Consider the following 71,226-nt stretch of genomic DNA (forward strand, 5'->3'; position numbering starts at 1 on the left):
CTTGACTCCCTACTTTAGCATTCCAATCCCCTATAATGAGAAGAACATCCTTCTTTGGTGTCATTTCTATAAGGTGTTGTAAGTCTTCATAGAATTGGTCAATTTCAGTTTCTTCAGCACTGGAAGTTGGTGCATAAACTTGGATTACTGTGATGTTAAAAGGACTGCCTTGGATTCGTATCGAGATCAATCTATCATTTTTGAAATTGCATCCCAGTACAGCTTTCGCCACTCTTTTGTTGACTATGAGGGCCACTCCATTTCTTTTACGGGATTCCTGCCCGCTGTAGTAGATATGATAGTCATCTGAACTGAATTCGCCCATTCCCGTCCATTTCAGTTCACTGATGCCTAGGATGTCAATGTTTATTCTTGCCATCTCATTTTTGACCACATCCAGCTTACCAAGGTTCATGGTTCTTACATTCCAGGTTCCTATGCAATACTTTTCTTTACAGCATTGGACTTTCCTTTCGCTTCCAGGCATATCCACAACTGAGCGTCCTTTCGGCTTTGGCCCAGCCGCTTCATCAGCTCTGAATCTACTTGTACTTGTCCTCCGCTCTTCCCCAGTAGCATGTTGGACGCCTTCCGACCTGAGGGGCTCATCTTCCAGCGTCATATCTTTTATATGCCTGTTGTCTTTGTCCATGGAGTTTTCTTGGCAGGGATACTGGAGTGGGTTGCCAGTTCCTCCTCCAGGTGGATCACGTTTGGTCCAAACTCTCCACTATGACCTGTCCATCTTGGGTGGCCCTGCACGGCATAGCTCATAGCTTCCCTGAGTAATTCAAGCCCCTTCGCCACGACAAGGCAGTGATCCATGAAGGGGGGGTGGGACATTAGCAGGAGACAAAGGCCTGTAATGGCCCATCAAGGAAACCATCAGAGGGAAAGACTGCCAGGCAAGGGGGAGTGGAACCCCTTCTTTGCTGGGTGCTAGTGGGCAGAGGCAAAGTCAGGCTTAGGGTTTCAACTTTTCAGTTACAGGTGGGTAGCCGTGTTGGTCTGCCATAGTCGAAACAAAATAAAATAAAAAATTCTTTCCAGTAGCACCTTAGAGACCAACTGAGTTTGTTCTTGGTATGAGCTTTTGTGTGCAAGCACACTTCTTCAGGTATCTGGAAAGAATTATTTTTTTTTTATTTGGTTTCAACTTTGAATGACTAGCGTAGGGGGAAATCCTTTGAGTTGGTTAGCAGTGAGGAGGGGCAGAAGGCCAAGTGAGCCGGTGATGACAGGCTGGAACCAGGAGACACAGAAGATGGCTTTTTGCTGTCCTTTGAATCCAAATGCTGCCCTTATGGGGGCAGCCAGACCCTCATAGGATGTGAATGCTCTGCATTGTATTAAAACCAATTTTTATGCTGTAAAACCATATAAAGAAGCTTGATTGGCTGACAACGGTTGAATCATCAGAAAGCCACAGTCATCGGTGTTGATACGGTTCTCTGCCTGAAACTTGGGGGCCACAAGAGGCTCTTCCCACCACCCACTGGCCCCACTAGTTCTAAAGAGTTCTTTACTGAGATGTGATGCTGGTTGTTGCAGCTTGCCACAGCCTCCTGCCATCCTACTTACTATCTTTCCCTTCACATAGTGAGTTTTGGTAATAGAGTTGCTGTTGCCTCTTCCCCTGCCTCCTCCACCACCATCATCATGCAAACATGTGGAGCTTTATTATTGCAATAAAAAACACTTTATGCTGGCTATTCTATTATAAAAAATTTTTTGGAGACGCCTGTCGAACATTAGCAAATGTTATGTCTAATGAGACCAGGTCCAAGGCACTTTGATGCATTTGTAAAGTTAATACTCTTCACAAATAACCCTACCATGTATCCAAAACAATCAATTTGCCCAACCACCATTAAACATGAAGCTCTTTTGAACAAAAAACTATGTACTCTGATGTTAGGGCTGAGTACATATGCTGGCATTAGATCTGGTTCTATTTGAAATGTAGGATTACCATATTCTGAGTTAAACTGCTCCTTTCACATTACTGTTTGTTTTGTCAACTTTTTGGCATTTATATTTAGAAACTGATATATTTAGAGCAATTGCTCTTTGGGCCTGACGTATTTCTCCTTTTCTTACAACAAAGCGGCAGGAGTATTTATTTCTGACAGTAATAGTCTTGTTTCTGCTGGTCTGGAATATCTCACCTGACACGATACATTTGCTCCTGAGTCACACGGTGCATTGAAAGCATGCGAAACTATTATGCCAAAGTCAACCAAGCTCCAACAAGTGACTGTGAACACAGTGTCATACAGATGCGATTAATAGCTACATTATCAAAAGTCCAGAAATCTACAGTACAATTGAATTGCCTTTTTTTTTTAGACCATGATTGGTTTTTACTAAGTAGAAAGCAAAGTTGGGGGTGGGGACGGCGGAACCGTCACCGGCCACAACCCCGGGCGGCAGTTCAGTTGGGGGGAGGGAAAGGGAACGTCCCACCGGCGGCCCCTGGCCCAGAACTAACCCCTCCCCTGGCAATAAATAATGTTAAATGCATTTTAAACACCCACCCCGAAAACACAGTGTTCTCCACCATCTGCCCACAGTGCACCAGGAGGGGAGAAATCCTTCCTCATGATTGACTAGATGTGTGTGAGAGGGAGAGATGGGGGGAGCAGGCCTAGACACACTCTGAAAAAAATGATTTTTTTTAGAGGTGGGGTGAGGGAGAAGGCAGACACCCCCTCCCTCTCCGCTCTTCACAGGTAAGGGGTTCTTGGAAGGTGTGCTAATGGCACTTGAGAAAGGGGAACTCCAGGAGTTTGGGGGGGGTCTCTCCTTCACTCCCCCAAACTCAGGCACTGAGGAAGAACTGCTTGTAGAACTTGTTCATCTTCTCCAGGAAGATGAAGGTGAGGATGGTGTGGGGCTCCAGGCAGGAGTAGTAGGGGGTGAAGCCTTTCCATAGGCTGAAGAAGCCCTTGTAGCGGATCACTTTCACCAGCCTGTCCAGCCCGTTCCGGTACTCCGGCTTCCTGTCAATCACCAGCATGTTCTGGATCCTGGTCTTGGCAATATCCACCAGCATGGAGGCTGCAGTCATCACCAAACCACTGATCATGCTGGCACAGAAGTGGCACAAGATGTTGTCCTGGAAGTAACCCGAATCGAGGAGGAACTGCTTGGAGTGGGAGTAAGAGGCCAGCTGGGCTGTGTTGACAACGATGGCTCTGGCCATGGTGGGGACCCAGCCCCTCCAGAGTGTGGGAACCCCCTCCTTGTGGGTTATCTGCAGAAGCGCGTTGAAGATGTTTGTGTAGCCCCTCCTTTGGTCAGGAGGCAACCTGCCGTCGGCTGTCATGCGGATGAGCGCCACCTCGGCAAGCATGCCCACAAAGGCCCCAATGGTGCCTGCCGTCATCCCGATCATGGCCTTCATGAAGAAGTTGGGGGACATCCTGTTGGAGGAGGTGAGTTTCTCGAAGAGGATGGTGCAGATGCCCAGGCAGGTGGTGGTGTAGGTGGCCTGGTGCAGGGTGGCCCTTGCGGAGTATGCTGCCCACGGCATGGAAGCTGGTTTTGTACTCTTTTGTCTTGGCACGTTCACTGCTCAGCTGCATCCAGTTCTTCACCAGGTCCAGGGGTTGCACAAACACAGTGGCCGCCATGCCAGCGAGGCCCCCGAAGAGGAACTTGACGGACTTGGGCGACGTTTTGGGCTTGCCGAGTCCTGACGCCACCATGATGGCTCCGCTCCAATTGAATTGCATTTGAAGTCTTCAACAAAAGTACTTTGAAGGGGTGCTCCAGCACGAAATTGCTGAATTAGCATTTATTAGCAAATTAATCTCAGTATGTCCCTGCCCCCTGCCCCATGAAATATTACACTGGCTTTTTGAAAAGATAACGAAAGCTAAATAAATTGTGTGATCATCTATCATCGCTGATAAGAATGGTCATTGTGTTTATCTTATATGCAGTCCATCAAACCTAACAGAGAATTGCTAGTTTTGTTTCTTTAAATTTAATGTCCATTTGGCTCCACCATTGACAATGTTCTTCTTTATGTGTGTATGTGTGCATGTGCACATAATATGCAACAAGTGATTATAACACGTCAAGCATCTGATCTGTTGAAATGGGCTCTACTCCACCAAAACTTAGCCACAATAAACCTGCTAGTGTCTGAAGGTGCCACAAGATTGTTCCTTATTCATTATTTAAGAACCTTTATATTCCTCTTTTCAGCTCTCATAGGGTCCCCCAAAGTAAAAACACAAAAGTGCAAACGTATTTTAAAAATATAAAAACTAACACAATAGATCAGTTATATAATTAAAACAACAGCACAGCAATGGCTTAACCAAACCTTTTTCAGGAAGCAGTTCCATCAGACTGAGTGACACTACTGAGAAGACACTTTCAAGCGGATGTGGCGGAACATGGATCTTGGCCTCCGATGCTAAACACTGTTTGCAAAGGAAAGAAGGCAGTCCTTCAGATAACCTGGCCCCAACCCATTCAGGTTGATTACCTTTCTAACAAACTGTGTTTTATACCACAAAAGCTTATGCACCAATAAATCTGTTGCTCATTAAAATGCCATTCAACAGTTAAACATGGGCCAGTAATGGAGATGGAGAGACTGAGCTGAAAGCTGGGAATCTTGCAGCAATCCCTCACTTCTTCGGGCTGCAAAGACTCCCGAATCCACCGCCCGGGTTCCCTTGGCGGAGCGCAAGTCGGAGCAGGGAGAGGGACGGGCCACCTCGCTGGCCCGCCCCTTGCCTCCATGCCGAGCTGCGCCACTGGAAGGGGGGGGGGCTATTTTCGGCGCTGCTGGGGTGGAGCCGCAGGGGCGGCCAGCGAGGGGGGGTGACACCCCTCCTCGCTGGCTGCCCCTGCGGCTCCACCCCGGCAGTGCCAAAAATAACCTAAAAAGAATTTTTAATTTTTTTTTAAAAAAACAAATTTTAAAAAGCCCAGTGGGCGGGGCCGCCCCTGATGTGTCACCCCCAACAGGGGCGCTGCCCGGGCCCCCCCCGTCCCCTCCGCCCCCCCTGCGACGCCCCTGCAGGGGCAGCTTGCCACCCCCTCCCCTATCTGGTGAAGAACTCATAATGTTAAGGGGGGAAATCTTCCTCCTCTCTCTCCCCAAACTTACACATTCCCCATGGAAATGATTAGTGAGGCATGCCACCATTTGCAAGGGCCACCCAAACTAGACATGCGCTTAATACAGGGAGGCAGCAACGCATCTTGTCTTTCCTCAACTAACTACAAGGGTGGGGGAGCCAGAGTCTTACTGTAAAGGCAGTGCATGGAAGGGGAGAATGATCTCTTCACTTTGCCACTGGCATCGGAATGGAGATTGCGCCATCCGCTGGGCTAGAAAATGGGGAAATGTCCCCATTTGCAACTTTTCAACTGTGTTGGTCCATTTCTGGTGTTATTTAGCCACTAGAGGGCATGCCTACCCTTCCCCAAAACTCCACAATCAACAGTTTGGCAATACTGTACAGTACTGTACGTTTGTTAGGACCTGCCAAAATGTCCAACCAAATTTTGTAGCAAGCTTTTGAATTCTCAGGTGCTCTTCATCAGGCAAGAGGTTATACAAAACAGGGATTGAACAACCTGAAATCAACATCTTGGAACTAAGTCCACATATTGACCTCATGGCTACAAATATGAAGCCTAATTTTTGTACATCTACGCTTTTTACTATTAAATTCCCCTCTCTGCTGTGTAAGCTTCCCATAATTTAGTGGTATTTGGGTTGGTCCCAATAAAAGTATTGCCAAACTGACAATTTTTGAGTTTTCTTCTTATGGACCAACGTGCATTTTATCTTCCCAAGAAATATTGCTAATATACTTCCAACCTAGAAGCTTGTTATTCTGCCTGGAACTATAGATCAGGTTTGAACCTATGGGCCTGAGATTTCCACAATTTAAAGCAGATTAGAGTGCAGCTGATGGTTATGTTATGTCTGTAATAATTTAAAAATAAAATAAAAGGGGCAGACTTTGCATTAATTTAACGGGAATCCTTGCAGCCTACAAAAGTTATATTACAACATGACCCCAAAATAAGTAGGCAGATAATATATTCCCATTCAAGGCCTCCTAATCCTACCTTGTAAGCAGTAAAGCAAGACGATTCAACCGATGTGAGCCTACACAAAGCTTGTTGCATGAATATCCACAAATCACTTATATCAAAGCATACCAAAGAATTCAGAGTTCTGAGGAAGCATAGGTGCCAACTCCCTGGGGCCCTGCATGCCCAAGCACCCACAAAATTCTCCATGAAGGGGCCAGGCACCCACAAATTTTGGTACCAGGGCCGTGCACACTTCATGGCACCCACGGCCCCAGGCATCCACGGTCGCAGGGCCAAGCTGGCATTCCTGTGAGGAAGTCTTCCTTCCAAGCACTGTTCAGACCTGCTTAGCTGCCTCATATGCCAGGATACGGGATAATAATAATTTAAAGCAGATTGCCCAATTGCATCAAGGACAGGGCTAGCAGAAAACAGCATAGCACTGCCAAGAGGAAGGATTGCTGACAGTCACGGACCATCATACTTATAAGGTAAAGGTAAAGGGACCCCTGACCATTAGGTCCAGTCACGAACAACTCTGGGGTTGCGGCGCTCATCTCGCTTTACTGGCCGAGTGAGCCGGCGTTTGTCCACAGACAGCTTCCGGGACATGTGGCCAGCATGACTTAGCTGCTTTTGGCGAACCAGAGCAGCGCACGGAAACGCCGTTTACCTTCCCGCTGGAGCGGTACCTATTTATCTACTTACACTTTGACATGCTTTCGAACTGCTAGGTGGGCAGGAGCTGGGACCGAACAATGGGAGCTCACCCCATCATGGGGATTTGAACCGCCAACCTTCTGATCGGCAAGCCCTAGGCTCTGTGGGTTAGACCACAGTGCCACTCATCATACTTATAGACCCTCCAAATTTATCTTTTACAATGGAATTGCAGATGTTCTAAGAAGACTATGCCCCAGTTATGAATATGTCCAAATCTGTGTGACGGGGTGAGCTCCCATTGCTCTGTCCCAGCTTCTGCCAACCTATAAGTTCAAAAGCATACCAGTGCAAGTAGATAAATAGGTACCACTGCGACATGAAGGTAAACGGTGTTTCCGTGTGCTCTGGCTTCCATCACGGTGTTCCATTGCGCCAGAAGCGGTTTAGTCATGCAAATAAATGCCGGCTCCCTCGGCCTGAAAAGCGAGATGAGCGCCGCACCCTATAGTCGCCTTTGACTGGACTTAACCATTCAGGGGTCCTTTACCCTTTTTTACCTTTATGTCCTAACAGGCCCAAAATCATTACTGTGGATTAGGTCTGCAAGAGTAAATAGGAATACTCTGGAGTCAATATAAACTCTTTCCATTCTATCCAAACTCATAAAATCAGAAGAAAAAGAAAATGATACCCTTCCTGGTTAATCGAATAACCAGACAGAGGGCCTTCTCGGTAGTGGCGCCCGCCCTGTGGAACGCCCTCCCATCAGGGGTCAGAGAGATAAACAACTACCTGTCATTTAGAAAATACCTGAAGGCAGCCCTGTTTAGGGAAGTTTTTAATTTGTGACTTTGTATTGTATTTTAGTATTTGTTGGAGGCCGCCCAGAGTGGCCGGGGAGACCCAGCCAGATGGGCAGGGTATAAATAATAAATTATTATTATTATTATTAGCCATCTAAACCAGGGGTAGATAACCTAAGGCCTGTGGGCCAGATGCAGCCCAATTGCCTTCTCAAACCGGCCCATGGGCAGTCCAGGAATCAGCATGTTTTTAGTAGAATGTGTCCTTTTATTTAAAATGCATCTCTGGGTTATTTGTGGGGCATAGAATTTGTTCATTCTCCCCCCTGCAATATAGTCTGGCCCACCACATGGTCTGAGGGACGGTGGACCAGCCCACAGCTGAAAAAGGTTGCTGACCCCAGATCTAAATGATAACTATCCTCTGCTAACATCGGCCTCAGAGGAGTTACCTATAGCTTATTATTAAGCCATAGCATCAGGCAGTCAAAAGTATGTTGCTAAAAGGGGAAAGGTTAGGAGACTAAAAAGCTTTTCTTGAACTGCCCTATTGCTGCAGTTATACCTCCCACATATATCTATAGAAGGTCTGGCTAACTGGCTCTGAAAGCAAACTGGTAGAAATTACACTGAAAAGGACTGTAGAATTGGTTTAGCTTAAAGATGACCAACTTTTTGGCATGAGTGTTCCTCTACCTTTAACTGCTGCATTGGGAATCTCAGCAGGTGTACTGATGTGCTACATGCATTTGAAAGAAACTCACTCTGCTGAAAATAAAGTTGCAGGAACCCTAATCTTCCTTCTCTCTCTCTTTATATCTATTCCTTTCCGGAACAAAAGCACCAACCGTTGGAAGACAACAACTGTTCTCTCTTTATTTTCCGAAATAGTTGATTTTTTTTCTCATAGCACAGTCATCTTTAAATCGGAAACTACTCCAAAGAAAGAAAGAAAGAAAGAAAGAAAGAAAGAAAGAAAGAAAGAAAGAAAGAAAGAAAGGCATTCTTTGAGGAAGGAGCAAGACAGGTCCTTCTTGGAGTGAGCACCTATTTCGAAGGGGGAGGGGAAATGGCCATTGCCAATTTTCAGGCAGACATTTACTTTAATTATCAATTAAAATATTTCTTTGAATTTTTTAAATGAAGGCCACTAACCCTCCCTGTCTCTGTAAAAAAGAAAAAGAAAAAAAGCTGGCTGTTGTATAAGATTAAGGCACAAGCGAGCATGCCAGGATTTCCTCAAGGCTTCAACTTGACTGTGATTCCCTCAAAACCCAGCTTTTTAGCGAAGGATTGGAAGGAGGCTGTCAATGAACAAGAAGACTTCTTTATGGCAGGGAAGATTCGGCCTAGGTACTAAAACAGAAAATAAAACACCCCGACATGGTTTTAAGCGGTGCATCCTTGCGTCGCATAGAGAAGAGTACAGGATGCAAACACACCTGAGACTCTCCTAGGCCCATTGTAAGATGGCAGTTGGGGAAGGAGGAGAATGTGGTTGCCTGGGAGATGTGGGCGGAGCTTGAGGAGGCACCCTATATAAGGGGAAGGAGAAACCCTAGAGAAGGAAGGAGGAGTGGTGGCCAGGCCGGGGTGAGGATGCCAGGTCTTACCCCTCGCATGGCTCTGTGCTTTTGGGACTCACCTTCCATGCACTTCTCCGTCCTAATGTGTGTTTCACCCCCTTCTTCCTTTTCTTTGTCTTGCAGAAAATGAGCGATTTCCACCTGGATCTTACCCCGCTCAAGGAGCCCCTGGGGTTCATCAAGATTCTTGAGTGGGTGAGTCTGCTGGGTTAGGGGGTTCAGGTCGCATGGGTTCCCCCCTTCATAGACTGTCTTGCAGGGCTGTTTCCTTTGATATGGGATGGTGGGGGGCTTCGTTGTGTTCTCCTAAAAGGCCTTGAGGGATGGTGGAATAAAAAGTTTTTAGGCCGAGGTTGCAGCGCCATCCTATTTGGAAGCAAGGCCTGTTGTGTTCAAGGAGGCTTACCCCCAAATATGTGGGGTTAGGCTTGCCTCCGAAGTGGTGAGGCCTAGTGCTTGGGAACTGACTTTTTAAATAGTTGCCTGTCTTGTTAGGCCTGGCATGGCCTAATTCCTTCCCCAGCTGTTTCTAAGCCTGTGTTCCCTTAAAACCCCTGTCCTCTATGAATCCTGATGTCGGCTGTAATCTCCCAATAGGTTCCTTTAATACAAAATATTAAATTACTGGAAATAATTTGCACTTTAAAAAAAAAATATGCGGCAGTAATGCCTGTATGCAGTTTCTTCTGCAGCTCTGGTGAAAACCCTGAAAGCCTATGACTTAGAAAGAAATTTTACTCCTTACCAATTAAGAGTTCAGAGTGTTGGGATCTCTGTGTAATCTCTCAACAGGTCTGTTGAGCAAAATTATTACCGTATGTACTACCAAATACCTCTTTTTTCAGTGAAAACATGCGTCTTGTTTAATTCATGTGTAAAACTGGCTTCTATAGGTTAAAGTTGGGCTTCTGCATTCGAGTGGGAAATCCAAGATGTATAACTGTTGAGGGGGCTGTTTTAAATATAATAGAGATATATACAATGCAAGGCAAACAGCCAGTCAGATTTTCTGCATCCTGTTACAAAGTGATGTCGTTCCTTCTGTTTTACAAATACTGTTAACACCCTAAAGCATTCTAGACCCAATTAAGATTTTTGTGCTGCATCAGGCATGTGTAAGGGGGTGTTTGCCTTTGGCTAAATAGCACACTGAATGAGTAGTTCCTTTAGCACACCCAGCCAGTTTTGTAGTGTTGCCAAGTTTGCGTGGCTTGTGCAGGAATGCAAAGCTTAGCAGTATAAGAAGTCCCACTGCTCCCAGGTCCTACCATCAATAATAATAATTAATAATACAGTAATTTATTATTTATACCCCGTCCATCTGGCTGGGTTTCCCCAGCCACTCTGGGCAGCTTCCAGCAAAATACAAAAAAAAACCATAAAAAATGTCGAACATTAAAAGCTTCCCAATACTTAAGATGTCTTCTAAAAGTTGTGTATTGAAAAGTCCAACAGCTACTTTGCACTTTCTGCTTTCCTGCCAGTATCCTCCTACAAGGTGTTTAGATGGTTTTTTGTCACAAATACAGAATTTTGAAATCGAACTATTGCACATTTCTGTTTGTCTTTGTGTGGATGCATACACACAAGCTATATTTGTCGTACACAGCAATGATGCGTCAAATAAAGCGATGGTCTCATTTTTATGTAGGACACGGGACAATAGCCTGAAAAGAAGCTAATTGGATGGGAATTCATTTTTTAGTTTGTCAGGCAGCTTGTAAAAAAAAGTTATTAAAGACCCTGTTGCTTTTTTCACTAGGTTAGTGCAAGGTATTGCAAACCCTTAAGGTCGGCCCTGCTGTAATACCCCAATATGCCTGCCTCCCTGCCCCGCCCCCCGCCTCTGACCAATTTCCTCTATCTAGCCTTAACAATTTTATGCCATGATGGACTCACCCACTTGTTTCCCTTTGTAGAGCGATACTCTAGACCAGGGGTAGCCAACAGGGTGCCCTTCAAAAGTTGGGGATTACACCTCCATCAACCCTGACCCTTGCCCCCCTGCTGATTGGGGGCCTGATGGGAGTTGTAATCTAACATCTGGAGGGCCACAGGTTTCCTATCCTTGCCTTAGGCAGCTACCTAGCTATGCTTTAAGGGGGGTAGGGCTTGCCTTTGCTTTAGGGCATTGGAGAAAACAAGACAAATGCCTAGTTTCCTAAGCAATAGGGTGTACATCTGATGATAATTTGACTGCCTCCAACTGCTTTATAATGAAGGCAACTTGAACATCTTGTGTTTGTTACTAAACTGCTCATCATGCCGCTGATAAAGGAACCGCTTCTGACAGAAGCAGGTTTTAAAATGTTTCCCCCATAACTGTATTTTTAAATTGATATTTAATTTCAAGTAACAAAACATAACCATGGAAGCATGTTCACTTGCTGACTTTCTAGGTGTCATGGCATTAATAAAGATGCCAACAGCCCTATAAAGAGTAAAGAAACATTCATAACTGTCTATCAAACACCTTCCATATGAACACTCAACAGATTATGCCAATATAATATTGAATTTCTTTCCCCCCTTTTGATCAACTTGTATGCTTAAGTTTGCTTACAGACATATTTGGACAATATTTGGAATGGGTTTATACAAAATGTAGGCTGTTAACATTTACATTTATATTAGGATAATAAACTTATAAAAGAATGTGTAGGTTAGGGTATTTTTCATATACACATTTTTTTCTCTCTATGCATCTTTGTGCCTTGTATGCTTCAGTGCACTATACATTTATATTACTTAGGAACTCTTGATAAAAGGAACAAACTTTCAGCATTTTCAGTGCAGTCCTATATGTAAACTGCTCAGAACTAAGCACCATTGATTTGGCTGAAACTTTCATCCAGATAAGTGCACGTAGTGATTCGACTGTAGCTACACCCGCTAAAGCTGTAAATTTGGATGGAATTAATGAGTTAAATGAAGATTGGATGTAAAGATTTCCTTACATTTTGTTAAATTTTCCAAATGTACATAAATGCGTATAATAATGCATGTGGTGTCTTTTCTCTTTATACAGTTATTCTCCATGTTTGCATTTGCTACATGTGGAGGCTATAAAGGTGCAACGAAAATTTTAGTATCCTGTAATGGACTTGTAAATGGAACAGCAACAGCTAGTTTTGCTTATCCTTTCAGGTGAGCCTCTTAAATGGCAAGAGTCTAGTATATTTCTGTATGTAAAGCTTCCTGCCAGTTCTTGGTTGATTAGCACTAGGTCAGTCCAGCAATTTATAGTTGATAAATCTTTCCAGCTTTAACAAACTACTTAATAAGGCCTTCTAGCAGAGGCTACATTGGTAATTAATGATAGAACATTAACTATACAAATGTACAGGACAAAAAACAATATTGTCTTTCTAAAATTAGGGCGGGGGGAACTGCATTTCTCATGTGGCCTGGCACCACATGTTCCTGTTCTACAGATTATTATTTTTTAAAAAAACTGAATAAAGGAATTTTATTATAGTGCCATCACTGGAAAAAGTTTATTTTCCAACAGAAGTTTGATGCATCTTGCATGGCAGTTGTGTCCAATGTGCATTCTCTCCGGTAATAGCAGAAATGTTCTCAGAAGAAAAGTGTCTTCTCAGATATGTAGCATCCAGCCAGGGAGAACCAGTGTATTGGATTAATTACTACTTCCTTTCATGTCCTATTAAATTCACTCATGGCTAAGACCATTTTGCTTTATCCAGTGAAATACATCTGCAGCCTCCTCTGTCTATGCTCTCCTTCCTACACATTCCAGATCAGAGCCTGTGTGGCTGCTTTTTCTTGAAGAAGAAAAAAAGCCAAACATGTATATATTTTTTTTTTTAAACGTGCTTAATGTTCAGTGCTCGGTTCTAGATAGATTCTATAGTTAACCTGTTGCTTTTCTGCTTAGACTATTCCAGGCTTCCTCAACCTCGACCCTCCAGATGTTTTGAAACTACAATTCCCATTATCCCTGACCACTGGTCCTGCTAGCTAGGGATCATGGGAGTTGTAGGCCAAAAACATCTGGAGGGCTGAGGCTGAGGAAGCCTGGACTAATCTATAGCTGACCTGGATCAACAACAGGCTTGGGGGGTGGAAATTTCCATAAATTTTCCATTAATGTCATTACTCATACGGGCAGATTTGCATAAGATGTAGACTATGAATTACTGGTTTGTCAAAACATGTTATGCTGCCATCTTTGTTTGGCTTCATGGCTGCTACTCTTATCACAGTGTCAAGATAATTTTAAATAAATCATGTGTTAGTCTTTATTTTTTTAATGACTCCTCTCCTGCTATGTTTTAAGCAGTCTTTATTTTATCTGTAAGCTGCCTTGAGTCCTTATGGGGGGGAAGGTGGGGTATGCATATATAATAATGATAATCTACCTTAAACTGTTCTGCTGTGTGCATTAAACTAGCCTTAACTGCTGAGGATGATAGGTATGCAGGCCTAGGAGATTAACACTACGCAGTTCATTATTTTCTAATATATATACCAGTGGAATGGAAATTGATATGCTAGCTGGCGGTTGTACAGAAAGTGAAGCTCACCATCCCAGTTGGCTGTGCTTTGTGATGACTGTAGTAGCTAAGACATGCTGGATGATATCTGCCTACTTCTCTTTTAGGCTGAACAAAGTGACCTTTGGTTCGCCAGATCCAACCCGATGCAATGGCACTTGGGGTGAAATCCACCTCGTGGGCAACTTCTCCACCACTGCGCAATTCTTTGTAACTTTTGGAGTCTTGGTATTCTTGTATTGCATGGCTGCCCTTGTGCTGTACCTTGGTTATATGCACCTGTACCAAAGCGGTGGCATTTTACCAATGATGGTAGGTTGATACTAAAGACAAGTCTAAAAATATATATATTGAATCTAAGTCACCAGAAGTTTAATTCTGTAACTGAGAACTCTGGTTTTTTTTACCTGTTTGATGTGTAAACTCATTCAAAATAAGTGGGGGTTCTGTTTTGACATGCCTTCATTCAATTAAGCCGTATGACTACCTCGAAACCCCTGCAGGCACAAACTGTATTGAAAGCAGTGCTGCCTATTATCACCCTAACTAACAGCATCATGAGCTCAAGTCATCACGAATGTGCAATAAACAGGACATCTGGAGGGGACATCTGTCTCGGGAGCATGCTGTGGGGATAAATTGGGAGATAGGAAGAACAGTGCACCACCCTGGGCTACTTGAAGGAAGGGCAGGCTATAAATGCAAGAAATGAAGAACAAGTCAGTGTGTTTAGGAGATGTAATTCCTGCTTTGCATAGTATCTATTTGTTGGTGCAGAGAATTTCCCTCAAGTTCTGTGAATGGAGCATGCCTGAATGAACCTGAAAAGTAGTCTTCTATCAGGTGCCCTTCAGATGTTTTTAACTGCAATTCCCATCAACCCAGCCGTCATTAAAACATCTGGAGGGAACCAGGTTGAGAAAGGCTGCTGCTGAAGAGGGTAAACTTGCATTTTCAGTTTCTTGAAATGGAGGACACAACCAGCATCTTTGAGCTGTGTTTAGTTACCAGTTCTGCATCACTTTTAGGCTCTATGGTTTTTTCTTTGAAAACTGTAAAGGCATCCTCAGTGCTACACCCAAGTGACTTGGGATAAAAAGCTGGAGTTGTGGATTTCTCAAGTGGTCTGTATTTTGGCCAAATAATCACTGCTACATAAGGAAAGTGTCTTCCAGAAAACAGTAGCATGCTTGCTAAAATGAACATAGCTGCTAAAATGAAAATGGTTTTATGTCAAGTGATAGTAAATATTGACTACCCCCTCTCAGCCCCTAAATGCATTTTAGACTGAAGCAATTGGTAACTTTGGACTGTCTCATTACAGGATTATGTCTTCACTCTTAGTGCCGTCTTTTTTTGGCTAGTCAGCAGTGCTGCGTGGGCAAAGGCACTTGTTGATATCAAAGTATCAACTGGTCCACGCATTATTGAAGAAATATCTGCTTGCAAAATACCAGGAACCTCCTGTTTGTATGATTCGGTAACCAACATGGGAAGACTGAATGTGTCTGTGGTACGTATGTCCGCATTTGAGCATTCAAGTGCTAGTGTTACGAGCTGATCTAAGTAGCGACAACAGATCAAACGTAAATAACCACCCGAGTAAGAAAATGTGGAGCCAAACTAGGCATAATGCAAGAGATCAGGGAACTAGTAACCTTGTATATGTATGCCCTCCAGTCTAAATGTAGCTAGATATTGTTCCCCACTGGGTCCAGTACTGTAGTATTTAAGATTAATGTTTAACTGATACTGCTCAGTGTCCTTGCATATGCCCAGACACACAAATGGGAGTACAATAATGTAATAATTGCTGCCTCATCTCTAAACTATGGTCCAAAATACAATTCCCAGAATACTAGCTAGGGTTCCATTTAGAACTCGTATAACCCGTTTTATAACAGCTGCACTGGTTGTAAGTTTGTTTCCAAACTAAACTCAAGGTACTCACATTGGTATTTAAAGTCTTAAACAACATAGGCTCCAACTATCTGAAAGACCAGCTCCTTCCCTACAGACTTTCTCAGGTGGTAAGATCAGAGGGTTGATAGTTTCAGCATCCTCAGGAGTGCTGGTGACTGAGGATACGGGATTCTCTGTGGCAACCTCTAAGTTGTGGAACTCCCCAGGTTTTTTTTTAATAGTGGGAGTAGATTGCAGTCTCTTGGAAGTTGGACACCCCTGCTCTAGACTTTGACTCTGCAGATGTATCCTCTAGGACCCTATTCTTGTGCCTGTCATTTGGTTTAAACTGTTTTTAAGGTTGTATTTTGAATGGTTGTGACACACCTTGAGACGTTGGGGTGGAGGGCGGGTAACAAATCAAATTGATAACTATTGCGCTGCATGATAAGTTTTTGAATTGCATTGTTAAGAGGAGAAGGCTTTTAGCTGGTTGTATTCAATAGTGATGTAACTATCTGATAACACACATGTCTTAATTTGCAGGTTTTTGGCTTGTTAAATATGATTCTGTGGGCAGGAAATGCTTGGTTTGTATACAAGGAGACGATTCTGCATAAACCTAACAATGCTTCTCCAGACTCCGGACTTTATCCACCTGCATCAGGAATTTAACTATAACAACAACAAAAAGCTGCATTCTGTTGACAGTAGTTTAAAAACCTTGAAGTTCAATGTACTTTAGCTGTTTTTTAAAAATGGAAATTCACTTCAAAGAACATACCCTGGATAGAAAAATCAGTAAGTTTTGGAAGGGTTGCCTATACTTGATTGAGTATTCACATTCAGTCTAACTTAGACACCCTTGTTAAAATTTTGGGCAATCTCTCTGGAAGTAATATTTTGTTAGAAAACGGCATTTGATTTCTACAAAACCTTGCCAGTGTAACTAGTACTCTTCCAAGCCTGTGCTACACTTCTGTTTAACATGCAATCTGAGGAGCTATAAATAACATTGCCTGTTTTAATGCTCAGAAACAGTAATTCTTAAGCTTAAACAGCTTTCAGTTGCTTGGTTTAAAAGCCTTTCCCTTCCAAATTTGGCACACTTGCATTCCAGCTTTTGGTACAATAGCTTAATTCTTGATTTAGGAGAGAGAGTAAATCTTGGATGACAAAAATACTGAGCCAAGTGCTCTAAATCGACCTTTGCCAACCTGGTTCTCTCAAGATGTTTTAGGCTACAACTGGCTTGGGGCGGTGGGAGTGGCAATCCAAAACTCTTGGAGGGCACCAGCTTGGCAAAGGCCACTTGTTAGTCGCCCATGCCCATTTAAAACCAAAGTTTCAACAGTGACAACATGTTTAAAATTGAAAAGCTGTTGACATGTGCTTAAATGAGAGAGATTCTGTTCTGGACTATACTAGTTATGCAAACAGTTTTCCCTTTAGGAAGATTGCTCCTAATTCTTAAGTTTGGATGTATAAGCATGGCTACTTCGTTTTGAGGAAACACCTGTGACATGCCTGTATTTTGACTTCAGTTAAATAAATGGAAGTTTCTAGGAATTTTGTTTTGTTGGGAATATTCTTCCTTCTGATTTATTGTCAGCATTGTTAGAGTATTGCAGTGCTTGCCCCAGGGTTACCAGTTTTCTCTTCTGACTGTACAGTGTGTCATTTGGGGGGGTGGGTGGAGAGAAACTTAATTTTGGCAAATTTCTTTAGTGAGGTGCCTTATAGATGTTTTTGGGTGCGAAAAATTCAAATCTATTTTTGTTACTGAGAAACATTTAACTTGTTAAGTGTATATTTGATGAAGTACAAATAGCTTTTGGGAAACCAAAGAATGTTAATTTTACCTCCTGAAAATGCCAGGTAAGTGGAATGAGGTATTCGGGTTAAGGCTGTAATCTTATATACACTTGCTTTGGGCATAAGTACCACTGAACTCAAAGGGGCTTAATTTTGTAGAGGTTTCTTGAGTTGCACTGTGATCATTTGCATGGCAGAAGCTCAGGAGGGTTGTCACAAAGATCTCAACTGAAATGCAAGCAAAAATATATGCACTTTTTAAAAGTCACTTTGAATGTGTGACTACTAAGATACATACAGCTTCATTATACAGGCTTGGTGTATGTAGCCTTGGTCCTGTCAAAGCTATGAGGACGGAAACACTAGCAACAGCACCTTTTGCTTCATTAGAAGGTCACCTGAGACAAAACTGGATGCATTTTATTTACATGAAATCGGTGGCAAGAATGGCATTGTAGAGCTCTGAACAGTGAACTTGCATCATTAATGTTACCCGTTATCGCCATCGCAACCACAGAGGCACAGTAAACTTCGGACATGTCAGGGCTACCCACTGGCTTTCAATCGCACTCGTTATTGTGTGATTTTCAGATAAGGGGGGAAATGAATTGCGGTAGCAGAATGACATTTGTCTCCTTAATTTGTTGGCGTTGCCAAATAAAATAAACCATGTACTAATCTCTAGCCTGACAAAAGGAGACTTTACTTCCATGGATGAAGGAATCAGTGTAGCTGGCATGTTTAATATAAAATATATCCTCCAGGAACTATCTGAGACCATGGTGCAAATTCCTAACATAAACATGACCTGGAAAGAACAGTTAACATTTGCAGAAAAGATCAGAACATGAACCCTTGTATTTGCCATAAAGATCTAGTTATCGGTCGTCTCTGTTGGTGGAAACAAGACATCACACAGGCTGTGAAAAAAATGCCTGAGGTAAATTTATGCTTCAGCAATTGTAAAACCTAAAGATGTGGTATTCACAAAAATTAAGGTTGTGTTTTCCTCACTTCATTTTTACCTCACAAAACATAATAGTGCACTAGAAGGAAAAACAGTTCAAATAATTTGGTGTCATGTTAGTCACTCACTAAGGAAGTCGTCTCCATAGACATTGGAATCAAAATAATTAATCCTCAAGTTTTCAATGGTTGGATGGCTCACAGCTCCAACAAGACCCACCCTTGTTTCTCAGCGATCTGAAGGATCAACCTTACACTCCACTGGACCCCAGGAACATTTGAGACACAATGCTGTCTTGCTGAAATGGGATTTGGAAGGGGAGAGCTTAATTCTTGCAGAAGGCGCAGACCTCAATTCCTTGACTTGTGACACCACACGTGCTCCAAAATCAGGTATACCCATTTCCCCTATTCTTCCTTTTAGCACTGCTAACTTACCGGTACTTTCTCTGGACTCTTGCCTGAAATTAATAATATGGGAGATTTGTGAGCCCACAGCTCAAGCCAGAATTGAATACAAGGGGCATGGAACCCAAGTATGGGTGCGGATCCAAGGGTTACAGAAGAGGCTCACAGCCCTTGCCGTAATAGCTGGTTTATTGTAATATATTTATGGAGAAACTTGCATGGCGACTTTGCTTCAAAAATTAAGATACATAGGATGAAGGCCAAATTAGAGCTACTTTTGTCAAAAGCCATTGTGCCCAAATTATGCTGCTAGTATGTTTATGATTACACATATATTTTTAAAAAATCCCATAGCAGCTTGCAGCCACCTTCTATTGCAACTTTCCCACAGGCAAATGATCTTGTCACAAGAACTCTAATGAAATATACATGCACTTCAGTCTCTTGTTTTCTCCAAATCAAGTCCAGTTTCCCACCCCGCCCCACTGTTTTAGATCTGATTCATGAGATTACAAAAGCCAAAGTTGCTTGGAAGTTATACAAACTGCTCATCATCCCATTGTATTAAGTCACTGGAATGGATTGTGCTCTAAACAGGCCTTCGCAATGAGAATTGGTAGTCAGCCAGAAGAGATCATTTGGTATCCTCCCTCTTGTGTAGGGGTGAAACTGAAAATGATTACAATTTGTCTGCATTACCTCTCGCTATTTGGATTTAAGATTACAAGTGGTTTTTTTCCTGGGTTACAAATATAACCTTCATTTTTGTATAGACTGATTCTCGTACTTGGGATATATTTTGGGAGAAGGGACCGGTGACTTGTGAGGGGGGGCAGGTGACAAAGACCCCTTGGCCAAAGGCTCTTCTTTTGGCTTCTGCAACTTTAGCTTGCTATTTGGGTCAGAAGTCTCTGTCTTCCTTTCTGTGGACTTTTGTGCTGTCTTGTTTTGTCCTCCCAGCTTTGGGCCACTGGGCTCAGTTTCCTGTTTGCTTCGATCCTGTTGGACTCTGTGTGTAGTCATCACCTCTGCAGCTGGGCCCTTTGCTTCCAACTTAGAAGGCATGTTGGTATCTTTCCATCTTCGAGCCCCAGACTTGGAATTATATTCATACCATTTGCCAGTGACTATGGAGAGGGAAAAAATAATAATATAGCTATTCCATACCACAGATTAAGGGGTAAGAGTATATTTAGTTTTATTCCTTCCAGTAGCACCTTAGAGACCAACTAAGTTTGTTATTGGTATGAGCTTTCGTGTGCATGCACACTTCTTCAAATGAAATGCACACGAAAGCTCATATCAATAACAAACTTAGTTGGTCTCTAAGGTGCTACTGGAAGGAATTTTTTAATTATACCTCCCTCCCCCAAGGTCTTTGAATACACTGAGATGATGTTTTGTTACTAGTGTGCTGGCAAAGCTTCCTGTAGCTGTTATGAAGGGGTTTTGGTTTTTATCATATAAATGTACTGAGTGTTTTAAACTGTGTTGTTTGTCACGTGGAGACCTTTAGGTAACAAGTAGCTAACATCTATATGATGGTGATGATGATGTTACTGTCAGGGTTCAGCCATACCCAGACCTTAAACCGCAGTACGCAGGGGGGAAGCAGGGAACCTCAACAGATCTTCACACCGTTAGAACCCGAGGAGCTGTCGGATCTGGACATCCTTGCCCCAAGACTAAAGACCACCACACCATCTGCCTAGGTGCCTGGCCAGCTCTCAGACCCTCTGACATCTCCTCCAGAACCAGAGGAGATAGTGAGCCTGGCAGGAGCTGCATGCTGCCACCAAACTGTCAGAAAGAGCTGCTTGGGAGGATGGGAAATTGGACAGAATCACCTTAAATCAGGGCCAGGCTCTTACAGAAGCTCCCTGCTTCATTGGTGAAGTAACATCTCTCATCCAAGCTCCAGCCTTCCTGACCTTGGGAAAAGGACAGCGAGGATGCACATTGTCTCTCATCCTCATCAAGAAAGAAAAGGGAGCAATGCACATCCATATGTCTTCTGTAGAGATGTTACAGCTTGCCTTGCACTGAATATATTCATGTACTTAGGTGCTTATTTTATTCTTGTTCTTGTGCTTGGTTAAATGCTTTGGGTCACTTTTGTGAAAAAAGCAACGAAACCATCATGTGCTTGTGCATTTGGGTGGATCTGCTGTGGCTTTCCTTAGACAAGCAGAAGGTGAGTTTTGCACATGGAAAAGTTATTCCGCACATGCAGTATTAACTGGTCGGCAAACCAATTATTCAATAGCGGCAAATATGTGTTACTACTTTAGTACACTTCCAAATATTGGAGTTTGACTTTCCTATTTAAACTGTATGTCACTGATATTTTCCTTGGAAATGTCAGTGACTCCTTGCAATTAAAGTTAAGCTCTTTCATTTCAAACTTATTTCTTCTTCTCATTTCCCCTCCCATTAGAAGTAGTGATACCTGGGTCTTTTGCTTCACCATCAAAAACAGCGTTTATGTTGGTCATCTCCTAGCCAAAAAAAGAAATCAAGAAATCAGTGCCATTTATTTTTTTAAAAAAATGGTGAGAAGAGGAAAAATATTGATCTATATAGAATGAAGCAGATTTCAGAGACCTATGAAAGGTAGGCTGCTGGGAATCTAATCATTGTGCTAGGTAAATTGGTTGGTTAAAGAGAGAGATGCTGTTCTCAGACTTTTCTGCACAAGGTTTCCCAAACAAATCTCATAGATTATCCATGCTTTATTGGTATTTTATGGGAAATGGAACTTAGAATGCTAGAAATGGTACTTTTACAGGTTTCAAAACCTGATGACGATTTATTCATGGCTCATAAATGTATCTTAACCACCTATATGCAAATTAGGGCAACGTTTTTAAAGCACGTTACATTCTTGATTCACTTGTGAATGACAATAATGGTGTGAAGCAGAAGTAACCAATGTGGTACCTTCCATATGCTGTTGGCCAGCATGGTTGATGGTCAAGGATGATGGGAGCTGCAGTATGGAGGACGCCATGTTGGCTATCCCTCATAAACAAAGCATTACAAGGAAACAGCAACTAGGGAGTGGCTGGGCTCTTGCTTCTGTGCATTAGAGCAAGAAAAGCAGTGACTCAAATGCTTGTGTGCTTTGTATTTTGAATGTAGGTTCTGAACAGAAAGGAAAAGCTATAACATTAGGATGGGACGAAAGAAGAAAGGGAGTGCCTTAGGCTAGCAACACTTCTTTTTATTTTTTGTTTGATAGCATACATACCCAAACCACTTCTTTCTTAGCTTTCTTCTTTTCTATTGGGAAAAAAAGGAAAACATGGTCTTGCTTATGCTAACTTTTAACAATACCCCAGATTTAAACTAGACATGTAATTATGGGCATAATTTAAATTTAAAAAAAAACACACACTAAATAAATAATATGCATCCCATTGAAAGCAATGTAGTGCAGATGGATGGATGAATTAGTGGTGGGTGGTTTCCACACTCACAGATTGAATTCAAATGCACACCTGTATGCACATCCAGTTTGTGCCTCCAGTTAGTGACCTAGCAAGTGATACATATGCGGAAGGAAGCAGGCACTCTGCAGCATCAAACAAATGTTGTGGAGAGTACCAGCCTCATTGGCTATAAACTATATAACAAACCCCTGCCCAGCTCTGCTAATATTTGAAACATTACATTCTGGTCTAGAGTTTGATCTAACCTTGTTATTTGACCTCAACAGGACTTTAGAACATGCAAGTCTAGAATGAAGAGTTATCTGAGAAATATGCACACAATTTGAAAAAAAAAAGGAAATGCATACCTGGTGTTTTCATCCTGTTGCAAATAATAAATAAATAGATAAATGTTAATCTATTTGAGCAGTCATTTGGCAATACAATACACAAATGAGCATTTAATCCTATAATAAATATCAAACACAGTGGAGACTCCAAATTTTGGGTGGTGGGCATTTGCTCATGCTCCAGGTTTAAGAGGCAGATATCATAACAATGCAATTTGGTACTGATGGCAGTGTGAATGAAGTCTGCCCCTAAACACAATATGCATGACATAACATTTTAGTGCTTTTATTCTACGGGAAGAAAGCAACAGACCAGGGACTATGATGTTCTGTTAGGTGCTCCTACTGAGGGTTAATTCATGTTGTTATCTCATACCCAACCATCTTCCTCCAGTTGCCTTGCTGCAGACAGATAAGTAGCAACTGGGTGTTTCTATAATACAGTTATTAATTTCTTCTACTGAATTTTGTCTAATGCAATTCACGTGAATGGGGAAATGTTGCATATGTTTAAAGTACTGTAATTTTATTTTGTCTTTCTTGAACAAAGGCTACTCTTTATTATTTTCAGTATTAGTTTTTTTGCGTTTTGCTTTCAGATTTCTTTTGTGAAAAAAAGACAAGCTGCTGTAAAACATATTTCATGTACAGTATTTTTCGCGCCACAAGACGCACCTGAACATAAGACGCACCTAGTTTTTGAGGAGGAAAGGGGGAAAGCCCTGGTTTTTTGAGGATCAGCTCAGATTTGTGCAGCTTTTTTGCAAAGGGGGGGGGGAAGCAAAGCTTTTTTTGCAAAGGGGGGAAAGCAAAGCTTTTTTGCCGGGGGGGGGGGGGTAAGCAAAGCTTTTGCAAAGGGGGGAAAGCAAGAGGGAAAGCCCCATTTTTATGGGGTTCAACTCACATTTCTGCAGATTCTTAAGGAGCCCTTTCTACAGTTTGCAGAAAGATAATCTAACCAGCCAGTTACATGTGGCTGGGGAAACAAACAGCCTCCCTCTGCAGGCACATTCAACAATGGAGGCCTGGGCAAGGGGGTGGGGCCCAGAGGGAGCCGGGGAGTCTTATCTCTCTCCCGATCTCTTGCTGATCAGCTGCTGAGTGGGGTCCTTTCAACACCTCCTCCTCTCTCTTTCTTTAAAAAAAAGCAGGACCTGCTTTTGGCTCCTGGGCAATTTGGCTCCAGGGACCATCATTCCCTCCATAAGACGCACAGACATTTCCCCTTACTTTTTGGGAGGAAAAAAATTGCGTCTTATGGAGCGAAAAATACGGTACCATGTGAGATTCTAGGTAAAGTGCGTATTTTACATTGAAACTTAAGAGTAGCAGAAACAATTGAGGGTATGTGATCTTGTTGACCTGCAGTAATATATTAGTGTAGAAATAAATGATACAAGGTGCATCGTTTCTGTCAATTACTTACAGTGGCTGTTTATCAGCTCTAGGTTTTGGAGCTCTAGGCTTTGGTGGGCAGTGAGTGCGGATGTATTTTGCCAGCCAAAAGGTGAGATACGCAAGAAGCCCAAGGAGGATCAAGCTGCCAAGGGAAATGATGAATGGCACGTACCAAGCCAAGGCAGAATACACATTTTCTCTGCTAGTCAAAATGATAACACGAGGCTTGCAAAACAAAATGGAAAAATGTCAAAAGAAACATATTCATAACGGAAGGTTAGCCTTTCAGTAGTAACTATATACTGCAGGTACTTTTGAGTCTGTTAGAGTGCATGTCTACTCTGAAGAGCTCAGTTGGTAGAGCATGAGACTCTTAAATCTCAGGACTGTGGGTTCGAGCCCCACATTGAGCAAAAGATTCCTGAATTGCAGGGGGTTAGTTGCTATAAGTAAACCCCATTGGGTCAATGGGACTTATTCCCAAGCAAATGAATATAGGATTGCAGCCTTTGTGGATGTGTTTAGAAACTGTGGTTTATTTTAGCTCAGCGATTGTCATAGATAGACTTCTAAAGAAGTGAGGGGGGAGCCTTTTGCAACCTGAGGGCTTTGTGGGCAACCTTCTAGGGGCAAAAGTGGGAGGAGAAATCAATATAAAATTTTCATTTTTACACCCACCCAAGCACACCCCTCCCCACCTCATTTCCCTGAATTGAGGATAGAAACAGACATTATCACAGTTCAAGGACACACCTCAGGCATGCAAAAATACTCAGTGGGTTGTGTGGCTAGGGTGGAGGCATGACTGAGGGAGAGTCCTGAGGGTCAGATTCAAACACACACACACACATGGGCAAAGGTTCCCAACCCGAATCCTAAATGGTAGTGTTAATGACTCACTCCTAGTCAGCAACTCGTTTCACTGGAAAACTACTTTGTGGAGAAGCTGCGGACAGGTGGGCCCAGGCTTTTCACATCCCCTGTAGTGGAATTCAGAGGTTCCACTTATTAAGAGGCATATTTACTGATGTTTCTTAATGCCACACAGACAGCGACCTGCATTCTTCAGCACGCTAGAGCACTTACTGTCGTCGGGGCCTCTGTGGTTGGCTTTGGGATTATGTTGATGGTTAGCGTCACTGTGCCAGTTTCAGTGCGGACTGCAGCTCTGTCTTCCGCTGACAGTAGGTTATCGTCTGTTATGAAGACTTTCAGCCTGTAGTTCCAAATTTTATCCAAGCCGCTTTCGAAGTCAAAAGGGGATGCAAGGATCAGACGCGAGACATTAGAGCCAGCATTTGGTGAGAAAACGAAGTGGTTATTCACATTACCTAAAACAAAGCCAAAGTAAAACTGCAGATTAAAACGAGTAGCAAGTCACAGGAAGGAAGCTTCTGGTTTTGATTCTCTAGCATGGATGGATTTGTGACATTTCCAGTTAACCTGGTGGTTACTGCATAGAAATCTCAATGCACAAGTTTTGCTCCCCATTGGCTTACGTTGCTCTGTCCCTTACAGCTGATGGTGGTTTCAGACAACCAAGTCATCATGCTAGCGGACTATAAAGCTCTGCCAGTTGCTATGCTGAGAAAATTCTGGCTCAGCAGTGAGATCAGGAACTGTGGTCCTGAACTACCATCTTGATTTCCTTGTTGCTTGGGCCATTACCTTCCCTTGACTATGGGCATCATCATGGACCAGAGCACATACTGATGATGGGACAGCATCCTCCACTGTACCTGACAGCTATACCCGAGAGCAGCAGGCTAGTTTAGGGAGGCTGCATAGCCCACACAATTCTGTCCTCCAACCTTTTGCACTGCTCCTTGCCCCACCCTCCAGCATCCACTGACCGAGGCAGCTGCTTCATTCTGCCTAAAGATAGGACTGGCCCTGGGAACCAACATCATATAAAATCAAAAACACATGAAATGTTTTGTTGTAATACACGCTTGATTCTATTAAAGACTACTAGCAAAAAATCACATGGGGAAAATTCAAAACTCCAGAAGTAAATTACCTGAATCAAAAGAGTAACGGAATGATGTAGGACTTGAATCGCGATCCACACATGTAATACTGAATCCAGCAATGTTGGTGCCAAAAGACTGGTCTACTGGAATATTCAGCAAATATGAATTAGGACTGCAAATTGGTGGCTCGTCATTTGCTTCAAGAACATTCACTGTTACCTAAAAGAAGGGAACGGGATGTGTGTATGAAACCACCTTTCTTGTAATTAAGCCAGGTTCCTTTTTATATTCACTGGCAAGAATTGATCCTCTCCCACCCACCTTTTGGGGATATTGGATGGTATTCACCACCACTCCTAATAGACATGACTAACTTAGGCTCATTAATTTCATTTTCAATGATCTAAAAGATGTCAGTAGAGGGTTTCTTTCATGATTGTTTATCCACTCCAATGAGCAAACAGTGTGAACAAGGGGTGTCCTATTTCTGCAAACAGGAGCAGGTGGGATGGAATCACAGGTCTACAAGGGAGATGGAGGAACCAGGGTCCAGGGCATTTGCTGAAATAGCAGGAGAGCTGCCCACAAAGAAAAGATAGGTGTTATACCAGCTCCAACCAAGCAGATGTTGATGAGGGGTTCTCCTTATGGAAAGCCTACTTTTTCATGTGGGGTACTTAAACCTGCTAGCACTTAAGTCAAGTCTCATCCCTCAGCTGCAGACCTTAGTGAAGATGTCAGGCTGCCAAGCAACCACTGTTCTTCAGCTGGCCATTTCTCTTCAGGTTTGCTATTGTCTTTGTTTTGGGAGCTGCTATGGCATAAGGGGAAACCAGGCATGTGGCAAAGGGTATATGTTGGAGCCCTTGAGTGCAAGGATGGATGGTGTGCCCTTTATAGAGGCTGTCTCAGAGTCCTCGCTAAGTGGAACCAACTTCCTTTTCTAAAGAGGTCCCATTTGACTCAGGGTCCAGAAGCTGTCAGGTCTTGATGAATGATGGCTCTGAGTTTTGGAATGGGATAGTGGAAATTGAAACATGAAACTGATCCGGTTCAGAAAACCCCCATGCAAATATCTCTGCACTCTTGGAATGCCTTGCAAGCCCTATTGTTTTTATTAGACACTTGGAAGAAAATTGCAGATATTAGAAGTAGACATATTGGCCTAAAAGCCAGCATCTTACTCACTGGCACAGTTGCAGTCTCGCCATTGTTGTCAGAGGCCTGCACCGTGAGAATGGCACTCTGCCATGTTTCGTAGTCTAATCTAGCTATAATTGCCAAGTTGCCCCCTGTAGGATCAATCCAGAAAATTTCTGAGAAGTTAGGGTTGCCTTTTCCAACTGAAATTGAGTAGGATATTCCGGTGGATGGTACATCTTTGTCTGTAGCAATCACTTGTCCAATTATGGTACGAACTGAAATGAAGCAACATTTGAAACACAGACATCTTTGAGGGTAGTATATTTCCAATATTAAAGGGGAAGGACTTTGCAGATTGCCTCAGCAGTTTCCAAAACTGCATTTCTTATTGATGGTTTTCATTATTATTATAATTGCATTCTTAAAATTCTGCTCTAAGATGCCTAGGGAATGTTTGGTGATGGAAACCTTTATAAATTTGACAAGTAAATAAATCTTCAACTACGTTTTACTCAAAGTAGACCCACAGAAATTAGCAGACCTAACTTAGTCATGTTAATTCATTTCAATAGATCCCATTCAGAGTAAAAGTTAGTTGAACACCAGCCACTATTGTTTATTTATTGATATATGGCTTATATGTAAAATGGCTTCCAAAGGGTTTATATCCATAATTTGCTGCAGTTCTAACCATGTTACAGGGGCCTTCTGTGTCTCTCTCCACCCCTGCCTCCATTTTTCTAGTTTAAAAATAGTTCTGTTTTCCGAATCATAAGCACATTTACCAAGGAATAAGCCCCAATAAACACAGTGAGACATATCTCTGAATAAATACACATAAGATTTCTCTGTCAGGGTGTATATGACATGTTCATGCACTGTGAGACTGGCAGAGGAAGCAGTGCTGCTTTGTAAACAGTGGTGTTTCTGAGGCAACTCCTTTTTAAAATAGTGGTGCAGCATAATGGAACTTGAATGAGGAGGATCTGCTTGTGGAAGTCTCCTGCTTCCTGGAGCTTGTGATACATGAATCCATTCACCATCACCCTAATCCATGAAACAGCTTGGCAACTCTTTTAAAAGTACATAATGTCAAATGTAGGGCAGGTGGGTGTGGCTTAGCCAAAGTGGTCTCCCGGTCCAAATGGGAAGGACTGGCAGGTGTAATTAGGGCCATGGGATGGGGGTTCCCCAGAGTGGAAAACTCTGCTTTATTAGGGCTGGCATACTTCTGGAATTTCCTGGACATATCTGGGATTTGGCTCTTGAAAAGAGCATCTGGACAGAAATCATTTGGGAAAAGCTCAAAACTGTGTGCGTGTATTGAAAATAAGCTCAACAACTTTGGCGAAAAATTAAAAAAACTCAACAACTACCCCCCCCCCAAAAAAAATATTCTGTCCGGATTTTCACTTTTTGAAATATGCCAACGCTAGCTTTATACCATTTTATGCAAACCATTATTGTAATACATTTGGGGGGGGGGGGGTCCCCACTAAACCCTAGAAATGAATAAATGCTAGGATTTTGATCAATTGGGATATGGATTAAAGTACAAGTTGCAGAGCTGTGCTAGGCAGGGAATTCCTGGGCTGGTTTATACAAACCAACCTGGCTGAGCTACAGCTATCAAAAGAACAATAGAGGGCTATTAACAATACAAGGGAACTCCTTCCCCCTGCCCTGAGATCTGAACAGGTTGCCAAGGTGACAGGGTGTGTGTTTGGGGGGACAGGAAAAGGGAGTCTTCGAGCAATGGTTGTTGGGAATAAGAAGCAGGAAGAAGAGCTGAGATCCATCTTTGGAGGAGGCTGGCTGCAGGGCTGGCTGCAGAGATGCCTTGGGCCAGGGCCGTCTCACAATAGGGGCTGGGTAGCGCGGTGCACCAGGGCGCCAGGCCCCCCAGGGGCGCCCCCGCGAGCCCGCCAGCATACCGGGCGCTCCCTCCCCAACCCGCGCCCGCCCCCATGGGCGGGCGGACGGGCGCTCGCGCGCTGGTGGGCAAGCTACAAGCCGGCTGCCCTCCGGAGTCCCAGCTGGAGCGCTGGGAAGGGCGCGCAAAGCCCCGCGCTGCTCCAGTGCACGCCCCTCATCCCCCGCTCGCCCACCTCCCTCCCGCGCTGGCCGCCCCTCAGGGGATGAGGGGCATGGCGCTGGAGCGGCGCGGGGCTTTGCGACGCCCTTCCCAGCGCTCTAGCTGGGGCTCCGGAGGCCGGCCGGCTTGCAGCGCCACACCCCTCATCCCCCGCTCGCCCACCTCCCTCCCGCGCTGGCCGCCCCTCAGGGGATGAGGGGCATGGCGCTGGAGCGGCGCGGGGCTTTGCGACGCCCTTCCCAGCGCTCTAGCTGGGGCTCCGGAGGCCGGCCGGCTTGCAGCGCCACACCCCTCATCCCCCGCTCGGCCACCCCCCCTCCCGAGGGGCGGCCAGCGCGGGAGGGAGGTGGGCGGAGAGGCGGCCCACTGGGGGCGCCGAGGGATCGTTGCGCCAGGGCGCCCGATCCCTTTAAGACGGCGCTGCCTTGGGCTGCACAGCTGTGGGGCACAAACCCCTCTTGAAATGACCCTGCAGTAAGATCTGGACTCCCTTCATGCAGACTGAAGGTGTAAATAGGTGAATAAACCATATTTCTTAAATCCACAACAGTCTCCACCATGTCTTCAATTCTCCAAAGCAGCACAGATCCTGTGTGAGTGCCTGGGGACCGCATGGGCTTTTGCCACTGCTTGGCAGAGAGAGGGGCAAGCACCTGACTGGTGTGTGTGTGTGTTTTTACACTTACACACACACACACACACACACACACACACACATATGTAGCCATATATAAAACTTACTAACTAAAATGAATGAATGCAGCTTTAAGCGCAGCACAACTGCTTGCTTGAAAGGATGAGTGGCTGATGGCCCCATTCAATCGGAAATTATTTTGGAGTATACCGGTACTTAAATTCTACAGCCTTGTACATTTCTGAAAAAAGTGTTGTTACTTACCTGCTGCTATTTCTGACACATTAAAAACATACGAAGTATCACTGAATACTGGCTTAAACTCGTTGACTGGTTGTATTTTGACATAAATGTAGATAATATCTGTAAATATAGCAATTAAGGGAAGGATGAAACAAATCCTATTTTAAAGTTGCAAATCCTATTTTAAATAGACCAGTTCCTTCAGAAGAAGAATGTAGAAAAATTCAAAAAAAAGGGAAAAAAAGAATAAAGGAGATACTTGCTAGCATAGTATGGGAAAGCAATATTCTGCACCTCAGCGGTCAGAGTATATTCTTCCTTCTCTGCTCCATCAGTTGCATTTTCAAGATCCACATTTCCTGTCAGCTGGATAAAAATTGGGAGAATGTTATTTGCTTGTGGCTTATTGCGATTTTACTATTATATTGTGACTTTAGTGATAGGTTGCATTGGAAGGGTTTATTTCCTTAACAGAGTAATCCAATGGAAAGGGAAAAGGGAGGACAATTCATGACAGAAGGACCACTACCTCCTAAGCCCTGCTTAATGTACACCAGACAGGGAAGCAGATGGGGAGCAACTGCCCCACTTTTTGTACTTGGTTATTCTAGAAACTGTATTGTTGCTATATTTTCTGTACAGTGTTTGGCCTTGGCTTGCCAGTTTTAGTGATACCTATGTTAGTTATATTTTTATTTTAATTGCTATGTTGATAATTGTATGCAAGTTGCTTTGAGAACCAGTAGTTCTAAATGCAATTTTACTTTCTAGTATTTTAAGGTTGCCTCTGCTGTTCTGGCAATCGTTACTTCCGTTTCATATTTATTGCCATTAGTTTTGTGTTTTCAAAAATATTAGTTTCATCTTTGTACAATGCTCAGAGAGCAATAAACTGTGGGGGTTCTAATTTTTCTTAATTTTGAAAATAAATATTTTGAGAATAAATCAATAATAAACTGACCTTGATCCTTCCAGAGTCAGGTGGATCCTGTGTGAACTTGCTACTTCCAACTCCAGACAATCCAGTGAAGTTAAGCAGCTGGTTTCGTAACTCAGCATCATAGTCATGAAAGAAATCTTTCAAATCAAGAAGTATTTCTCCAGGGCGCGCTGTTTCTTTTATCTCTATCCTTTTAAAGAAAGGCACAAATAACCGATAATCCTTATTCCAGGCCTTCTATTACTTTATATTCCTTTGGCACCTTTCATAAATGCTTCAATGCTTCATATGTGTTCTCTCAGTAATGTATGTCTCCTTAAAACCTGACCACTTAGGAGTACAGGCGAGACAGAAATAATTAAGCACATTTGATCCCTGCACAACACCTGCACTTGTAAACTACCCGTTTTGATCCTGCAACAGTCTGCCACAAAAATCACGGAACGATCATGGGACCATTCCTAGTGGGAATGTTCATACAGGGAAATAGGTCTAAGATCACCTTAAAATGTTCTTTCTTACCCACATTTCCAATTTGGCACTAAAACACCACACAGAAAGTACAGGAATCTTTAAAGTGGGCATGACTGTTGCAGTTATACTACGTGCTACAGCACATGCAACCGTACGGCATTCAGCAAGTATCCTTGTAAGGCAGGGGTCAGCAACCTTTTTCAGTGGTGGGCCGGTCCACCGTTCCTCAGACCATGTGGTGGGCCAGACTATTTTGGAAAAAAATATGAACAAATTCCTATGCCCCACTAATAACCCAGAGATGCATTTTAAATTAAAGGATACATTCTACTCATGCAAAAACACGCTGATTCCTGGACCACCTGCGGGCCGGATTGAGAAGGCGATTGGGCCGCATCCGGCCCCCGGGCCTTAGGTTGCCTACCCCTGTTGTAAGGGGACTTTTCAAGTATGATTTTCTCCTTAGTGTCATATCCCATCCCAAAAATTACTTGGGTGGGTAGAAGAAATAGGTGTGAGGTAATGGGCGTAAACAAGCAAGAGGTGCTCATTTCTCAACAGGCCTTCTGCAGTGAATTGCAAACTGCTACGGAAGCAACTCAAAGTTTCAGAAGAAGCTTGCAGCAGCACAAAGTGACTGATATTAAAGATGAGGCTGTATACCTTCACTGGGTGTAAGTGGCTTTGGCTTGTGGCCAAATTAATATTGTACATTTGATAAAAAAATCCATTAGCCTTTGTTGTTTGTCAGCGAGTCCACACTAGCCTTTGGCTGAGCGGCTGTGATGTCACAGAATGTCTATATAAACATTCTGGTGGGGGAGGGTCACTGGCAGAGGAACAGGGGTGTGGGGGGAAGTGCACTCCCCCCGGTGGCACGATCCCAGTGGGGTGCTATCGTGGCTCCCCCCCGCACACACTGGGCGCCATGCCCCCGCAGGCAGTGCGCCACACCCCCAGGACACGAGCCACACCCCCGCCTGCTCTCCGCCCTGCCCCCCCCGCCGGAGCTTGAAGCTCCGCCACTGGGGAGGGGGTAGCTTTGCTATTAAAAAAATGACAAAGCACAGCTTCTTTGAGGAAAGCAGAAAGTTGGTCTGACTATGAAAAATCTAAAATAGGTCCTGGGATGAAATATGAGCTGCTGGCATTTAGAAAGGAGCATTGTGGGGGCTGGAAAACATAATGGGAAGATAGCCAAAAAGGCAGGAGAGCTCAAGAGGGCACAATTTGCTAAGAAGTTTTGACAGTGACTTAGGACAAGATTTTTAAATATATGTATATAACAACTATCCTACTACATTTTCTTATAAAGATTTGATTTTTGTCACATTATTATTATTATTATTTATTAAATTTATATATTTCAGTGGATGGTGTTGCTAGTACTGGAGAGTGGCCTTTGAATTACTTCAGGTATTAGCAGTGTTATCCACCGATACTATATTAAGAAAATAATTTAATCCTAATGTTTTGGTATGGTTTAATAAATTACAATTACCACTACAACTTCATAACTTTGCATACCAAACTCTGTGCTAAAAAAGATTCAGGAGATATAATCTGTCCTGAAATCTTGCACAAATGTTGTGGAATTTGATAAAAGGGCAAAAATACAAATACCTGTAATTATAGTTATCACTTTCTGGTGGTTTGTCGTTAATATCTTCAATAGTTACAACAATTTCTGTTTCAGCATATTGTCCACCGCTGGGCCTATCATCAATGCGAATGATCAATGTAATATTGGGATGTTCTCGTAATGGGTCCCAGTCTCGGTCTATTCTTCTAGCCACCAGAAGCGTACCAGTTACTGAGACAGAAATATACTGTAAACATTTCCAATTGCGTGTGCACAAATATCTTCTGTGACTTAGGAATTTTATTTTGAAAGGGTGTTCCACCTCCTACTTACATTTGTTTCGAAACACCAATTCCCCCTATTCTACTCTCTCACTCTAAATATAGAGTTAACGCACTCCCAGTTTTTCTGAGCTGTGAGACATTCTAGAAGCAGCAGCACTTGCTTCAGTGGGTGGGAGAGATCAATAAAAACTAAATAGCAGCCTTTCTCCTTAAATTAATTGCATTTAGGGTTTCGGTGCAGGAGGTCACAGAACACAGGGAGGGGAGAGTTCCCTCCACTCCATGGCTATGATTATCTCTGTCCCCACACCGAAAAATACTCAATGAATAGCAAATTGACTTGGGGAAAAAACCTCTATTGCTTCCAATAGAAGGTTGGGATTATTATTATTTTTTAATTTAAAAAAAGCCTAATTGCAGCAAGGGAGGAGCAGGGCACTGACCATGTGAAGCCAAAGTTCACTGTGACTTGTTCCCTTAATGATAAACCACAGTTTTTTGTTGTTACCTCCAAGCTGTAGAGAAGCAAGCAGAACAAAATCATAGAGAGCTGGAGAGGGTTTCATGGGCCACCTAGCCCAAGCTACTACTCATGGTTGTTGTTGTCGTTCAGTCATGTCCGACTCTTTGTGACCCCATGGACCAGAGCACGCCAGGCACACCTATCCTTCACTGCCTCTCGCAGTTTGGCCAAACTCATGTTAGTAGCTTCGAGAACACTGTCCAACCATCTCATCCTCTGTCGTCCCCTTCTCCTTGTGCCCTCCATCTTTCCCAACATCAGGGTCTTTTCCAGGGAGTCTTCTCTTCTCATGAGGTGGCCAAAGTACTGGAGCCTCAACTACTACTCATGGTAGGAAAGCCAAAACCAGAGTTTCCTCAATTGTTGGCTGCCAGCCTTTGCCTGATGACCTCTAATGAGAGACAGCCCACCACCACCTCTCTAGGTAACAGGTTCCATTGTCAAACTCCTCTTTCTATTAAGACATTTCTGCCAAGGTTCAAGCAAAACCCTTACTGTCTCCTGTAATGTAAGCCCATTAGATCTTTTCCTGACCCTTGATGCCCCCTTCTGTGATAGCCCTTCAGATATTTGAAAGGTGATATCATGACCCTCCTCTTGCCTTTTCTTCTCTGGGCCAAGCAAGCTCAGTTCCTTCAACATTTACTCTGTGAACTTGCTCTCCGTAACCCACAATGTTTCTTTCCATTCCAAATCCTTCAGGAATCCGTAAAATGAAATGCTGACCTGCATCTATGGAGAAATAAGGAAACACTCCAGGATTGTTGATGCTGAAGCGGAGACTGCTAACACCTGCCTCATCATCTGGATCCTTAGCTGTTACATTGGCAACAACGTGTCCTGGTAGACTTTCTTCTAGAACATTGAAAGCTCTTTGTTTCCTGTTGTAGAAAATGAAGCCACAAATGTGCATGTTTGAGCAGCTCTTCCTTGTATAAAAGAGAACTGGCATATTGGGTTAAAAATATCTAGACTCTAGATTATTGTCTCTTCAGTTTGACCAGTGCGAACTATGATAAATGAATAAAATCTAGATTTTCTAGTACCAGGACCCGCTTTTCAACTCAATTTTAATGTGAGGGCCTGCATTTATTTAGTTTACTTTTCGATTATTCACAGGTTTTTTATGTTTTAAACCGCCCTGAGAGCATAAAAAATTAATTTAATAAAAATAAGAGCTGTCTGTGTTATGATTCTCTGTTCATGTAGCCTAGCCAAGATGTTTACACTTACTCTGAGAATAAAATTATGAGATGCATGTAATAGCTTTTCTACATGGTAGCAAAACACTTAGGCTATCCGTTGTGGTGTGTATGTTTCCTCTCCCACCAAGAGCTTATTATTCTCATCATACTCTTTAGAGTTGCATTTATTAAGATCAACTTATTCAACAAATATAGTTTTATGGGAACCACAAATTTGAAGTTCCCAACACCTTATTACTGTATTCTGAATGAACTTTGTACACTACTTTCCTATGCCCCACAAATAACCCAGAGATGCATTCTAAATAAAAGCACACATTCTACTCATGTAAAAATACACTGATTCCTGGACCGTCCGCGGGCCGCATTTAGAAGGCGATTGGCCCACACCTGGTCCCTGGGCCTTAGTTTGGGGACCCCTGGCTTAGATAATCTATCCCAGCCATGCATGGAGTGGTTTGTGTGAGCTGCCATCCACTTATAAAGCCAAAATACACTGTTTTGCTACAGCTAGAATTTTTCACTTACATGGTAAAATAAGGTTGTTCATCATTCTTGTTTATGATAGTGACTATCAGAGTCCCACTGGTATTCCGACCAAGGTAGTCTGTTGCCGTAATGTTTAACATATAGCTGTAAAACCAAAACACCCAAAACGTCACATTGTGGGTTCCATACGACAGATCTCTTCTCTGCTAACCAAGTAAGTGCTCATTTATGTAGGGACTACATACACATGGGTTAAACCACTGAGCCTCTTGGGCTTGCTGATCAGAAGGTCGGTGGTTCAAATCCCCGCGCCGGGGTGAGCTCCCATTGTTTGGTCCCAGCTCCTGCCAACCTAGCAGTTTGAAAGCATGTCAAAGTGCAAGAAGATAAATAGGTATCACTCTGGTGGGAAGGTAAACGGTGTTTCCGTGCACTGCTCTGGTTCGCCAGAAGTGGCTTAGTCATGCTGGCCACATGACCCGGAAGCTGTACGCCGTCTCCCTCGGCCAGTAAAGTGAGATGAGCGCTGCAACCCCAGAGTCGTCCATGACTGGACCTAACGGTCAGGAGTCCCTTTACCTTTACCTACATGATACATACTCACCTATGTGGATCTTTCTCATAATCAAATACTTTCAAGGAAGAAATGGTTCCAGTTCCAGAAACAGAGAACAGTAGTGATGCTGGGGTCAATGAATACTGAAATAAATGACACAAACTGGGAGATCACAGTACAGTACTGCTTTGTTGTGCAGTATGAATCAGAGAGATGCAAATGGCTAGTACAGTTTGTGTTTCAACTTAAATTGTGCTCGATTTGGTAATTCACTCCCTGTTTTCTTTACAGGAAATGCTGCAGAGCCATAATTTCTCCAGCAATTAGCCTAGACAGTCTCCACAGGTTTTACCAAATCTCTGCCTTTGTCCCACTGCGTTATGTCATCATCTCCATTCTATTTTAACCCTGATGATTTTTCACATGCGCAACATCTTATCTTCACACATACTGTACACCACATAAAAACTGTTGTATTAATCAGTATGTAAATTATTAAAATAAAATATTCAGAACTATATAGTGTGTGTGTGTGTGTGTGTGTGTACACACACACACGCACACCCCAATATATACTTCACACAAACCCATGTGGAATAACTCCTGCTTCCAAGACAGAAACAATAACATCAAACCCTCATGAGAAAGGGAAAGAAGCTGATGCGCTAATAATTCCAAGGAGCACCAAAACACATCCTTTGTAAAGAAGTAAGCAAAGAAGCATGTGGTCCTAAGATATAGTTGTGTGACCTGCAAAAACTCATTCTTAGTTGCGTTACTTAGGTAATGTTTGGGTATGGAATGGAATGGAAACAAACTTAGGTCAAGAAACTGACTAATAGTTTAGGTTTGCCATGTGGCTGGGATTTCCCGAACATATCCAGAATCTAGTGTCCAGGTGGAAATCGCAAAAATGTCTGGGGGAAATCCAGATGTATGGCAGCTCATGTCGGCTTTGCTGTTTTTGCCAATTTTTCATAAAAATAGCTCAACAACGTTGCAAAAACAAACAAAAAACAACTCAATAGCTTTTCTGTCCGGATTCTCACTGTTTGAAATATGGCAACCCTACCATAGTTTAAGCAGGCCTTAATGGAATTCTTAAGGGCAATAATGTCTCTCTGTCTGGATTCTGGGAAGTCAGAAAATGCTGACAACGTCTTCGCTGAACTAAGACAATGGGCAGGATCCAACCAATTTCTTTCATCAATGCAAGGATTTCCATTTGTGCAACAGAAATTCCCACTCCCACCTTCCACTGCATGCCCCATAAATCAGTTCTGAAAGTTCTTCTGGAGGTTCTTCTGCAGGTGTTTAGAAAAATTGAAACCAGATAGACTTACCAGTAAGTGTATCAGAGTCAGTTTATCTCCTTAAAAGCCTATTACAGGTATTATGGCTCATTCCCCCCCTCCACCCCGTCAGAGCAATGCACTATAGACTATACCCAAGCACACCAGCTCATAAGTTATTTTCCTTACTTGTTCTACATATCTATTTTACGGTTCGCTTTTCCTCTTTTAATTTTCATCTGTTGTTATAATTTTTCTCTTTATAAAATGAAATTAACAATCTTTTTTTTTTTAAAAAAAGAAGATGTCGTTACTTCCCAACACCTGGAAATCTTCCAGCTCCTATCAAGAGGCAAATTATAAGGTGTTTGCACAGTAATGTGGACACATCTGAAAAAATGAACCTTTTTAAAAAACTCAATCTAGTTTTCTGTGTGATATCTTAATCCCCATCAAACTGAAAACTATCCCTACTCACTGAAGCTGGACTGTGAACATTGTCACTTTTAATGTTGTTCCTCCACCCAGCTTGTCATCACAGTAACTCAGTCAATCAATGTCAAAGACTTCAAGGCTTCAGTGCAATAAGTTTCAGATATGCTGTGTGGCTTTTGATTATTTCTGATTACTGAATTCAGTTGAGAAGGGTTTTAACTGTTGTATTTCCTAGAACATTGTTTTCTAAAATTAAACTCACATTGACTTACCTTTACAGGAGTGGTTACATTAATTTGGTATATGTTTCCACTTGCTGTGCCTTCAAATTGGTAGATCATAACAGCTGTGGAGATGAAAGTATAACATGCATTAAATTAAAGAGGTTATGAAGATATTATGCAAGCATATAGGTAAGTAGGCCTGAACACATTATGACTTGATGCCTATATAATACCCTGTGTATCTTTCAGATGCAAAGGGCTTTAAAACCGCTTGCAAAGTCTCTAGAACTGGAGAGAGGTTCTAACAAGAACATAACATTAAAAAAACAATTAATTTAAAGCACAGATCCTAGAGTCTAGATTCGTAGAGCTGGAAGGGACCCTCGAGGATCATCTAGTCTGACCCCCTGCAATGAAGGAATATGCAGCGGGGATCGAACCTGCAACCTTGGCATTATCAGCTCCATGCTCTAACCAACTGAGCAAATCACAATAGAATACTCTTATGTGCCTGAAGTGCTCACTGAAAGGATGTGGTCTGGTGCATGTATCTGCTTGATTCACTGTTCTGTTCTGACCTTACCTAACTTCTAATCAAACTGATGGCTTCATGCCTGCATGCTGGGCAAAACCATGTAGGCTGGATGTGTGGAGGAGGAGGAAGAGGGAGATCTTACTTTCTCTCTCTTTCACTTTGTACATGGTCATTAGCAATGCAAATTAATTAATTTATTTACTGCTTAATGCAAAAAATTAGGCTTCTAAGCAGTTTGCAAGCATAAAAACCAATTACACAAACACTAAAATATAAATCTCCATAATTAAAATACAAAATAAAACATTTCCATTAAAACACTAAAATATAAACTTCCATAATTAAAATGTGCACTAAAACAATCCCATTAAAACAGCACAGCAATTAAAACAGAAGACTCAGGACAGACATCAAGGGAATGCCAGATGGGGCCTCCCATATTTAAGCAAGGAGAGCATTCCTTAAGTTTGTACTGTATGCATATATTGTATGCTGTCTCTACCCAATGATTAATTCAGAGTAAGACCATACAAGCAAATGTACACAGGCAGTGGTGGAGGAAGCCGCTCAGGCACCCGGAGCGGCAAACATGACGTGCACCCGGGGGCGGGGCGATCTGGCCATGGGGGCACGCTGATCCTCCTGGGGGTGCCAGCGCTGCTCACTGATCACGTGAATATGCTTGGTGTGCGGCACTGGCTGCCGGGGATGCGAGCACTGCCTGCCGGGGGGTGCATCCCCAGTGGCCAGTGCCGCCCGCTGGGTGTATTTGCGCAATCAGCGGGCGGATTTTCACGACGATTGCGAAAATCTGATTGCCGGGGGTGCAAGCGCCACCACACTGGTCCACCCGGGGGGATTTAGTCACCCCCCAGGCATGACACCCGGGGTGGACCGCACCCCCCCCTTGCGATGCCCCTGTACACAGGTTCCGTACATGAAGAGCTAATCTGTGGAAGCTTGGAGTGGGTACAGTTGGCATGACACCTTACCTGCTCCAAATGTTCAGACCACATGGTTTTGGACTGTGTGAAAGCTGGTGAAAAACTCCCAATGTGGAGATGCCTTGCTTGCCTTCAGAGAGAAGTGCCCATTGTGTATTTCCATGAACAGAACCAGCACTACCATTGGGCAGAATGAAATGACCACCTCCGGCGGTGGCCCGTACTGTTTCACTGCCTGAGGCAAAACAGGAAGGTGCTGCCCTTCATTAACCACGAACCCTTTGTGGGACCCCCAAACCTGTGCCAAAGTTTTGCAGTGAAAACCCCACATTTTGAAGCACCCCTCCCCAAATTATGTAAATGATATTCAAAACAGGGGTAATTGGTATCACCCAAGGACCCTACATTGTCTAATTGACTCCAAACCAGTGCCAAGGTTTGGCAATTATTTTGCAGCGTTTTGCAGGTGGCTTCCGGTGAGATCTCATGAAGAAGAAGAAGAAGAAGAAGAGTTTGGATTTGATATCCCGCTTTTCACTACCCGAAGGAGTCTCAAAGCGGCTAACATTCTCCTTTCCCTTCCTCCCCCACAACAAACACTCTGTGAGGTGAGTGGGGCTGAGAGACTTCAGAGAAGTGTGACTAGCCCAAGGTCACCCAGCAGCTGCATGTGGAGGAGCGCAGACACGAACCCGGTTCCCCAGATTAGGAGTCTGCCGCTCTTAACCACTACACCACACTGGCTCTTGTGAGATCTCAATGGAAGAAATCACTGGCATGTGGCGTGTGGCGGTGGCGGCGGGGGGTGCCCTGTAGGATTCTGCCAATCAAGGTTGGCTGTTTTAGCCCACTACATGTATGGGCTGGCCCTGACCACATCAATCAGGAGATGCTGGCGGGCCAGCACAGGGAACCCTCTGGCTGTTCCCCCTGAGCCTCTGACCACCTCCTCTTTAGGAGGATAGAGCTGCGTGAGACACATGGCCTGCATGGACCCCCAACCCTCTGCAACCTGGCCTGCTGACATCAGGTGTGCTATCCTGTTACTATCAGCATTGAAATAGCATTCAATTCCTAATCCAATCAGCTTCTGCACATAGAATGGAGAGATGGTGTTTTAAAATCATAAAGTCTCCGGCAGCAAAATGCCTTGGGTCAGCAATGCGCATGAATCACTGCTTGCGGGTGTGCTCCCTTCCAATCACAAGGCAGATGCAGACCTAGTGGTGCCTTCAGACTGGGACTTTGGGTCAAATGTCCAAGGCCCCATTCAACAGAATGAAGAGGGGGGCCACCAGATCAGTGGAAACAGGCCCATCTTAGGGAGACCGGCCACCGTGGCGCGGCGATCCCTCCGGCGCCCCCGGCATACCGCCTCTCCGCCGCCTCCCTCCTGCGCTTGCCGCCCCTCGGGAGGGGGTGGGCGAGCGGGGGATAAGGGGCGTGGTGCTGGAGCGGCGCAGGGCTCTGCGCGCCCTTCCAGTGCTCCCGGGACGGGAGGCGAGGGCGGCCGGCTCGCAGCCAAAGCCCGGGACCGGCATGGGCAGCAGCGGCTGCGCCGCTGGTGCGCAAGCGCCTGCCCGACAGCCCACCCATGGGGGCGGGTTTGGGAGGGGGCGCCCGGTATGCTGGCGGGCTCGCGGGGGCGCCCCTCGGGGGGCCGGCGCCCCGGCGCGGCGCACCACTAGCCGCTATGGATGAGACGGCCCTGAGTGGAAACATTGTGGGGGTGAAGGCAGGGGTGATTTTTACTATTACAAGTAAAACTTTTCAGGTGTAGTGAAGTCTTCTTTCAGTGGACCTGAGCTATCAGTAGTGTAGTAAACACTCTTTTTATTTCAAGCAAATGACTTACTTTGATATTCCAGATTGCCTAGAAACATTGGAGGTTCAGGTATATCAAGCACTTGAATCGTCAGTATTTGTAGGTCATTTGCCCCAGCTGTGTCATAAGCAAGAATCTGTAATTCAAATCGATGTGGCATAGCTTCATAATCTGGAACAGGGTCTCCAGTGGTAACAACCTAAAATAAAAACGAGTCATTATTAGCAAATATTGAGCTAGACCCAGAATAAGTGAGTTGCAATTAGTTCCTAATGAAATCAATGGTAGCCTACTCATGTTAATTATTATTTGATTAAAAAAATAGAAAGTGTAATGCTGGTGGTCAACAAAAGAGGTTTAAATTTTCAAGGCAAATCTAAAAAAAAATGTAGTATAAACACCGACAACTGGGAAACACTGGCCTGCGAGCACTCCAGTTGGAGAACAGCCTTTACCAAAGGTGTCATGGGTTTTGAAGACGCTCGAACTCAGGGCAAAGGGGAAAAATGTGCTAAGAGGAAGGCACACTTGGCAAACCCTCAAAGTGATCAGCTCCAGCCCATTGTGGAAGAGTGCGTGGATCTAGAATTGGCCTCCACATTCACTTACAGACTCACTGTTAAAACCGTTTTTTATGGAAGACAATCTTACTCGGCTATGACTGATCGCCAAAGAAGAAGATTATTTGATACATTTATATCCCTTCTTTCCTCCAAAAAGCTCAAGATAACTGATATGGTCCTCATTCACTTCATCTGTGTGGGATAGCTTAGGCTGGGAGGTGGTGACTAGTGAGCTTCACGACTGAGTGGTTGACACTGTCTAACCACTAGACCACACTGGGCCTCAAGTCAAGTCATTACTAACTTTTTACACTTATTTCATTGGGCACTGATTGCATCTAACTTGACCCAGATCTACGGTTATGTGTTTAAATCTACCTTATAATAGTACAAAATTAGAGCATATAAAAATAATGGTTCCTTTTCTCAAACTCCCCGATGTTTCTGGTTTCACGAGGGTTTTCTTTTATGGAATAAATTATTGTGACAGGTAAAGTACTTGGTTTACTAAAATTTCTGCCACTGTTTAAAACCGCCATTTCCCCCTCTGTTCTCGTCAACCCTGCTCTAGAAGAAGAAGAAGAAGAAGAAGAAGAAGAAGAGGAGGAGTTTGGATTTGATATCCCGCTTTTCACTACCCGAAGGAGTCTCAAAGCGGCTAACATTCTCCAAACTTATGCCACTGTTTTAAATCACCAATTTCACTCTGTCAGTGTCTCTCCCTTCTTGCTCCCATCAGCTGCAGACCTTGGTAACACGGAGCCCTATGTGAGGCTAAAATTTGACGCCCCACCCCACAGCCCTCGAGATGCCTTCCCCAAAGCTGGGTAAGGGAGGTGTCAAGCTTCGGGAAGGAGGCAGGAGGACCCTAGAACCCTGTCAGAGCCCTCACACCTTCTACCCAAAGCCTAATGAGGGGTCCTCAAACTTTTTAAACAGAGGGCCAGTTCACTGTCCTTCAGACACTGTTGGAGCCCGGACTATACTTTGAAAAAAGTATGCACAAATTCCTATGCACACTGCACATATTTTATTTGTAGTGCACAAAAAACAGGAAAAACAATACAATATTTAAAATGAAGAACTACTTTAATCAACATAAACTTATAAGTATTTCAGTGGGGGGAATGAGAGAGAGAGAGAGAGAGAGAGAGAGAGAGAGGAGGGCGCTGGCTGCTGTGCCTTCACGCTATGCCCACATTTCCACAGGCCTTCCTTGGTAGTGGCAGCAGCCCCTCTGGGCTCAGCTCCAGGCCTGGCTGGTCTGTGGGCCGATCCCAAGCCTGGAGGACCCACTTTGCCTGGCAACCGAGGAAGAGGAAGAGGAGGAGGAGGTGCGTGTGTGTAGAAGAAGCTGGGTGGGGAGGGGGGATTGTGGACGCCACCACAGAGGCTGCTGCTGAACCGGTGGCCCCTTCCCAGCATTTTGAGGGAGCTGCCACTAACACCAGCAGCGTCTTTCTCTTTCTCACACACACACACCTCCCACTGGCGCGCCCGTGCACACACGCGCCTGGGATCACGATGGGATTGATGGGTGGCCAACTGGGATGGGGCTGGAGAGTGTGGTCAGAGGAGAAGCCAGAAGGGATTTGACCCAGCCACTTGCAGTAGCAGCGGTTCGGAGGGAAGGAAGCTCGCATTGGCTGTGGCCATCCAGGCAATGGGAAGGAGGAGCGCCGTGGGTTCTGCAATTGCCAGGTGGGCCGGGTTCAGGACCCTGGCAGGCCGGATCTGGCCCACATACCGTAGTTTGAGGACCCCTGGCCCAATGCTTACCAGGCTTTGAGGAGGATGGGGGAAAGTGCCCCTTGTGGGGGAACTGGTTCAACTGCCCTAAATCCACTTCTGCCAGGGCCACTGGTGTTGCGCAACATGCCTTCTCTTTTGCTTCCCTCTCCCACATCGACTTCATGCAAAATCAGGATGGTGATAAGGCATTACAAATCATCTAATGAGTGCTGTGGGATGACAGCCTTACATTTTTTATGTTTCTAGGGAAATATTTAAAGAACACTCTACTTTGCACTGGTTTAATTGTGATATTAGATTCAACATGTTATTATTAAAAGGAAAAAGTTATTGATGTTATAACGGTATTCTCCACCACCAGAAGCTGACAGGCAAGATTTTGAGACTAAGCAAACATTTACCTGGTACAGAATTGGAGATTCAGGGTTGACAGCAAAAGCTTGTGTGAGTGGATTTGAGTTTATTATTTTAGGATATCCGCTTGCCACTGAAACATTTGGGGTTAAATCAACACTGAAAGTATACACCACAGTACCAGCTGGAGAATTTTCTGTTACATTGGCTGTACCAGGTAAGCCAGAAAAACTCAGTGCTCTTCCCCCTGCAGATTACAGAGAATCAAAGCATATATTGTTCAGAAATATTATTTCTAAGTGCAGATTGGTCAACAATGTACACTTTGCCTTAACAGTATCTTCCCATGAAATAGAAACCACTTTGCTTTCTAACTACAGTATATCCATCTGTCTACCTTAAGCTTTATGGCTGCAAAAACATTAACACATTTCATAGCAGAAAAAGGTAGTTTTTCTCAACCCAGAATCATTCATGCTTATGTTCAACATGTTGCTTTCAATCCATATAGATTCTAGATCCTGCTGTCCACAACAGTGGACATGGTTATTTGATGTGCCTTTAAAAACTTTGATTAGGTTACCCACATATTTTCTTCCCTGGAGATGTCCCAGGTGAAAGAACTGGTGCTTGCGATCTTGTTATATGCCCACCTACAATATCATTGTGCAGGTGTGGATACACACACACACACATATTGCTGGGACTGCCTACATCTGTTTTCAAATGCACACATTGTTGGGTAATACAGAATCAATCTACAATGAGCTTTTATTTTTGGAATCAATGAAACCAGTTTATCAATAAGTGCTTTTCAGGGGGGGAAATATGCAATAGATCTAAATTATGTGTGTACTGCATAGGGCAGTAAAAGTACTCAGCCTCCATTGATTCTAGAATAAAATGTTGTTGTGTGAAATCTAAATGCTGCATCTAGTCAAATGGCCTTCCTAAATAATCTATATCAAACAGCTAATATAATTATAGCAACAATAAAATCAATATCAACAGCAAATAAGGGGAAATCATGCAATCAATCCCCATGTAAAAGCAAGTAAGTCAGTTAGTCATCCCCAATTTTTTAAAAGAAATTTATTTACTAACATTTAAAACACACACACGAGACAGGTATGAAGTATGTCTTTTACCTTCCTGCCATAGCGATACCTATTTATCTACTTACACTTTGATGTGCTTTTGAACTGCTAGGTTAGCAGGAACAGGGACCGAGCAACGGGAACTCACCCCGTTGCGGGGATTCGAACCACCAACCTTCTGATCGGCAAGCCCTAGGCTCTGTGGTTTAACCCACAGTGCCACCTGCATACCATTTGTATGCTGATTAGTTATAGCTTAATTCAAGGGTAAGGGAATCTCCAGCTTGCAGGCCAGAAGTAGTCTGCAAGACCTTGCCATTCTGTCTGTGGCTTCACTTCCTTGCCTGTCCCAGGGAAAGCAATTAGACTTGAAAACAGCCTCCCAATTGAGGGAGGGGTCACAGTTGGGGAGGAGAGAGTGAACCCCATCAATTACCAATTAAGCCTTAACTGTTAAAAAGATATTGAGTACGGTACATTCCCTTTCATAGAATAAAATCAAAAAGAGACCCTGAAAGACTGGGCTTTGATCTACTGATTACCAGAATATTAAAGATTTTCTGAGAACAATCAAAATAGTGTTTCATATTTTATCTAATATATGAATAAAATCATGTCCTTACCATATATTTCTCCTAACAAAACAAGGAGGCAAAAGCAAAGCATGTCCTGAGTCTTTCTTTGAATGTGGCCATCCATGATCAAACTGAGATATCTTTCTCCTAGCCTACTTCAACCTCATTGCTCAATTTCTTCCTTATCATAGAGAAGTGACAAATCAAACAAAGATTCTGCTGTAGCTAGGGGAGTTTCTAAAACATCAGTCTGTTTACCATCTTGTGAATGGCTCACTGATAACAATCCATCACAAAGTTAGTGATCCTCATAGAGTAGTATTAATGAAAGGAGGAGGAGGGCAGATTTTAGAAAGTTTACAGGTAGCCAGAATTAAAAGCCTCCTTTCAATCTTAAACATGGAGGGATTCACATGGCAAAAACTGGGAATGGAAGATATGGTTCTATCAAGACATGCTTACAGAATCACTTTTATTTATGCTTATCATTATTATAGCTTTCAAAAAGACTTTTGATGGTTCTTATAAGCAGTATTTAATGCCAACAGGATAAATAAAATCTATAATATTAATTTGGGGTATTGGAATGTTGGATAATCTCAATGCTGAGTTTATGTACTGCTGGTGGCAATGGGCAAATGTAATAAATAAGAGAATTTATGGTTTTTTTGTATATTTTATACCACTGTATCTATTTCTTCTATTTATGGAGTATATGAAGGATCTTGTAGATGAAGGAAGTACTTTTGGGGAAAAAACAGTGGTAGAATAGAGATTCCCCAAAACAGACATACCAGTACATACATATATTTGTATTCCACCTTTCCATAATTCAAACCATGCTCAAGGTGGCTGACAACATGAAAAAAATGCATGTTGTATTTCATAATTTAAAGCAGTGTTTTTCAACCATTGTTCCGCGGCACACTAGTGTGCCGCAAGATGTTGCCTGGTGTGCCGTGGGAAAAATTGAAAAATTCAAGAGAATTACTTTATATACAGTCAATATAGGCACAGAGTTAAATTTTTTAACATTTTCTAATGGTGGTGTGCCTTGTGATTTTTTTCATGAAACAAGTGTGCCTTTGCCCAAAAAAGGTTGAAAAACACTGATTTAAAGTAATGGATGTATTCCCCCCCCCCCATTTAAACGGTTATACAAATACAGCCTAACCATGGTTCACTCAATCAGTGGCGGAGGAAGGGGGTGCGGTAGGGGTTGTGACAAAATGCTGGGCAGCACTCACTGCGGGGCCTGCAGCACGTCTGGGAGAGACACGGCTGCCCAAACGGTCCACCTGCCACCTCCCCCTCAGCTGTAGGACAGCTGGGTGGGAGGAGGCAGGTAGACTCTTTGGAGCCCCTGTGGAGCGTCCTGCCCCAGCTGGCCTCACCCCACGTGTGGCTGGCCCCGCCCCCGGGCTCCGCCTCAGGCACCCGATCAGCTTGCTCCGCCACTGCACTTAATGCCTCTTATCAGTGGTATTAGGCAAGAACCTCAGTGCTTTATAATACAGGCGGTGGATGGGAAGAGTATTCTAATAGTCCACAAGTCTCATTAACAAGGCTTCCCCTAAAGAATGCTTAGAACTGTAGTTTATTGAAGTTGCTGGGAATTGTAGCTGTTACCAGTAAACTACACTTGCCTCATACCAATCCAGATCAGTGGTCCATGATGGACCGTCCATCTAGCTTGTTGTTGTTGTTGTTGTTTCCTCATAGGACTAAATCTGAGAGATCAAGTATAGGTATAGCTTAATTTTAGAATGTACAATTTAGAATTTAGATATCTTCTGTTCCTCAAGATTCCCTCCCCCCTTTCTTGCAACTCTTTCCATATTCTTTGTTGAATCTGAATTCTAGGTTTGGGCTAGAAAGATTGTAGGACTTGAATATAAGCAAGGATCCAACCAGAGAATTTGAAAAGAGGCCCTAGACGCAGCTAGACATGCCCTGTAGAAAGGTCAAACAAAGAACTCCAGGGATAGAGCTCTTGGCTTCCTTTCTTAAATGTGAACTTAGAGAATCATGCTGCCTTTAAATTGCCACATGTCTATCTACCGGTAAGCGCTTCTTCATGGATGAATAAATTTAATAGAGGTACGTCTTCGCACTATTCACAGAAGTGATAATTTTTATTACATTCTTGATCAAACATGACAGTCCAAATTAACCCAGCATATAGTAGGTAACAAGCCTTGGTGTTTGTTCTGATCCTGCTGTTCTTTAAATTTAACAAGATGTGTATTCTCTCTTCCTCTCTCCACCAGAACAGACAGTGAAAGGGAAAGTAGCAAAATTGAACATCAGAACTTGCTGTGCAGAATTCTCCCCGACACATGGACCTGATCTGTGCCCTGAGAAGAGATTTATGCTGTGAGCAATTAGATCTGGATTTATCTTGACATACAAGAAAGGCAACTAAACACATTTGGCAGGCTGCAGTACTTACAGTTTATTTACTGACTCGTTTACATACCGCTGTATAATTGCTCAGCCTCCTGAGCTGATGAGATTGGCAAATACACAAATGTCTATTTGAAGTAGCAAATGGCACAAAGGAAACAGAGTTGCTTAAATAGGTTTACAGTGTGAGGTTTCTATGTACAGAAGCTCATGCCTAAGTTTTCAATGATGTTATGTTCCCAGAAGGAAATAAAATAAAAGCTTGGTCTGACATTAGTAGTGTTTAACAGCATTGTAGCACTGCTGGATTTTTTTAATGATGATGATGATGAAGAAAACAACTTTACAGTGACAGCAGAGATCTGGTTCCCAGAATGTGTTATCTCTTCATTCTTTGGCAAGGAACAGCTTTTCCTGCTTTATTAAGTGGGTTTCCTCCATACATGATCTGAACCCATGTCTACTAAGAAGTAAGTCCTTACTTACTCCCAGGTAAATGGGGTCAGGATCACAGCCTATATTTTTCACTCCTTGCAAAGAAGATTACATCAGAGGTTTTATAATGGATAAAATGTTCCTGGAATAACAAACAAAAATTGTCTCCAGTCTTCCAGGTAAATGATTACACTACTCTATGATGTACAGTACAAGCCTTTGGCAAATGCTGGAGGTACACTTCCTTCACCTTGGCTTTCAACACCTGAAATGGGTGTTTTCAGGGCCCACCCTATTCTTGTGAATGTAACAATTTAAGTGTTTTTTATTCTGAATTTTAACATTGTCATAACCCACTCTGAGACCTGCTCATGAAGAATGGGTAATAATAATAATAATAATAATAATAATAATAATAATAATGTGCATTTTGTGCATAATTTTTTAAATCTCAAACTGATGTGGGATATGATGCAAACATAAGCTTGGAAAAATGAGGATCTTAGAGAAACTGACGGATTCTTCTATCTCTTGTTATAAATCAGATTCAGAAGCAGCATGCTACTGACCAGCTGCTGAGGAACAAGAGCAGGAGAACCTGATATTTTATCTGATTCACCAGAGCTCTTTTTATGTGTGACTTGATAACTGAGGAATGAGCTTTTGGAAAGTGGAAGCATCAAGCCACTGCCAGATGCAGATGGGAAAGTATCTCAGGAACATAAGCCAGTGGATGGACAGAGCAGAAAAGAGCTGGCTAACCAGATTCACTAATAGCACAGCGTTGCTTCTGATGGTTCTTGCTTGCTTGTGTAAGAAAGAAAGGGGTCAAGTCTTATACAAAGCAATGGGGCATTTTCCAGTCTGCATTGCGCCACTTCTCCACTTAATTTCTGTTTTCTAGAAGATCTGTGCAAGGGTTGAGAGAATGAATCTGTGCTGTTCATGGGGCTGAAGGAGGAGGAAAACTGAGACTGAAGCACCAGTTGACAAAGTGGGGTGTAGACTGGGATCAGCAAGACCCTACGTTTTACAGTACTTGGAAGCAACTAGAGCACTTTGTTTATAGTCCTACTTTAATCTTCTATCTTCAGGAGGCTGCCATGACATGTCTGAAAGGTGTCCCTGCCTTCTTTGTATGTTCATCACTTTACGGCTTTGTAGCATGCTCTCAAAATATTTACTGAATGATTAGTTCTAACAGTAAGTGCTGCTATGGCATTATAGAAGTCTTTGTGATCTCTCAGCCTGCCCTGTAGTAGCACTTGCACAAAATTTCCATCCTACAGGTACATGTCCTTTACTATATCACCACTGCTTTCCTGAAGCAGTTTCAATATTTACCTAGAGATGGAGCAATCTACTGTTGTTCAGGATTATTGAGCAAAACTAAGAGTCAATAATCTCTTTCCACTATGCAAATCTGTTCAAAGAAAAATGCAGAGTAAATTCAAGAAAGAAAAGTGGAAATACATTATAGCAAATAGAAGAGAATTGGAAATCTCTGTGTCTAAATGACATTTTGTAAATCAATCTGTGCTACACATACTGCCAAACAGAATAAATACACTTTGACACAAGAAGGTGTCAAGCCTTCCCAGCTACAGAAGTATGGATATAGTATTGTATTTAGAGAAGGACAATGAGACTCAAGTTCAAATCCCTCAAGGGTTGACTTAGTTGGGATATAGGGGGTATGTTGGGGTGAGCATTAATTTTGGAATGAATAAGAAACTCAACTAAATGGGGCCCATTCTATTAACTTTTCATTTCTTCTAAAATGAATGAGTAATAAATGTTACGAATGGGTACTGGTTTCAGTGTATGTGTGAGAAAGAGACTGTATCCTCAGCAGCCCCTCCCCCATTGCCTCTACACTAGCCTCTTGGGAGATAAGAGGCACTGCTGGCTGGTCACTTTCTATGCTTGTTCCCAATGTAGATCTTTCTTCCTCCCTTGTTCCTCATGTAGATCTTCACTCACCCCTTCTTCCCTGGTGGGGAAGCACCATTTTGTGGTTTGCGTCAGGTGCTAAACTGTTTGGTGCTGGCCATGGTGAGGTTCATGCTATTTCTGACACAAACATTATTTTTGTATAGGAACATGTGTGTGTGTGTGTGTGTGTGTGTGAAGGGGATTAGCCCCACAATTGTAGAATATAAACATTAATCCTTTGTCAAACAGCCGAGAGAAAGTCTAGTTAGGGCACAAATTTATGCTGAAGCTCCATTAAACAAAATGGGTATTTGTTGCTTTAAACACACAGCTCTTTCATAGAAAAAACTGAACTGAGATACTATCATACCTTCAAAAAATAAGTTATTTGAACAAACAGAGAAAGTGACATTTTTGTGACAATTGGGCTCTGAAACATATTTATAAGCAAGTGGTGGGCTTTTGAATAAACATGCTCAGGACCATGCCTTGTGTTGTTTTGCACACATTTTTCATTTTTCCTTCTTATTAATAAGAATCCCTGAAGGGAAACTGCAGGAATCCAATTCTTAACCTGATTATGAAAAAAAAGGGGGGGGAAATCACCATCGAGGGATTCCATGATAGATTCCATGACGTGACAGATTCCATGGGGTCATCCACACAGCACCTGAAAATCCGTTTTCTATTTTCAATTTGTCCTCTGCTGACCTCTGCAGGTCCGCTGTACCTGATCATATTGTACACAAATAACAAAACTGGGGCTGTGCATCTCTGCCACAGAACTCTAGAGAAAACTAGAACTAGGTTGCCTTAGAGCTAGGGAATATCGCCATCTAGTGCTATAAGGCAGTGTTTTTCAACCACTGTTCCGCGGCACACTAGTGTGCCGCGAGATGTTGCCTAGTGTGCCGTGGGAAAAATTGAAAAATTACTTTATATATAGTCAATATAGGCAAAGAGTTAATTTTTTTAACATTTTCTAATGGTGGTGTGCCTCGTGATTTTTTTCATGAAACAAGTGTGCCTTTGCCCAAAAAAGGTTGAAAAACACTGCTATAAGGAATTCTCACTTCCTAGGCCAAGAGAATTGTGCAATTCTGCAACATATCACATTAGCATTGCAGCACATATAGTATATTTTGCTGTGAAGAGAAGGAAAGTGCTGGAGGAGAAAGCATAAAATCCCAAGACACACTTCTGATCTCTTAATACTGTAATAGGGAAGCCAGAGAATATTCAGAACCTTCAGAGCTTTCAATGAGTGAGGATATAACAAGGCAGGTGCAGATTCCTGTGCCCGTTCATTCCCTGCTTCTATCATCTACCTATCCCTATGAGCTGGAGGAAATATGTAGGAGAAAGAACACCTGCCTTGACTGCTCCTGCCTTGTGAGACGTACACCCACACACACTCTTCAATCATATTATAAGGACAGCTTACAATAACATATTAAAAACACAATAAAATAAGCTTAAAACAACAACAGCAGCATTAAAACAAAATGTGGAGCCATAATGCAGGTCAACCAAAGTTAAAACACTTGGGGAAACAAACAAGTATTTGCCTGGCATGGGAACAAATTTAAGTGGGTGCCCACTAAACCTCTCTGATGGAAGCATTCGAAAGCTGGGGTACCATCCTGAAAATGCCCTTTCCCATGTAACCACCCACTGTACCTTAGACAGTGGGGAAACCAAAAAGAAGGACCTCTGACTGATAGACAGACACATGAGAGGCAATCCCTCATTTATATGAGTGTTCACCAGCTTTGAATTGGGCAACTCTCTTTAACCAAACTGCTATTTCAATTTTTACTGAAGTGCTGCAGTCAAGGTCATCAGTTTAATTATCCTTTATCTCAGTGCCGGTGCTATCATCAGGCCAAGTAGGCAGCTGCCTAGGGCACAGACCTCAGAGGGGCGCAGTATGGACCTTTGAGGGGCACAGTTTTATACCAATCACTGGTAGGTTTTTATAGCTTTTAAATTTCTGGTACTATTTTACTTTATTTAATATTCTGAATGCAGTTTCTCAAAGCTCAAACTTATAAAAACTAACATGTTGCAAAAGGGACTAGGTGGCTTGGCAACTACCAGTATATCAGCTGAAGATGCCCAAGCATCAGCACTTGACCTGAAGGAATTGGTGACAGAATTTACAAAGGAAAAGGCAGGCAAAGTGAGAATTTGATGGGCTTGAAATTGGAACTTTAAAGAAATTTAAATTTTAACATCACAAATCACAAGACTATTCAAACTTATTTGTGTGCTAAAACATTTTATTTTGCATTTGAGAAAGATATTCAAAGTCTGTTGTACAGGCAACAACCATTTTTCATGTGGCGTTTCTGTTCCCGGCCTCCGCGTGTGTCGACAGAGTGCATGTGAGTGCACATAAGCCTGCCCTGCCCCACCCTCATTCTTCCCTCTTCCGGGTCCCTATGCATTGGTGATCACCTGTCAATTGGACATGCCTAAAATGGTCACCACCTCTTTTACTTATTATTGCAATTTAAAATAAATTCAGAAGTTTCAAGTTTTGTGCTTTTCATTTTTTTCTACATTTTTGAAAACTGGTGTTAGCCTTTCTTTGGAGGGGTACAAATAGTCTTGCCTAGGGTACAAAATAGCCTGGTACTGACACTGCTTGATATCCATATTACAGATGAGAAGCTGAAGTCAACAAGTGACTTGTCCATGGCACAGTCTGACAACGTACACATTAGTGGTTTGAAACACAGTAAGGTCGTCCCCCCACCCCCCATGTTTCAAGTCACATTCTTATGTTGCTCAACACCAGAGAGGGAGGGGGATGTATTCACCTGATGCACATGACCTGATTTGTTTCCCTAAGCTAAACTCTAATTCAATGAAGCTGTCATCTACACATGCACAACTGCCTGAAATGCACACACCTTAGCTTAACCACAGCTTATTTTTTCAAATTGGATGGAAGCTGGTCTAAGGGAAAGCACATCAAACAGGAGTATTTCTCAAGAAGCTATAGCAGGCATAGGCAAACTTGGCCCTCCAGATGTTTTGGGACTACAACTCCCATCATCCCTAGTTAACAGGACCAGTGATCAGGGATGATGGGAGTTGTAGTCCCAAAACATCTGGAGGGCCAAGTTTGCCTATGCCTGAGCTATAGGATATGGCAAACATCATGTGTACTTCGCTGGAGCCAGAGTAAACAATGATGTGTACATAGTCTCTGTTTATGGTTGAGCTGAGATTTTAACTAGGGATTTCAAGTTCATCTGCTTGAACTGCTACACCTTATAAGCATGTTCTGGCTTGGGCATGTCCTCTCCCCGCATTTTATCATGGACTAGGGCAATTATGCTTCAAAGACTCTTCCTTTCAGTATTTAAATAATTCTTCCCTCCTGTGTGAGTTGGGCTAATAGGACTGGGGGTTTTCCTGGTTCTTCCTGTGCATTGTGTACCGCCATCCATTCCTTTTGGGGAGTCAATATGGTTTTATACTTTACCAGAAATGTGGTTGTCAATCTTCCCTGAGACTCAGGAAATGCTAGCAGACAAATAATGCTAATTCCTGAGTAAGCCTCATACTGATTTTAAAGAGACAATAGATTATCTTCCTGCAGAATTACATCTGTGCTCATCTGTCCATACTGTTATAAACTGTTCATTTTATCAGGACAGAAGAATGAAAGCCAGCTCCACTAGTAACCCCTCTGATTCCTTGCAATGCAAAACAGGTGTCAAAAATGGTTGAGTGTTTGCACTTCGTTCGTTTTCTGAATCCACTAAGAAAAGCTTTGGGCAGAAAACAGCATCCAATTTTGAAAAGGTAAACTCTCTCCAGTCTGCCATGCCTGAAGGCAAAACTAAAATCACAGCTCATTCTTTTTAGAATGCTACAGCTGTAGTGCACAGTCTGAGCAGGGACTCCACACAGTGTTAGCTCATTTTAATGGGGCAGCGATTAAGTTTCGCACTGCTAGGGTAAGAAAAGGCAAAGCGTCTCTGTCAGGCTCCAGCTGACCTCAGCTTCAGCAAAACCTGAAATGTTTGTATGTGACTAAAATATCTAATTGATTGCACTCAGAAAACATCATATATGTTACAGAAAGACTTGTTTTATGTTGAAATCACAGTCCATATTAACAAAGGCAAATTCTGATATTGGAGAGTTGAGAGAAATCATGTTTTCCTACCACAGCTTTAGCCTGGAGACAAGGAGCTGAAGGGAGAAAGAGGGTCTGTTGCCAGTGCTGTGCATATTCACCCCACCTTTGCCTCTAGTAAACAAGACTTGCAGTTTCTGCAATGTTTCAAAGCCCTGTTTGAGCAGAAACCAAACCAAAAGAAATATGAATGTGTATATTAAGAGTAATATGGAATGGACATTGTCTTACTACTATATTTTTCTGCAGAAATTTTTTCTATAATGAATGGATAAAATGCCAGGTCAAACTGGTTAATTTCAAATTAACCTTTTAGGTGATTACCATTAGGAAACATAGCACACACAGGCTATTTTAAAATTTAAAAGCACTCATAACCCAAATAGCATTTATTTGTATGGGAAGACAAATCACATCCCAGCTCCTCACCCACACAAACATGTGAAGCATCAATAGAGATGACAGAAGTGGCAAATAGCCCCTTGTGCTGGTGGGGCAAATAAAGGGAAGGAAATGCCAAAGTGGCAGTGGCAACTTCCTGTAGGAAGTGTTTATCCAGACCTTGTTTCCTGATGGACATTACCAAGCACTCTGAAAGTGTTGCCTGGAAGATAACAGTGTTAAGAAAATTTTCCAAAATGCATAAGCAGCAGGCATTTATGCATTTCTTTATCTATTTTTCTGTACTGTCCCTGCTAAATTTGTTGTCATTTTCAAATGCTGTATTGGTCAATCAGCAAATAAACAACAAGCAACAACAACAACAACAACAACAGTGTGTTAAGCTGCATATGAAATTAGTCAGATCCTTCAGCAAATACAGCAAGAAAAGAGTTGTCACAACCAAATGCACAGCCAATGCAATTTAGGATGTCTCTCATCTCCTCTAAGTCCCACAAAATCAAGATATAAATGTCCATTCAAAAGGCATATCCATTCAAAAGCTATAGTCACAAAGTATTTGTCAGCAGAATAGCCAAACTCATACCTGTGCTTCTGTTCCACATGATGAAAAGTTTCAATAAATCTGTGCCATAGGACATAAAATCTGTCTGGAGTTTTCTTGCCTGAGTCTTTCTCTCAGACGCTAATATATCCCATGCACTGCAATATCACAAGTCTAAATCTAAACCCTCCAGTACAGTATCTTCCATTTTTGTGCAATGGCCAGTTGAGAAGGTTATGCGTGGGGGAAATAGAAGAAGGTGGGGGCGAGAAAGACAGCAGACAAAGAGGAGTAAATATTTAACACGGGTTAAAAGACTTGGGGAGAGTAACTCCAGAAAATCAGTCTCTAGGAGAGAAATGGTTTACAAATAAGGAAAGCCCAGTATGAAAGAGACTGGGCTCAGATGCAGTCCAGCAGTGGTCAACAGAAAATGCAGTAGGAGCAAAAGTTGCCGCAAACTACAATATTAAGTTTCCATTCCCAAAAGCTGGTAAATCCTACTGCTCTTTGCTTCTGAAGATAAAACTCACAAAAACAAAACAAAACCAACATAGCTTTTCCTTCCAGTACATCTTAATAATCAGGCCCTGACTGATTTTCAGTATCACAGAGAAAATAAATTATCTCAAACCAAATCTGCAAGAGACTCCAGTCAGTGAACCACCAAAAATTCACCAAGCTCTACCGGTAACAGGTCAAACCCCACCCTTCCTCTGCCTGTTGACCTGGTGCTTCCTATGTAAACTGCTGCAGTCTAATTCTCAACACATTTTCATCCACTGCCATGATTACTTAACTGACCACTTCAGAGCATTTTCAAAATGACATTGGAATTTCGGGATGGTAGCTCCGGCCTGCTTCAAAAGAAAAAGAAGAAAAACACACTATTTTTTTTAAAGTGTGATTTTGTTGCCAAGTGTAAAGACCTCTCCCAAGTCAAACCACTACGTTGGCAGCATCAGAGTGACCTCAACTGGGTCTGGGCACAAGCCTAGAGAGCTTGTCTGGGGGTCCTGGGCTGCCCAGACAGCAAGACCCCCCTCTCAGCCTCACTGATGTGGTCCAAAGGAAAGCAGAGCAAGGCATTTGGTACCAGCTTGGCTGCTGGAGTTGCCAGAAGTTCACAGCTCCACCCAACCGCCTTAGGGACTCCTTAGCCTGTTATTCTCCTGAAGATGTCCTGCAAGGCAGTGGAAGTTTAGGAACAGACTTTTCCTTCTCTTAAATGGGCTGCCTTCCCAGGTGGACGAAACCCCAGGAGCTGATTTGTTGATTCATTCAAATTTGTATACCCGCAGGTCTCAGGGAGGTTCATGGGATGAAATCACAATATAAAAACACAAAATGCAGAATCAAAATAAAATCAGGAACAGCCCAATAAGTCCCGCCCCCCAAAAAACTCGCATTTTAAAAGGACATTGTAGGTCAATATTAATGAAAAAATAACAACCCCTTACCATGGCGGGGGGGGGGGAACGACAAGGAGGGGCAGCTGCCCCCCCTCCCCAATCAAGTCAATCAATACTTAACTGAGGTTCTGTGTCCTCCCCCCCCAAAAAAAACCCATAAATCCTGGCTATGCCCATGCCCCTCCCTCCATCCAGACTGCGTTTTACCTTCATCCCCGTCCATAGGGAAACCCAAAACCACGCCAGCAAGGAAGCGCTCCGAAGAAGCGGACTCTCCCCTTACTCCAGAGAGCTCCCATCTCCCTGCAGGGAACCCTCCACTCTCCCGGCGTCGGGATGATATTCTGAAACCCGGAGGAGCAGCACGCCTCTCTGTCTGGCCAGCCTCCTGCGATGAGGGGAGGCTCAAGTTCGGCCAACACCTCCAGAGGCACTGATCCCTCCCTGCTGTGAAGCGAGAGCGAGAGCTGCGCCGCCTGAGGAAAACTTTCGTCGGCCCCCCCCCCTCCCACCCGCGAGGCGACGCGGCGCGCGCTGGGTTTCGGTTGTGTGTTGTTCTTTTTTTTTTTTTTTGACAGGTGTCTCTCTTCCCGCTTCCCTCACGGAGGGCGAGAAACGCCGAGCACCCAAGACGCGCCTTTTTACTCCCGTAAGGGACAGAAGCTGAGGCGGGCGAAGGAGCCTCGTCCGTCCACGACCCTCCCTTCCTCCCCCTTGCTCTCTCTGTCACCCCCCAATAACGAACCCACTTGCTCCGAGCCCCACCTGTCAAGCTTAGTCCTCTCAGCGTGGTTCTCCAAAGCGGAGCCACCTGAGGAGGAGGTAGAGATTCCAGCCGGTGCCTCCTCTCATCCCCTGGGCCCGACCGGGGGGGGGGGTCTTCTAGTCGCGCATTGGACTGCGCGGGTCGGTTGGAGTACCCTCCTCGCAACTCTTACGACGGTTCTCCTCACACCCTGCTCGTTACCCGCGCCCCGCGCGCCCGCTCTTCGTGGATTCGGGAGGGAGGAGGCGGCCCTCTTCAGGGCACCGGCTTCGCCTCCTCGCACCGCGCCTGCGCGGCGGCAGCAGCCGGGGAGCCCGATCTGATAGGGAAAGCCAGGGCTGACACTACCCCCGTGTGGGCGGCGGAACGTCCCGAGGATGACGTGCGGCGTTCTCGAACCCCGTGTCTCGCTCGCTGGCTCCTCGCTCGCCTGTGCCGAAGGGAACGGGGGAAAGAAGCGGCGAGGAGGGAGGAGGAGCGGCGGCGGCGGCGGCGGCAGGAGCGGCGCGGAGGAGGAGACGGAGACGGAGGAAGAGGAGGAGGAGGAGGAGGAAGATTCTTGCAGGAGGAGCGGCGGCGGCGCCATGGCGGCCCTGGAGCGGCCCGTGCCCAGTCCCGAGGCGTTCCTGGGCCAGCCCTGGGCCGCCTGGGTCCGGGAGGCCGCCCTTCCGCACACGCATTGCGCCGCCCCCCCGCACAGTAAGGGCGCCCGCCTCACACAAGGACCGGCCAGGCGGGGCGGCGGGTGGGGTGGGGGGCACGCGGAGGCGCCCCTCTCCCCGGACGCGCACATGCGATGCAGCCGAGCGGGGTGGATGCGAGCGAGCAAGCAAGCAAGCGAGGGAGCTTGCATGCCCTGCCACCTCTTCTTCTCCTTCTCCTTCTCCTCCTCCTCTTCTCACCCAGCACACCCCCCAACCCATTGCATTGCACTTGCCTTGCATTGCACAGACCCCCCATGGCACTGGGGTTTGCTCCCGCCCCCGTCACCCAGTTGCATGGAGACCCACCCACCCAGCCACCTCCATCCATCCATCCATCCATGTGTGCGGGTTGTGCACTGTGCCCGGCCGGTGCTGTCCTGCTGGGCACCTCCGGCTGTATGAGAGAGAGGAGGAAGATGCTGTCTGGGTGGCTGTCTGTCAGAGGGAGGGGGGAGGGGCAGGAGAATGCCGTTGCATTTGGGGAGGGGGTGGGGGGCCCCCCGAACTGGTCCAGGGTGCTGCTGTGTGAGGGCTGGGTGTGAAATGAGGAGGCAGGAAGGATGCTTGTTGCCTGGTTGAAGCCTGCCTGGGGGATGCTTCTGCCCGGCAGATGCAGCGATTGTTGCATCTTGCCTTTTTTTGCAGCCGCTGGCTAGCGGAGCACCCTTTAACTCTTTAGCGCTCTCGTCGGATATAGCGGTCTCTGCCTCTGCTCTCCCTTGACTTTTGCTTCTCTTCTGCAGGTTTAGAGCTAGAAGATGCTGGAAAAGAGGGTGGAAAAAGCAGGGAGGTGATGAGGCTTAATAAAGAAGGTAAGGAAGGGGCCAGGGGTCTGACCATATGTTATTGTACCGTGCTCTCCGTGTGGCTCTGGTTATAGAGCTCATGGTGTTTTTTTTTGTATGGCTAGGGTTTTACAGCCATGTGGAGCATGTTGAATCTAACAACAAATAAGGCTTATTGGGCCTATGTGTTGAGATAGTTCCATGTATGAACATTCAGTACTTGCATGGTTCTCTTCAGCTTTTGTTTTATAAGAAACTGGCTATCCCATTATTAATTTGAGACAGTGCTGTGTTTTAAATATGCAAGTAAGTACACACTTATATCTGTTCATCTGCGTCCAGGCTAGTCAGCTTTTCATATTCTTTTTACTAACTTATTCTGTAGCTGAAAAGGCAACAGCTGAATGAAACAATCATAGTTTTACTTTTAGTGTTGCTGAAAACAGGTCTGTCATAATAACCAGATGTTGGATCAATATTCAACATAAGCTTTGATTTTCATGATGATAAAGGTGTTGGTGCACGGAGTTGCAGTGCGTAGTGAGTATTTGAGTTAAGTTTTGGGCAACTTTTCAAAATAAATGAGCATTTTTGACATTTGTAAAGAAGCATACATAAATTGTAATTCGGAGAATTGTTAATATGGCACCAGGTTTGTGAACATGTGTGCAGATTACAAGTGAGTGAAGTTGGCAAACAAGCCTATACTTTCTGTCAAGGAAGGAACTTATGACTGCAGACAGTTCATATTGACAGATTTGTTTTGTAATGTGATCTGTAGACTTACCAGCAATCATTTGTGAGATTTTATGTACATTGGAGAAGCTGCGTGGGTTCATGATGGCACGAGCCAGGGTTTGACACACTCTTTTAGCAGAACTGAAACTAACTAGTGTGTATGTTGTAGAAAAACACTGTATTTCTGGAACTGGATAGGACAAGCTAATGGCTAGAACCTGTTAACTAATGTGCTGAGACAATACTTCATCAAGATCAGGCATATAGATTCCAGGACCATTGAAGGGGGGTAGCTCATTCTGCCATGCTGGTGCAGGTGCCAAACTCTGCCCCAAGCACAGAAGCAGGATGAGCCATGGATTTCTCTTTTTCCACTCTACTGAGCTGTGCAAGGGCTATTTTTTTTTTAAGTGGACGTGTGGGAATGAGTGAGAATAAGGTTAATAGCTTTTTAAGTAGCACCTGTCAGCATACTCCTAAGTGTTTTTACTCAGAGGTAAAGCTATAAACCTAATTGTATCTACTCAGAAGTAAGTCCTCTTGAATTTACTGGGGCTCCCTGTCAGGTAAATGCAGGTAAGGATTATAATCTTAGTTCTGCTGATGGTGTCCATAAGATGACATTCTAAGGGCACATTTATATTAGCACTTAATTGGGAGTCAGCCCCATTAAATATTGTGAGGGTTACATTCCCAGGCTTGCTCACCGCATGCCATTTATTTGCCCTGAAGCCAAGAACAGTGGTGTAACTCTATTATACCTTTTTGAGTTTTTGTGGTATTAAGAGGCTTTAGGAAGGGGCATCAATGCTCCACCAGCAGATTAGGATATATAATTATTTACCTTGAAAGAAAAATTCAACTTCTAGCATACATCAGCTTCTAATAAATCTTAACACAAGTCTAGGACCAATATTATTAATTATTTTCAGTATCACAAGCATACGTTTGGGGGATGGTGAGGGTTTTATAACATTTTATAGTAATTGCTGTTGCCAGGATATATGATAAATTCAAATTAATCCCCCTCCCAAATTATATCAGACTGAGCTGAAAATTCTCTCATGATAACTGCCTCCAGATGTACCTCAGAAAATTCCGTTGTAGAACCACCTGGTCCTTAGTGTGGTCCATAGGAGGACACTTGAACTGTAGTATAAACATTTCAGGCTAAAAATGTTCTTTTTAAAATAGTGTTAAATATGTCTCCTTGTGCAAATCCTCGCATATTTTTTACTGAACTTACTTCCCAAGAAGTGTGCTGTGCGGTTGCTTTGAATTGCTTGATGACCCTGAATATGAAGATTAATCTAATATTTTGATAACTGAGATAATACAGTAGAAGGGAAGACCGAGAACTTAGTGGATGAATGTATTTTGCACTAGTTTGTATATAGACAGGGTCATTGAATTTGCCGCAGTTTCAACTCCTGTATGGCGTGGGTCTTTAAAAACAGTAGGTTTTTGTTTATTTGTTGTAGGGTTCATTCAAGATGCGCTACTTCCTGAAGCAGCTTTTCTGCATGAATCTAGTGAACTGAGAGGTACGCCCCAGGGATATTCCTTGACATTGCAAAAGCCCTTGGATCACATTCTGCTGTAATGGCTCCCCTAAAAATATTGTTGCTTCTGCGATGAAACTGGCCCCTCCATAGTTATTTCTTAGGGAGGTGGAAACTTTCTGCTTTTAAAACACAGTGCAATTACTAAATTCAAATTAAACCATGTTGTGATGTAAACATAACATATTAAAAGTTTATTTTTAGCTGTAGTCTTTTCCTAGCTTATTTTAGGCACCCCCTTTGTCGGGCCTAAACTGAAAAGTTTCCTTTCTCCACAATATAATCTGCTGCAACCTGTAGGCTGTTGTTTTCGTTGTTTGTAAGTGATGGTAGCTTTTTGAAAAGGGGTTGTTGTTGTTTGCTTAAATGTTGATTGCGCTTGATTAGTTTAGTTTTTACCTGAATAGTTTAGCCAAGGAATCTATGTGAGAACAAAGAAAAGTGTTTGGCTGGCAAAGTTCTGTTGCTGGGGTCCCCCCACACCAATGTTAAGCATTTATTTTAAATTGATTGTTTTTATGTTTTTGCTGTGATTTTAATTAGTGTTAGCCGCCCTGAGCCCAGTTTTTGGCTGGGAAAGGCGGGGTATAAATAAAAATTTATTATTATTATTATTATTATTATTATTATTATTATTATTATGTGTGAGAGAGCAGAGTAATGCCATGTTTTCTGATACCACACTGTCATAGCTGTTGATGTACCTCATTGTAGGCATTTGCTTGCTAAAGAAACATGCCTTCAGGCTGAGCCGTTGAATGATGTGCATGAAGGTCCAGTTGTCAAAGTGAGCTTTGGTTATACTTGTTGTTTGGTTGGAGGATAACTTTAATTAATAATCCACAGTATTGGATAAGTGAGGCTTTCAAATTGAGAACTACTCTTTGTACTCTCTTAACATCTAACATTGTGGCACTAGGCTCTCTCAGCATCAGAAGGGTAGCAGAAGACTGCCGAGACACAGCTAGAAAAGAAATACTACCGGGATGTGTGGGCAACTTTGCTTGGCTATCTTGCAGTTTATCTAGCAGCTTACTGTAATATCAATTTCTGGGGGTCAGGTCCCCAGATCCCAGAACAGCACCAGATGCTGTCCATTTGACATCTTGATCTTATGGCGATATTTAGCAGCTATAAAGTGCTTTCAGAGCACACTTCACGTCAGTTCTCAGCGAACTGAGGATTTCATTTTATTACGGATATCTTCATATGGCAAGTGGTAGGATGCTGAGAAATACTGCCTTCACTTGAACTAGGGGCCTACTGGCTTACGTTCTTGGGCTGCGTTCTGATGCACATTTATTTGAACACAATGGGATTTAATTATGAGTAAACATGCACAGGACTTCCTCGTTAGCAGTCATTCATCGTTAGTTATTTTTCACAGTCTGGGGAAACAAACCCATTTTGAAGGTGGCAGGGAGTACAGTGGTACCTTGGTTTACAACCGCAATCCATTCCGGAGGTCCATTTGTAACCCAAGGCGTGCTTTCGCCAATGGGGCCTCCCCCCCAAAAAATCGTTCGTAATCCAAAAAAAACAAAACGGGTTGTAATCCAAAAAATGTTTGCAAACAAGGACATGCACTTCTGGGTTTGACGTGTTTGTAATCCAAAACGTATGCAAACCAGACTCTTTGCAAACCAAGGTTCCACTGTACAGTATTTTGTTTAGTCTCTTCTGCTCAGGACTAGTGTTGTGCTGCCACTTAGTGAGGCAGGGTAAGGCAGGTGTGTGTGTGGGGGGGGGGTGAGCTGGGGCTCCGCGAGCACACTGGCAGAGCCAGTCCAGTACTCACACCTGCGCAGCCTCAACCTTGCAGCCATGCTGCCTCACCCCTGCCCTACTAAGTGGTAGTGGTTTTTCTGTTGGTTGGGAGGATCACGGAGTGATGCCTCCTGCTCTTGCTTCTGCTTGTACGCTGATGTTATCACACACCACAAGGGACACTGCCTGTCAGTCTTAGGGCTCAGAGTTCTGACTTGGTAGCAAATGTGTGAGGTCCATGTGGCTTGGCTGTCAGTACAGTCTAGAGAGCAAGGATAGGCTGGTTTGGATAAACTTTGATAAAACAGAGGCACTGAATTGCGCATTTCTGCTTTAGTAAAGAGTTGCTCGGATTCGAATTATACCACATCAGGGTATATATAATAGTCCTTTCAAAATATTTATTTAAGACATTTACATACCACTAAATTATTTGAATTTCTGAGTTGTGTATATAAAAACAATCCATGGAAAATGGGACAATAAAACAACACCCAAATAATCATAAAATTGAAGTAGTATCTTGACTGGGTGTTCTTTTTTTTTTAAGCAGACCATATGCTTGAATATATTGTAGTAAAAATATGTTGCTGCACAACATTGAAATGTATTATAATAGTTTAAATATTAAATGTTTTTCTTGCATTAGAGAATCCAGAGCTTTGTTCTTTTGGGAAATAAAGCTTGGGGAACAGAGACCTCATCCCAAGAGCATTGTGTGCTTAAGTCTCTTCGATACAAACGTAATCTGTGCACAGAATTTGCTTGTTTCAGTGCGATAGAATATGGACTGGCTAATATGTGGAAATAACTCGTGTGTGTGTGTATGTGTGTGTGTGTGTAAGTGATCTACTCAGATAAGCAGTGTTATGGTGGAGGAACTATGGGTCCTGAAAGATTACAGTAGCTACTTCATTGAAAAGTAACTCTCTGTTTCTTGCCCATCTGCTCCTGGGAAGAAGCCACTATGTACCTTCTGTAAGTACCACTTCTGATGTTAACACAACTCACATGAGTACACCACCTGCATGAGCAGCTTTTGCAGTCAGTTGCAATGCGGGGAAAAGTGATACTTGGCATGTATATAGCACTTTGAAATGTTCAAACTAGTAGGAAGGGTCATTGTTTAGGAGAGCTTTGCATACAACTGTTCCCAGGTTCGATCCCTGGCACCTTTAGGTAGGGCTGGGAGAGATCATGCCTTAAATCATGTCAGTGGTCCAGTTCACATGTACCACTAAGCCAAACCATGGCTAAGCATGAACACATGCTCTGAAGTTACAGTAAAAATTGCAGCTGCTTTGGTGCTCCCTCGTTGTCTTGTTACCTGGAGCTAAGCCATAGTTTGGCTTAGCATTACATGCAAACTGAGCCATCGCAGACGGTACTGACCAAGAAGGCACACTGATCTTTGAGTAAGGGAGCTTCCAGTGTTCTTGTAGTACAGGCAATCCTTGTTTGGTGAAGGGGTTCGGCTCCAAACCTCTGCCCATGTAAGCCTGCTCCACCCCTTTTCATGACGTCTTTATGACGTTTTGGGGCTACTTCGGAGTTCTGAGCTGTGCGCATCTGTGTGATCATGCGTTATTCGGAGTTGCCTGTAATCCTTACACTGTTATCTTTGGCCACCTCCAGCTGACCCGCTTATTGAACATTTCATACTGATTTGTTTGCACAAGGTTTGTCGGGAGGTCAGATGGTGTTGGCTATTTATTGAGTATTCGTTCTGATTTGTTTTCAGAGAGGTTAGACAATGTTCTGTCAAGTAAGTGCTATCTCCCGCTTTCCAATCCTTTTTCCTGTCACTTTTCTTACAGCATAAAGTCCAGTGAGGTGGTGGTGGTGGCTACAGACGGATTTGTTCTGCAAGAACACTGAATCAACTTTAATCATGTAACCTGAATTTCTAGGTGTGATTGAATCCCACCTGAAAACGGCAGCAGTCTGGAAGCACCCTTATAAATCATTACAATCATGTTAGGTCTGACAGTATTATTCCTATATTTTAGATGATGGGGTGGAGGCTGAAAACAATGACTTGTTGTCTAGGGTTGCCTTCATAAGTTTCAGGAGTGGGCTCTGTCCCTTCCCTTAGCCATCATGCCGCACAACAGTGTGTGTGAATCAACTCTTGCATTGTGGTGTTTTGCAGCAATACTTTTACTAAGTGCATATGGGTTGTTGTTGTTGTTGTTGTTGTTGTTAGTTGTTAGGGAATTGGATCATGAATAAAAATAAATCTTTCTCACCTAGGTGATTCTTTGGAGTGAAGCTTGCCAACACAAGGAAACCTTGCATATGTGTCATAGCGTAAGGCAGGGTAGTGGTGATATGATTTAGGATTAGGGTTAGGTTTAGCTGTGCATTTGCTGTATTTGTAGCACTTCACTTGAGAAATTCTTTTGACTCGGCATGGATATTGTTACTGAACCTCTGTGTCTGGAGTGGCAGAAACTGGCTCGTTGGCTTTGATGCTGTGAGTGGGGGAACCAAATAGGCATCTCCTGCTGGCTTCTTCAAGGCTGGAAGAGCTTGATTGATCTTTGTAAAACATCTTGAAAAAGAAGAAAGTAGTTCAGATCTGTGTTGGAGGGAAAATTCTAATGTATTTTTCCAGCATGTTGCATGTCATTTATTGGGGGGCCTAGATCTCCCAAGATCAACCTGGCCCTTATAATACGCAAGTACACTGTGTGAATAAATTCTCATTATTTGAAGTTAGAGAGAGAGAGAGGCTGAGGCTGTCTACTTTCCCTAATAGACTTGAGCAGAATAATTGCTCTTTGTCGTTCCCTTTTTCTTGAACAATGCTATTTCATCTGCTACTTTAAGAAAATTTAGGTTTGCAGACTATTGGTTGGTTTGCACATAGCGCAAATCATGGCTAAGTGTGAATGTGTGAGATTATTATAAAATAAAACATGCAAAAGAAAGATTATTATAGCACCTTGTAAGAGACTAGAACACTGATCTCCCGTGCAACAAATGCAAACTATAGATTACTCTGTAGTGACTCATTAAAATTTGGCATGTTAAAACTCAGGCCTCCCTATTACTTACTGTGTTCAGTATGCATCTGTTGAGATAGATGTTGCATAGTTGGCCAGTGGGCAAGATAAAGGAAGACAGAGTGCAGATGCTCTTTCCTAGGCCTTTGGTTGAAATTTCCATTCAGCAATGAAGGATGTGGGAGAGAGAATGGATGAATCCTCGTGCTTGCAGTAAAAAATTCTTATGCTTGAAGTTAGAACCCTGAAAATTTCCAGAGAACAAAGAGATATCCAGGACATGTCGAGCCTTTTAGGCACTTCTGTCTTACATTGTTAACTTTGAACAAAACAAATTAGACTCTCACATAAACAGCTAGCGTATCTTAACTCTCCTGTGCCATTTCTGCAGAATTACCCATGGGTTCCCTCCCCACCCTAACTGAAGAACATGTGGCTTGTTCGGCAGGCTTGAAACTTGTCCTTCTGAATGTGAAATTGTATTATGGGAAACCTGCGGCCCTCCAAATGTTGCGTCCCAAACTCACATCACCCCCAGCCAGCATGGCCGATCGATTGGGATCATGGGAGTTGTAGTCCAGCAGTGTCTGGAGGACCACAGGTTCACTATTGCTTATGGAAGACAAATGTGGAGAAATTCCATCAAATACAAATTCCGTCTGTACTAATTAAACCATTAGGGTTCTCGTTGTTGTTGTTGTTGTTGTTGTTGTTGTTGTTGTTAGTGAAGCCTAACATTTAGGTATGAAGGCACACTATTCGGAAGTTAGTGATAGATGGAGGAAAATATTTTTAAGGTTCCATACTCATTGAACACTTTGGTTCAGCTCACAAGCTTTTACTTTGTCCATCTTGAGCAAAACTTTAATAAGACAGAATATGTTGGATTCCTTTTACAGCGAGAAAATTCAGCTTATCTTTGTACGTTGCTGCCTTCCAGTGGAACTTACTTTAATTTGGTCTTTTATTAGACAAAATTCATTCTAGGTCTCATTTAGCTGGCGTATGATTGTTTTACCTGTAAGGTTGATGATCACATAGTTGGAAATAGATTTCAGTGGAAAGACACAAAGCGTGATGAAGCATTGCCCAATTGCCACAGAATAGCCTATCGGTTACTAAATGATTAGTACAATACACTGTACAACTCTGAAAGTAAAGTCTGAAATATTGCATGTGGCTACTGTTGGTTACTGCTATTCCTCACAGCTTATACAGGTGTATGGGGTGTTAGGAGAGGGGTAGTACCTCTGGTAGAGGGCAGGTTGTGCTTCTTCTGGGGTATTTCATCCACCTTTGTTTCCTACCCTGCACTCAGCTCTCACCTGTAGCTCCTAGAAGCTCAGCATGCGACAGCATTGTACCCCGGGAACGGCTTCTACTGGCTGGATAAACCAGATGAGGCTAACCGATAGATCTCAAACCCTTGAGTTAGGGATTTGCCCTGCATGCAAAGTCACACTCCGGTGGATCGCTTGGACGAGACCAATAGTGGGTCCAACGGTCAAGGGGCCAGATTCTGTACGTGATGTAGCAGGAAGTGAGGGGCAGATGAGGCTTAGCCCATCTAGGAAAAGGAATGACCTCTGGGAATGCAACACATTCACTCTTGATTCTCCTGTTCAAATTATACGATGGGTGATGCCATGTCCAAATATGCTGCTTATGACCCAACTATGTATATCATGGCCTGACGTAATATCCCTGCGTGGATACATTAATTTCACGAGCCTTTTCTTTCCCGCTTTGGTTCACAGTGGAGGCAGGAAATGGATAATTAATTTGACCATATCTTTAATACAGAAGCTTGGGTATCAGCATGACACGAACTTTTTCTTCCCTTTGTACCGTTTGCATAAGCTTTACCCATATGTTTATCAGGCTGCCTCTGGCATAGCTCTCCGTGGCATAGACTGCTCTGGAACCTTGCTTTTTCAGTTACGTCTTATGTGGGCTTCCAGTAGCGTTTACTTATCACACGCACCTTGTTCTAGACCTATCTGCATGGCTGCTTTTGCCTGCCTAGGCAACTAGGTGTAGCAATGGTAGTTGCTGTTTTTGTATGTGCTCTGGAAGTTCCAGCTGTTACAGTGACGAGACTGCTGGCAGTGTATGTACAGACGACTGACGGCATGTGGCACTTCTGCTAGAACATCTACATTGGCTGCCCATATGCTGCCAGGCCAGTTTCAGGTTATTCCCCATCTTACAGAGCCCCAACTAGCTTCAGCCGGAAGTTGGGCATTAACCTTTTAGCAGAGATTCAGCAGGCATCCTTGCTTTTCACTTCCAGGCATCTCTTGAATAGGTTTCTGTGACGATAGGCCTTTGCAGTGGTTTAATTAGCCAGTCGCTTTAATTCGCATTGTTCTTAACACTGTTTTATGTTTTATCGTTGTTCCCACCTCCAATATCTTACAGCATGGTGGCACAGAAATACTTTTATAAATAGATAAGTATATATGGCACTTCACAAGAAGAAGTTGACAGGTTTATACTCTTAAGGGGCCTGCAATCTGACACAAAGAAAACAGAGGGGGGGGGCGTATCGATAATATGGGATGAACTTTGGTTTTGCATGTTTCATATTTTTTACAGTAGGGTTTTGAAACAAGCGGCATAAGTTGAGTTTGAAGTAAGTAAGGGTGAGGTCTTACAGGGGGTATCGAAGTTGGTTCCAGGGTGTAAGCGTAGGAAGAGAGAAAGGCAAGAGTCTGCATCAGCTGCTTGCAGAGTGGTGGACTGAATATAAAATAGCATAACCGTTTCAGGCCTCTGGAATGAGATAGTGTATTGTGTTCTACAGTTATCCCCTGGTACTTGTCTGGCTTGGATGCTGCTGGTTGTTTAGGGATCCTGAAATCACACCGTACCTTGGTGTTTGACTCGCTTTGTTGTGGTGCAGAGGTGGCCTGGTGTCTATTATACTTTTTGCCCAGAAAAAAAAATTACACACATACCCCTTACAGAAAGTACTTAAGGCTCATTTTTCTCAGCGCAGCTGTCATGTGAACCAGCTCCTAGAATGTTTTGTTTCATGTTCCCACCAAAAAACTCTTGGCAACAGCTTGGCAGCAGCATGAAACCAAACTGTGTGGTAGGAGGACATCACTGTGGCAAGCTCACTGCTTGGAGCAACTGTGGCACACAGAGGTTTCCTCAATGCAGTCCTCACATGGCAGCTTTATCTTGTAAAGCAGCCATAGCAGGCACGATTATTTTCATTTGTTTTAGCTATAATTGCATGGAAGGCTGCAGCACATAGGTTAAGTTTTAGTTTCTCTTTTCAGGTGGTTGCCTGAGGCAGAAAATTTGGAAATGTACAGTGGTACCTCTGGTTACGAACTTAATTCGTTCTGGAGGTCCATTCTTAACCTGAAACCGTTCTTAACCTGAGGTACCACTTTAGCTAATGGGGCCTCCCACTGCCGGTGCGCAATTTCTGTTCTCATCCTGGGGCAAAGTTCTTAACCCGAGGTACTACTTCCGGGTTAGCGGAGTCTGTAACCCAAAGTGTTTGTAACCTGAGGTGTTTGTAACCTGAGGTACCACTGTATTTGTGTTTGTCAGATGAACTAAATTGGTAATGCTGATAGGGTAGCAGCTTAATTAGTAGAATAATAGAATTGTAGCGTTGGAAGGGACCTGAGGGTCCTCTAGTCCAACCCCCTACTATGAAGAAATCTTAACCAAAGCATCTGTGACAGATAGCCATCCGACCTCTGCTTAAAAAGCAATGAAAGAGAGTTTACCACCTTCTGATGGCCTGTTTCAGTGTTGGAACGGGTATTACTATTAGAAAGTTCTTCCCCATGTTTAGTCGGAATCTCCTTTCTTGTAGCTTGAATCCATTGAATCCATTAACCCTACCCTCCAGAGCAGGAGAAAACAAGCTTGCTCTATCTTCCATGTGATAGCCCTTTAAATATTTGACCATCATATCCCCTCCCAGTCTCCTCTTTACCAGGCTAAACATACCCAGCTCCCTCAACTGTTCCTCATAAGGCTTTGTTTCCACACTCTTGATCACCTTGGTCACCCTCCACCGCACATGTTCCAACCAAATTCAGTGAGGCTTACTTGCAGGAGGGGTTAGGATTGCACATCTGAGCAGCTATGGTTAGAAATTAGGTAGGCATGGATTTCGTAGGGCTGTTGATGTTCCAGTCCCACCTCTGCCACAGTTTCAATGGAAGGACTTGAGCAAGTTACAGCCGTACCTTGGTTTCAGAACAGCTTAGTTCTCGAACGTTTTGGCTCCCGGAGATCACAAACCCGGAAGTGACTTTTCCAGTTTGCCAACTATTTTTGGAAGCTGAACGTCCAACGGGGCTCCCAGCGGCTTCCGATTGGCTGCAGAAGCTTCCTGCAGCCAATCAGAAGTCGCGCTTTGGTTTTCGAACATTTTGGAAGTCGAACGGATTCTGTCTGACTTCCAAGGTACGACTGTATTCCATTGCAAATCAGTAAAATGGTGCCAAATCAGGTGTGTGTGTGTGTGTCTCTCGCAGACACTTCACTATTTCAGCTATAAAGCACAGTATTAAATGTTAACCCTTGCTCTGAAGCAAAACCAGAGAGCATATGTTGATTCATGCATCTGCTTTGGCCCATATCAACCTAAGGCTGCAATCCTATGCACACTTATCTGGGATATGTCCCGTTAAACTCAGTGGCGCTTTCTTCTGTAAGACAGTAAATAAGTACTTTGCAGAGTTAAAACCGTAATAGTAACTTTTGAACATTTCTGTCTGTCACTTCATAACTTCTTTGGAAAGAAAATAGTAAAAATTCCAATAAAGCCAAAGTCTTAACAACCACTGCCATCATGCTTTTCGGAGATAATATGAGGACAAGTCAACTACTAATCCAGAACAAAATGATCTCCACGTTCCTCAACAGATTGCCAGTTTTGATGTAGCTGAAAAACGCTGCCTGTTTCTTATGGCTTTGTAATA

General features: G+C 43.5%; 4 protein-coding genes across 4 annotated transcripts in view; 2 read left to right on the forward strand and 2 right to left on the reverse strand.

Moving 5' to 3' along the window:
• Positions 1–2,792: 2,792 nt before the first annotated feature.
• Positions 2,793–3,717, reverse strand: LOC117053922 (mitochondrial 2-oxoglutarate/malate carrier protein-like). The gene is given in 2 exon segments (XM_033162267.1): positions 2,793–3,512; positions 3,514–3,717. Coding segments are annotated over 2 exon segments (888 nt in total). The 5' UTR covers positions 3,711–3,717; the 3' UTR covers positions 2,793–2,821.
• A 5,530-nt stretch (positions 3,718–9,247) lies between these two features.
• On the forward strand, positions 9,248–17,112 carry SYPL1 (synaptophysin like 1). The gene is made up of 5 exons (XM_033163119.1): positions 9,248–9,319; positions 12,153–12,271; positions 13,749–13,953; positions 14,966–15,154; positions 16,090–17,112. Exons 1-5 carry the CDS (start codon positions 9,251–9,253, stop codon positions 16,216–16,218), a joined length of 711 nt encoding a protein of 236 aa, XP_033019010.1. The 5' UTR covers positions 9,248–9,250; the 3' UTR covers positions 16,219–17,112.
• Positions 17,113–18,937: 1,825 nt separating this feature from the next.
• On the reverse strand, positions 18,938–45,977 carry CDHR3 (cadherin related family member 3). Its single transcript, XM_033162413.1, has 20 exons — positions 45,697–45,977; positions 44,024–44,223; positions 41,338–41,506; positions 38,052–38,125; positions 37,169–37,184; positions 36,101–36,200; positions 35,536–35,640; positions 34,529–34,683; positions 33,037–33,226; positions 30,961–31,129; positions 30,263–30,365; positions 30,021–30,119; positions 27,073–27,302; positions 25,932–26,103; positions 24,998–25,242; positions 23,940–24,136; positions 22,532–22,545; positions 21,983–22,014; positions 21,182–21,230; positions 18,938–19,859 (listed from the first exon to the last, which is right to left on the reverse strand). Exons 1-20 carry the CDS (start codon positions 45,770–45,772, stop codon positions 19,492–19,494), a joined length of 2,763 nt encoding a protein of 920 aa, XP_033018304.1. The 5' UTR covers positions 45,773–45,977; the 3' UTR covers positions 18,938–19,491.
• Positions 45,978–58,267: 12,290 nt separating this feature from the next.
• Positions 58,268–71,226, forward strand: part of ATXN7L1 (ataxin 7 like 1) — a 91,781-nt gene continuing 78,822 nt past the window's right edge. The window contains exons 1-3 of the mRNA XM_033161417.1: positions 58,268–58,403; positions 59,152–59,220; positions 61,413–61,475. Of these exons, the coding sequence (XP_033017308.1) occupies positions 58,289–58,403; positions 59,152–59,220; positions 61,413–61,475 (247 nt within the window). The 5' untranslated portion in view covers positions 58,268–58,288. The remainder of the gene's footprint in view (positions 58,404–59,151; positions 59,221–61,412; positions 61,476–71,226) is intronic.

The sequence above is a fragment of the Lacerta agilis genome, chromosome 10 (assembly GCF_009819535.1).
Source record: "Lacerta agilis isolate rLacAgi1 chromosome 10, rLacAgi1.pri, whole genome shotgun sequence".
NCBI lineage: Eukaryota > Metazoa > Chordata > Lepidosauria > Squamata > Lacertidae > Lacerta > Lacerta agilis.

Bases quoted from the DNA above. Each gene is read 5' to 3' on its own strand.
- SYPL1 (XM_033163119.1), top strand. From the start codon at position 9,251: ATGAGCGATTTCCACCTGGATCTTACCCCGCTCAAGGAGCCCCTGGGG. The intron at 9,320-12,152 runs GTGAGTCTGCTG...CTCTTTATACAG, and splicing joins TCATCAAGATTCTTGAGTGG to TTATTCTCCATGTTTGCATT. The intron at 15,155-16,089 runs GTACGTATGTCC...CTTAATTTGCAG, and splicing joins GAAGACTGAATGTGTCTGTG to GTTTTTGGCTTGTTAAATAT.
- CDHR3 (XM_033162413.1), bottom strand. From the start codon at position 45,772: ATGGATGGCCACATTCAAAGAAAGACTCAGGACATGCTTTGCTTTTGC. The intron at 35,641-36,100 runs GTGAGTATGTAT...TTGGTTTTACAG, and splicing joins TATGAGAAAGATCCACATAG to CTATATGTTAAACATTACGG. The intron at 25,243-25,931 runs GTAATTTACTTC...GCTTTGTTTTAG, and splicing joins CCGTTACTCTTTTGATTCAG to GTAATGTGAATAACCACTTC.